The sequence below is a fragment of the Urocitellus parryii genome, chromosome 11, assembly GCF_045843805.1.
Source record: "Urocitellus parryii isolate mUroPar1 chromosome 11, mUroPar1.hap1, whole genome shotgun sequence".
Lineage (NCBI taxonomy): Eukaryota > Metazoa > Chordata > Mammalia > Rodentia > Sciuridae > Urocitellus > Urocitellus parryii.
In genome coordinates, this window is record NC_135541.1 from 31,242,343 (window position 1) to 31,314,431 (window position 72,089).

Genomic DNA, 72,089 nt, shown 5'->3' on the forward strand with positions numbered 1-72,089 from the left:
CTGAATATATACTATGATATTCTTTGGTCCTTGTTTGTACATATTTGTGCAGCATTTCAAGACATTGTGGAATTGCTGTGGAGAAGAGCTACCATTCCAAGTTCTTTATTTCATAGAAAACCTTTTTCAGTGGTTCACACTTTTTTAAAAAAGTACGTATTTGTATTTGTTGTACAATGTTACAAAAAGAAAAAAATGTAAAGGGAAGAATTCACCCACAATTCTACACCTCAACTGCTGTAGACTGAATGTCAGTGTCCCACCCAAAATTTGCATGTCAAGATCCTAACCTGCAATGTGATGGTAGGAAGCGAGGCCCTTGTCAGATAATTAGTTCATGAAGGTGGAGCCCTGATGTTGGGATTAGTGTCCTTATAAAAGAAATCCCCCAGCATGCTCCCTTGTCCTTCTCCCCATGTGAAGTCACAGGAACATGGCTTTTTATGAAATGGAAGGCAGGCCCTGACCAGATACAGTAATTCTATTACATTAATTAATGTAATTACTTATTATAATATTATAATACTTGTAATAATTACATTATAATTACAATACACTAATGCACTGTTTTTCCTTTCAATATCCGTGGTGACATGGTCTTTACAATTAGACTAGGTAAATGCTTAGTGTCATAAACCATGATTTGCTTGCTAACAAGCTGTTTGTGAGGATTAAAGACCTAGTCTTACCACCAAGAACAGGGAAGTTGGAATCAGTTCTCTTCTTCCCTTGTTTGATTACTTATTTACAGTATAATTTCTCCACATACTCAACTATCCGTTTCTCAATTTATACGTCTGAGATAAGTTGTATGGTTGCTTTCTAAAAACAAGTATAGCTTTGCTTTTTAAGGAATTAAATTTTAAGGGGATTGCCAATCTGTCAATTTATGTGAAATTCCTTTCATATTTATCAAATGCTGGTAACTTCTTTAAAAGTATTTGCTGCCAGGGACATGGTGTACACCTGTAATCCCAGTGGCTCAGAGAAGCTGAGGCAGGAGGATCATAAGTTCAAAGCCAGCCTCAGCAACTTAACAAGGCCCTGTCTCAAAATAAAAAATAAAAAGGCTGGGGATATGGCTTAGTGGTTAAGCATCCCTAGTTCAATCCATGGTATAAAACAAAACAAAACTGCTAAACTGAGTTAATGTACCATTATTCTTATTCTGCAAACAAGAAAACTGTAGGTATACCAATCTACCTAAACTTGCAAAGTTTAATGAGCAAAGATGCAAAGATGCTATAATATCAGTTTAAGACAATCTCCCTTCACTGGCCTACCTGCAGTTCTATAATATAGAACTAACTAAGCTCATCTGACAAAGTCATTCCCAAGAGTGTAAGCATATTGTTTGTTGCCAGACTTAGCACATCAGATTTTTAAAGATGATGTTTCTCTTAATTAATATTCTCAGAATCTTGACAAAGTCTTGCAGCAATGACCAGGCAGATGTAATAGGGGCCTTCATTAAAAGAAAGAAAGAAAGAAAGAAAGAAAGAAAGAAAGAAAGAAAGAAAGAAAGAAAGAAAGAAAGAAAGAAAGAAAGAAAACCAATAACAACAAACCAACAATTCCATTAAGCATCAGGTTATGCAAAGAGGTAAGCAACACAGTAGGAAATAGATGACAATACAACAGATGGTAATGAAAGCCTGAATACAAAGCATGCGACCAACATTTTTAAGAAAGTGAATCATGTTGTAATAATGACATCATCATTTACTTAGTTCAATACTGTACAAAGAGTAATCAGACACAATCCCTTCAAGGAACTCTAAAAGTAGAGCTAGATTGTTCAGCTGGGTGGGGAAGATACCCAGTACAACACAGTGTTCCAACAGAAGTAATCAGAGAGTTGATAGAAGCACAAAAGTATGCACCTAACCCAGTCTTGGCAATTCAGAGAAAACTTCCTAGAGCTCAATCCTGAAAAAATGCACAAAACATAACCAAAGGGAATGACAATATGGGACAGATAAGCTAACTCTAAAGGGCAATTTTTATAACTAGGACAGATGAGTGGCAACAAGGTCCTATTTCTTAAATCTCTAGAGACTGTACTAGGAACATAGCTATACCTTGGGAATACTACTCATGCACTGAATACATGTCAAAAGACCTAATGTGCTTAATAATAACTAAACAAATATGGGTAGGGGTGAGTTCTAAGGATAGCTTTTGCCATATATCCTTCTGCAATCACTTTTCTTGCCTGTAATGTAACACTTCGAGGAATTTTTTGAGTATACAACTTTTATGGAGTCAGCATTTGTATAGTAAAATGAAAATTTTGAATCCATAGACGCTGTGTGGTCCTGAACAGGGTAAGCAAAGAGAAAACAGATAGTGGAATAAAAATAATAAGAATAGTCTGAGAGAGAGCCAAACCACCATTTTCCTCTCCTGTTTGCTATCATTTACCAATCTCCTGATCACTCTGCCCTCAGCAACTTAGTTTCTTCCTCATAGTCTCTCTTCACTGGAATAATATTTGACTTTAGCTTCTACCTGGATGATAAATCTAATACCCTGGTCTCTCAGTTTTAACAACATGCATTCTTCTTTAGCTTTCCATTCTTGGAGTCTTGCCCCACATGAGTTCAACCTGGACCTAGGCATCATGAAAAACTCACAATCTCTAAAATTTCAATTTCAAACATCCCACATTGACCACCGCATCTGTACTGCCAGTTCACTTTCTTAAATTACCCACTGCAACCATTCTCCAGTCAGTGTTCTAATACCTTAGTCCCTTTTTCCCCACCACTCCTGAATATCAGCCCTCACATACCGTTATTTACTTTCCTGTACAGTTTTAAAACAATATTTTTAGTTGCAGGTGGATACACTATATATATTTTTTAATGTGGTGCTGAGAATTGAACCTAGTGCCTCACATGTGCTAGGCAAGAGCTCTACCACTGAGCCACAACCCTAGCCACTCCTGTATATATTTTTTTATTTGTTCTAATTAGTTATACATGACAGCAGAATGCATTTCAGTTCATTGCACACAAATGGAGCACAGCTTTTCATTTCTCTGGTAGTACCCTTCTGTATAGTTTTATCTCTATATCACCATAAATATTGTCATGCAAACATCCTCAGCTCTCTTGGCTTTAAGCTCTCTTGTACTTGCCAGGAAAACCCAGCCCTGAATGAATTCAACTATCTGTCTTTTCTGCCTTCACCTGAACAGCCAAACATCTTCAATTATTTTAAATTACCCAGAAGTCCTACCAATTAGCTTTCTTTAGAAAACCACTTATTTACTCTCAAAGGTATTTATTTCATTCTTTCTCTTTCCTCAATCATCCCACTCTTTCTCCTTACTCTAAGGTGATACTGCATTTTCTTTTCTGAGAAAACAAACATTAGATAGAACCCCTCTCATCATCTTCCTACTCTCATCAATCTTCAAACCTTGCCACAACTGTAATTTTCTTGCAACTATCAGAAGTGGACATTTTCCTCTTTAAGAATTTTATGTCATTTCAGATAGAGGATTAATATCCAGGATATAAAGAACTTAAAACCAAAAAACCAAATAATCAATAAACGGGCTAAGGAATTGAACAGACACTTCACAGAAGAAATACAATTGACCAACAAATATATGGAAAAAATGTTCAACATCTCTAGCAATTAGAGAAATGCAAATCAAAACTACTCTAGATTTCATCTCACTTCAGTCAGAATGAAAATTCTCAGGAGGCTGAGGCAGGAAGATCACAGGTTCAAAACCAGACTCAGCAACTTAGCCAGGCCCTAAGCAACTTCAGTGAGACCCTGTCTCTAAATAAAATACAAAAAAGAACCAGGGATGTGGCTCAGTGGCCCGGAGTTCAATCCCTAGTACCAAAACAACAACAACAAAAACAACAACAAAAACCCTCCAAAAAAAAAAAAAAAACCAAAACACATAAGCAATGATAAAAGTTGGCAAGGATGTGGGGAAAAAGGTACATTCATACATTGCTGGTGGGACTGCAGATTGTTGCAACCATTATGGAGAGCAGTATAGAGATTCTTCAGAAAACTTGGAATGGAACCACCATTTGACCCAGCTATCCCACTCCTCAGTTTATACCCAAAGGACTTAAAATCAGCATGCTACAGTGATGCAGCCACATCAATGTTTATAGCAGCTCAACTCATAATAGCTAAACTCCAGAATCAACCTAGGTGCCCTTCAACAGATCAATGGATAAAGAATCCCCAGTTCAAAAAAAAATGGTATATATACACAATGGAATATTACTGAGCCTCAAAGAAGTATGAAATTATGGCATTGGCAGGTAAATGGATGGAGCTGGAGAATATCATGCTAAGTGAAATAAGCCATCCCCCAAAACCAAAGGTTAAATGTTTCTCTGATATGCAGATGCTAATTCACAATAAGGGGAGCAGAAAAGAATAGAGTTACTTTGGATTAGGTAGAGGGGAGTGAAATGAAGGGAAGGGAGAGGGTTTGGGGGTAGGAAGAATAGTAGAATGAATCAGACATTATTATCCTATGTACATATATGATTACACCACCTGTGTGATTCTACATCATGCACAACCAGAAAAGTGAGAAATTATATTCCATTTATGTATGATGTGTCAAAGTGCATTCTACTGTCACCTCTTTGGGCAACATCATCAGTGTCTCCTTTTTGCCAAATCTAATTTATCTGTACATCTGCTTTTAATACATTGTTGGCCACAACACCACCACAATCCCATTCCAAATATTCTCCTGTCTTTGCGGATATATTCTCCAGGTTTCCATTCTACCTCTCTAGATCTTTTCAATGTCCTCCTCCTCTCTCCAACTTTTAAAGGTTTGTGTTCACCAACCTGTTTTGGGACTCTTAACTCTTCTCCGTTAAGATTTTCCACTACTAAACGATGCAGTGAAATGGAGTTATAGTTTAGGACTTCCCACTATAATCACACTATAATCCAAGTTCCTTTCCATAACTAAAAGATGACCTTACCTCTTCTTCCATTCTCCCTTCATTCCACGGAGACCTGGTCTCACGGATCTACGTGTTTTCCTCCCTTTGAGGGACATGCTATCACGGGAGTCGTCTGTTTTTGAGTTTACCTTACTTTTTGTCCTAGGTTAAACGTCACCTCTTCAGAAGCCTTCTCTACCCTAACCAAATCATATCTTTGCTTTTCCTTCCTTTATTTCATTCAAAACCATACAGTTGTTTGTACTTGGTTGTTCGGGCATTTATTCAGTTCGACTGCCCCCCTACTGTAAGCCGAGACAGCGGGTGTGCGCTACCGAGTACCACGCGCCAGCCCCGGAATAGATCTACACACTCCGAAGTCCAGGACGAAATAACCGCAACCCGAGGGCCCTAAGCGCCGGCTCCAGCCCGGGATGAGAAAGAAGGGGGTGCGGCCCCGCCGGATGCCACGCGGCGGTACCGCCCACGCACGGCGCAGGCTCCGCCCCTTCCGGCCGCGGTGGACGCCCGGGCAGCTACCGCGGCGGGGCCGCGGCGCCCACTCGGCCCGCCCCTTTCTCCACCGGCTCCCGCCCCGCCCCGTTCCGTCCTGCCCGCGCCGCGCCGGGCGCTGTCAGAGACTCGGTGTATGCTGAGGCGCTGCTGCGGTCGGTTGCTGCACGTCCTGGGCCCAAGCTCCCCGCTGCTGACCCGCCTGCCACTTCTCTGCCTTCACAGCCTCATGAAGCCGCTGGTCGTGTTCGTCCTCGGCGGTCCCGGCGCCGGCAAGGGGACCCAGTGCGCCCGCATCGTCGAGGTGAGGCCCGGGCAGCGGCAGGCTCCCGGGGATTGCGGCGACGCAGTCCGCGCCCCCCGGTCGCGTCCGCGGACTACGCGTCCCGGCGGCCACCGCGCCGCCTGCGTGGCAGCTGCGAGGGGCGCCGGCGCGTGGTGCGCGGTCCTGCCACGGGGGCCGTCGGGGGAGCTTATGCCTGCGCCCCCTCTTCCATGCGTTTGGGGGACCAGATGCGTCTCACAAGTGGGCGGGGAGAAGGCCCGGCGCGGAGGTCAGTGTGCCGCGGGTGTGTGTGGAGGGTGAGGATGGGGAGCGCGGCTCTCTAAAGAGGGAGATGGGGTTTTGCTGTCCTCGCTTTTCTGCAGGCCCTTCAAACTTCCAGCCCTTACCCTATAAAAAAGCCCTGCGTGGCAGCGCGCCCTGTGGACAGTTGAGTGCTCTTTGGGCCCAATCCACCGCTGACTTCGTGGCAGTGCCAAGCCGGAGGCTAGATCCTGCCCTGTGGTTGGGAAGGGTGACGGAGCGCTGTATCAAGCCTAAGCTTAGCCTCTGACCCTGTCGTCAGCTCACGCTTTGTCCTTGGGCAAGTCACTTCCTTTCCTGGAGCCTCACCTGTCCCACCTAATAAAGTAAGAGGCTCTGCACCCAGATTGACTGAAAGTGTCAAACACTTCGTAACGCAAAGTTTACGTTTCTGTTTTCTTTCTTTTGCTGTAAGGTGCAATAGCTTTACCAGTTAATATTGACAGAAGCGTGGTTATCTGCAGTGATACCATTAAGAAGGATTAATGGACAATTCGGGAAATTAAAAAAATAAAATATCTAGGCCTCGGGTTGTGACTCAGTGACTTAGCATGTGTGAGGCACTGGGTTCTCTCAGCACCACATATAAATAAATAAATAAAATAAAGGTCTGTCAACAACTAAAAATATATTTTAAAAAACAAACAAAAACCAAATATCTAGAAACAGAAGAGGTGATCTGTGGTGGTGTAAAACACTCAAAAAATCTCTGTGAAACTCAGTGACCAACAAAAGTTTTTGACTTAGAACTTGTAAAATGATTTCCTCCTTTTCCAGGATATGGCCTATATTTGCTTTGGGCTTTTACTTCTGTTTGTTCATAAATCAGCTCGTGTCCTATATTTTATTCTGTAGAGACCAGAAAAAGTAAGATGTGTTATGAAGTCATTGTTTTACCGTTGTATTTATAATTATCAGTCATTTTTAGGAACTAGTTAAGCCAAAAATAAATACTATTTTTCTCATTTTAATTTTGTTGGGTTTGCACTTTTTAAAAGATAAGTGAGAAGTGGATGATTTCATGTTTTTGTTTTATATATGAAATAATTCACATATAAATAGCATGGTAGGGGGAGGAGCAAAGATTTGAGTCAAACAAATATGTATTCAAACTGTGATTGCAGTTACTGTTTCCCTAACAGGAGAGAGGTTACTTTGAGCTTGAGTTTCCTTTGTAAAAAGGAAGAAAATAGAAATACCTATCCTTTATGGTATTGGTGAATATTAAATGAGGCAAGATATCTTGAACACAGATGCAAATGATTTTTTTCCCATACTTTAAACTTCGTGATGTTCTTATAGGTTTTTTTTTTTAATTTGAAGTAGTATTATCTTTTAAAAATTGGTTAATGACTATTTTATTTGAGTACATTTAAGTATTTTTTTTCTGAATGATTAGGTGTCATTAAATGTCCACACACAAGTTAATTCTACACATACTACTGGAATCCAATAATTGGTAATTAAGAGGTTTAAAATATTAGCAGCTATTACTAAACAAAGTAAAGAAGTTAACAGGCTTAAAAGTATAATCAGCTATTACTGAACAAAGAATATTCTTACCAATTATTGAATTCTATGTGAGATATACCTATAATGTATTATATTATTAAGACTTCTTGGGGCTGGGGATGTGGCTCAAGTGGTAGCGCGCTGGCCTGGCATTCGTGCGGCCCGGGTTCGATTCTCAGCACCACATACAAACAAAGATGTTGTGTCCGCCGAGAACTAAAAAATAAATATTAAAAATTCTCTCTCTCCTCTCTCACTCTCTCTTTAAAAAAAAAAAAAAGACTTCCTTTTGTGAGTCTATTGTATTTTGGTTCAGTATTTTGTTTGTTTGTTTGTTACTAAAGGAATTGAACCTAGGGGCGCTTTATCACTGGGCCACATCCCTAGGGCTTTTTCTTTTTGAGACAGAATCTTTCTGAGTTGTTTAGGGCCTTGCTAAGTTGCTGCTGGTCTCTACTTTGGATTCCTCCTACCTCAGCCTCCTGAGTTCACTGGATTATAGATGTACACCATTGTACCCAGCCTGGCTCAGTATTCTTTTTAAATAGGATTCATAAACTGAATTCCAAAAGATAATATTGTTTTGAACTAAATTATTATTATTTTTTTTTTTTTGGGTAGGGAAAAAGATATCTGCATCAGTGTTAAATTCTGCAGCTATCATGTTCAAGCTAATTTAGTTCATAGGGTACCTGAAATGTAGCTGAAATAGAATTTTCTTTGGGAAAATTATGTTGATTTCCAGCCCTAGCTACTCTAAGTACATCTGAGTCCTTTCCAAAGAACCTGAGGATGTCCTTCTAAGACCCTGGAACATTGCAGCTAAGGAAAAGGAGTGTGGTTGTAGGAAAGCTGGTACATATTTTTTCCTCTGGAGGCTGCATTCTATTCTGCTAATTGCTTCATAAGAAGGGAAAGGCAAATTTGATAGGATATCCTTCTGAAAATGTTCCCAACTGAGAAGAAAACATGTGAGGAAGTTTTGAGATTAACCTTGCCTGTTTATTCATACTGGTCTTTTTCCAGTTTTTTTTTTCCCCCTAACTAATTATTTCTAAATCTCTGACCTTTTGTACTAAGTTTATTTTTGAAAATTAGCATTTTAAAAATCAGTGCAATGGCACATGCCTGTAATCCAGCAATTTGGAAGCTAAGGCAGGAGGATCATAAGTTTCAGGCTAACCTCAGCAACTTAGTGAGACCCTGTCTCAAAATAAAATATAAAAAGGGCTGGGGATGTGGCTCAGTGGTAAAGCACCCCTAGGTTCAATTCCTGGTACCAGTAAATAATCAATCAATCAGTCAGTCAAGCAGTGAAATACTTTACCAATTAAGTGCCCAGAATGGAATTATTTTGTAATGACTTGTTTATTAGGGGGTTGCTGTGTTATTTTTGAATTTTTATAATTAAGCTTTATTTACATTTGTTTTTATGAACTAAAAGAAATTGTGGGACTATAATCTAAACTTAGTTTTTAAAATAGCAACCATAATTTCTTCCAACAAACACATATAAATTATTTATATGTGTTTGTTGGAAGAAATATTTAAACCTGCTGTCTTACACAGTGTGAACATTTTACTTTCATAAACAAATTATGACTAAGGTTTATATCCATGCCAAATCCCAAAAAGTATATTTGTCATCTGTGTCATAACTTCCTCATGACCTCTATGTATAACTCGTACTTTTGCATTGCCATCCTACATAATATACCTAGAAAAAGTTTGTGATGCTATTGATTTTAAGCATACAGAAAGCAGAAACTTGATTTTATTCATTTTTGTGTCTGTATTGTGGAAAATTTTGTCTACTATGTAGTATGTACTTAATAAGTAATTGTTGGATGGATATTAATAGAAGATGTGTGAATCCTCCCAAGATGTATGAATTTTTAAAAATTGGTCCCTAGGGGGCGCTCAAGTAGTAGTGCTTTCAATTTTTGGACCAGAAATGTGAATGAAACCAACCTTTGCCTTCCTTGGATTTCTCATGTGACAACTTGTGTTTATGCTCAGTGAATTAATGGTATGCTGAGCAGATTTTCAAGTTCCTAATTATAAATCCCCAAACAGATTAGCACTCAAAAGAAGGTAGTTAGAAAAAAAAAATCATTGGATGTTAATGTTCAGTATTTAAAAATGGGACTTTTTGCTCTTGGTGCAGTATTGGGTTTTGTTTTTGTGTTTTATGAAATTTTGAATTTTCAGAAAAAGAAATGGTCCACACAATCCTTGGCCCTTCTGAAGCAGTTTCTCATGTCTTGGAATCAAATTAGACATTTCCACCTTCTTTTCCTTTTTCACATTAATTTTCGTGTGGTATTTGTTTTTATTATAGCAACTTCCCACCAAAACAAACAAACAACAACAACAACAACAAAAAAACAATCACAAAAGATAGGATGTCATTGAAAGGAATGTACCATGATCTCATGTTGAAATTGAGCTACTTTGAACTGGTAGTTCACATGGTATCTAACTTATATCTAGGATTGCTTTGTTTCTTTTGAAAACTTAAACACAGGGCTGTTTTGCGAATTTGCTGTAGTGTTCCAGGGCTTACAGTTTGGGAACCATGGCTTAAGTGATATTTCCTTAGTGAAACTCATCCTGACATTTTTAGATTAGGTCAGGTTTCTCATATACCCTTAGGACATTTTATAACATTTATTAGTTTGTTATTTGTCTTCATCTTTTGATTATTTGACTCCTCCATTATAAGCTCTAAAAACCCTGGATTTTAAAACATACAATTGTATCTTTAATATCTAGCACAAAGTCTTGGCATAAATTTATGTTCCATGAATATGTGAGTAGGTTTGAAAGTCAATTCAGACCTGGACTCCTGTTCCTTTGTGAGTTTTTAAAATTTTTGGCTTTTTAGTTTCCAACACTGAAAACTAGGAATATTAATCTACTTAAATAGAGATCATGAGGATTACCAAGGGAACCATATAATAGAATGAATTCATATATGTCAACATACCTCTCTTTCTTTGCTTATCTATAAATAGTCAATGAAGGAAATGTTTTTAGCAGTGTACTTATTCTTTGTTAGGCATTTTTTCATTACATTGACAAAACATTGATTAAAGGGAGGCACATTTCACAAGTGCCATATCTACGTATTGTTTATTAAAGAGGCAATTTGTGGAGTTCTGATCAGATTGCCTGGGTTGAAGTTCACTCTACCATCTACTATGTGTATCACCTTAGTTTAACTTTTCTGCTTCAGTTTCCTTATCTGTAAAATGGTAACAATACACATAGCATCTATGTCATTGGGCATTAAATGAACTAATATGTAAAGGGCTTGGAGCAATGCCTGGTATATGCCAAGTCCTGTATAAATGTTAGCTATTACTGCTGTTATCAATTTGGCTGTTCTGTTTCTTTTACCTGTCATTATCCCTTCCGTGATTTTTGATTTGGCTCTCAGATTTATTCTTCCCTACTTTGGAAGTTGTAAAGCCTATTCCTTTTTTTTTGTTGTTTTAAGTGGTTACCCTAGAAATTTTAAGCACACATTTAAAATCTAATAATTATGGGGCTGGGGATGTGGCTCAAGCGGTGGCGCGCTCGCCTGGCATGTGTGTGGCCCGGGTTCGATCCTCAGCACCACGTACAAAACAAGGATGTTGTGTCCGCCCATGATTAAAAAATAAATATTAAAATTCTCTCTCTCTCTCCCCCCTCTCACTCTCTCTTTAAAAAAAATAAAATAAAATAAAATCTAATAATTAATATCTTTACTTTTCTTCAAACAACACAAATACCTTAGGACACTTAGCTCTATATTCTATTCTGTTCTGTTTTCCAGAATTTTAATTTTATGTTGACTATTCTACACAAAATATATGTTAATGTTTTATAGCAAAGATGTAATGTTTGTTTAGAATATCTCCCATGCGTTTGTACCATTTTTTTTTTAATTCACCATTTCTTTTTGTGCCTCACATCTCCTTTCTGAGGTTGTTTTTCTTTTTAAAGTATATCCTTTGGAGTTTCTTTAATCAGTATAAACTTGTGGCTGGGGATTTTTGCTATTTTCCCTGTGTGGTGAGTTCTTTCTTCCTAGTTCAACCACTGAAGGCATCCTTCTTCAGGGGTTCTGACTTTATGTGGAGCTCTGATCCTACCTCCAAGCCTCTACCTTATTTAGGCCTCAGATCTTTGTTGTGGTGGTGTATAGCCTCCATCCTCCATTAAATCTGAGACTCTAAGCCATCAGTGTTTTAGGGATGGGGAGTCCCCAGGGCAGATACAACGCTGGCACTCACTCCAGATTTGTGCTTTCTTATCTGATATCTGAGTTGTTTCTTTACTTTTCTGCTAACTCAATCATGCATTTAAAAAAAATTAATGATATGCATGTGTTGTGATGGGCTCAGGAGGGGTTTCTCTGGGGAAAAAATGTGTAATTTTTTAACCCCAATCATAATTAGATATCATCTCTTTGTGTTAAGGGAAACTCTACTTCAATATTACTTTTTTCCATTATCTTTATTATTTTTGAAATATCCTTGATTTACACCCTTTAGGTTAAAGTTTCATTGACAATAATTGGTTACCTAAATACCAAGTTCCAGTAAAGATGCTAATGAAAGAGATCTCTAGTCACTGAAAGATCTCTAGTCCAAAGTCACACGGGAGTACAGGCATTTAACAATCGGCCTTCTGAACTGAAACTCAAAGCACTTCAGGGAAGTTGCTCTATTAGGAGGACTTTTTGACCAGATTTGAGAATGAGGATGGGGAGAGAGAATAACTGTCTTATTCTTTGGTTCATGTTGTCCTGGTCATACTGACTCTGGTTACCTTAAAGCTACTTACAGTATAGCCCAATTGCCATTGTGTATTTGCTCTGGCATTTCAGTTGCTTTAACTTGTAAATCAAGAACATTTTTACAGACTAAACATGTGATAAGAACATTTTGAACTTAATAGAGAACAGGTGTCATTGACATAGTGCTTGCTGACAGTTTTATCCTGCCTGGTGAGTAAAGTTAACAAAACATCACTTTTTTTTTTTTTTTAACTTATTACTCAGAAATTTTTACTTTGAGGGGGCTGGGTCCATGAAATACATTTCATGCCTGGTTTTCATCAGTCTTTTCCAAAAGACTTGAAAGTTGGTTCCATTTACCACTAGCCATATAGCCCATACCAACAAGTAGTTAAATATGCCTAAATTTAGGACTATACAAAAGATTGCTTCCCTTTCCATTTTCTGTATAGAGCTTTCAGAATGTATTAGTCATTGATATTTGCTGTTGAAGAGTATTATGTGTTAATAATTTAAGCCATGGGATTTACCTTTTAATTATGTATTGTTTACATAGATAATAACATGAATTTTCATTTTCTTGGTGTCTATTGAGAATACAAAGAAAGCCTAGTAGATATTTTGATTATCTAATTGGAACTGACTTGATGCCTAATATAAGTTTTCAGATAGTGGGAAATTTTCTTTGCCTGTTAGGATGAAGCAAGGATAGTCAAAATCAGACTGAATCAAGGCGGGTCAAATATACCTGGATTTTTATTTGTGGATTCAGTAAGTTCCTGATCACTTCTGTATGCCAGGATTTATTAGAATCCAGCAACTTTGGGTCTCTCTCTCTCTCTTTCTCTTTCTCTTTTTTTTTTCCCCCCAGACATTCATCATTAGTCTCTGGTATTCAAAGACCATGGTAGCTTAGAGGTGAAAGTCTTTGCATCTCTACATGGGTCACTGAGGGGCTACCTTACAGGCCCAGTGAAGAATAATAGTCACTAAGAGTCAGGAGACCTGGGTTCAAGTGCCAGCTTTCCACTACTGACAAGCCAGCATATCTGTTTCCTCTTTTGTAAAATGGAGCCTTTTACAAAAGGGGATAGGTGGTGTTGCCAGTCTTAAAACAGATTTGTATCTCAAGACTTCAGTGTTAGCATATAACCCAGTCTAGCCAAAAGGCAAATTACCCAGTTACCCTGAGTGTATGTGCCTTTCCTGTTCTATACTGTATGAATGGGAGTACCATAAATTTAATAGATTCTCTTCTGTATTTTGTGTTTTCGTAGAACTTTAGAGTGGTACCAAGGATCCTGAAACTTTGAGAAAAGAAATAGTTTTTGAAATGTAACAGTTTTATGTGTGTGTTTATAAAATATATGTAGATATATATTAAATATTCATTTTTTAGTTGTAGTTGGACACAATACCTTTATTTTATTTATTTATTTTTATGTGGTGCTGAGGATTGAACCCAGGGCCTCACATGTGTTAGGCTAGTGCTCTACCGCTGAGCCATAACCCCAGCCCCTAAAATATTTTAAAAGGATGTTAGGGCTAACTTCTTATAGTATAACAAAGGTTTAGAAAGAATGTAGACTTTGAAGTCAGATATTGGTTTGGATCTCTGTCTAGCATCTGTGGCTATATTGATTTTTTTTTTTATTCTGAATCTTCATTTGAAAACAATATCATCTGGGTTGTTATAAAGGTTAAATGAAGTAATGCTTATACAGTACATGGCACTCAGTGTGCAAATGGTGACTGTTTATTATTTTAGAAAAGACCTATTGGAAAGAGATCAAAAAGTAATTTGTACAAAAGTAGTTATGTGGAGAATGATATCTCCATTGTTTACTAATGATACACTAATCAGTTAACAGATTTTTAAAAATCTGTATGGTATTTTAGGTCTATTGAATAAGAAAAAAATTTTTCTACTTAGTGTTTTGAATTAGATTTTTGCATTTTAGAAAAGATAAATGGATTTAAGGAAAAGTTTAAGGTGTAAATGCTATTTATATTCATAATAGTTAGTAAATGGGACTAATGACCTCATAGTCATATAAGTATCATAAGTTACTACTATATATCTTATCGTGTTAGTTTTTTTTTTTTTTTTTGTAATGGTGCTGGGGATTCGTGTTAGTTTTTTAAATTGTAAAGTATGACATGAAATTTTGCTATTTAAGTGTACAGTTCAGCATTAATTGCATCTGCAATGTGAATGTATAACTATTGCCACTATATATTTCTAAAAATTTTTTGTCACTCAAACAAAAGCTAACCATTAACAGAAACTTTGTTTTCCTTTTTCCCAGCCCCTATTAATTTCTAATCTATTTTTTGTCTCTCTGAACTTGCTTGTTCTAAGTACCTCATGTAAGTGGAATCATACTTGTCATTTTGTGTCTGCCTTATTTCACTTAATATTATAAAGTGTTCATCTGCGCTGGCATGCGTTAGAACTTCATTTCTTTTTTGTAACTGAATAATGATCCATTGTATGTATGTGCCATATTTTGCTTATACATTCATCTGTTGATGAAATGCTTGAGTCATTTCCTCCTTTCCCTATTATGAATAATGCTTCAGTCTACATTGTTGTACAAACATTTGTTTGAGTCCCTGTTTTCAGTTCTTTGGAATATATATATCTAGTAGTGGAACTTTTTTAGTTCATATGGTAATTTTGTGTTTAACTTGTTGAGGAACCACCAAACTGTTTTCTAAGGCAGCTACACTATTTTACATTCCTAGGAGCAATGTACAAGGATTCTCTTCTTCACCAGCACTTTCTGTTTTCTTGTTATTATTTTTAAAATTATGACCATCTAGTAGTTGTGAAGTAGTATTGTTTTCAGAATACTGTATCTTAAAAGTTATCTTTGCTCATTTTTTATTGTTATATATCTTCTTATTGAATTATGAAGCTTACGTATTTTAGATACAAGTCCTTTATCCAGATACATGATTTGCAGAAATTTTCTCCCATCCTGTGGATTTTTTAATTTTCTTGTAAGTGTCCATGAAATAAAAAAGTTAATATTGTTGAGGTCTTACATCTTGCACATTAGAATTTACAGTTCTCTCTTGTGGTACAGAGATGAAAAGACTGATAAGTTAGTCTGAAACTAAAAAGAGGTATAATTGATAAATGTGTATATTGTGCTTGGGACATGGGAGTGGAAAAGAGAGGGATAGTGATAGATGGAAAGTAAGAAGGTGGGACAGAAAGGGTCTCATTACTTTGATTTCAGGATATAGTGGGTTCTAGTTAATTAAGTCAGATTAGTAGTTTAGGAGAAGGTGTTCATTTACAAATGGTTTTCAGATCTCTTCCTATTGTGTTGTCATGGCAGGAAGGAAAATGTTATACAAAATTTTCCCATGAAGCTTAGCACTTCAGAGGGCATTTTACTTGATAAAATTAGGTTCTAATCAAGAATTAGTAGCAACCCCTTATATTCTACCCTATCATATAAAAATGGCATAACTATCAACATTAAATCCTAGGCTGGGTTAAGATTTGATTGCTATATCATCAAAATGTATATTCCTACATTGACTTTTAGATTGAACAAAATGTATTCATAAAGGTAAATTTTATACTAAAATTTTAAAAACATGTACTACTTTTCAAAGCCAAATAATGATTTTTTTCTCACACTTTCTTCAATTAACACAGGTTGTTAAACTAAAAGTGCAGGTGATTCTTTAATGTCTAAGCAGTGATACATATTCTTTAAAGTGAATGAGAAAATTGCTTGGCATAATAAACTTCTGAAAGTGCTCCAACAGCTTATTCTGGAGACCAATAGTGTGGGTATATTTTCTGTGCCATAGAAATGGCATTTCCAGAACATCCTGTTTGTAATTTTGAACTCCAGTGTCTAAAGTAGGGCTTCATTGAATACATTTTTTTTTCTTAACCTTTTCTGCTATGCCTTTTGGATTCTCTCAACTGAGTATGTCTCTAAATTGCCATCTGTTTCTAGTCTATGAAACTGGACTGTTTTCTGTCTCACTCTACAACTCCTGACTTCATGCCCATGCAGAGTGTTTCTGTGTTGCTATATTATACTTTTGTTTTTCCTTTGTTTAAGGGGTGGATCACTTTCCAGAGAAATTTTTGTCTAAACATTTGAATTGATTTTTGGTTTTAGAGCAATTCCCCGATATCTTATCATTAAAACTGCTATTTTCTTTATGTGTGAGGAGGTAGGTACTGGGAGTTGAACCAAGGGGCCTTCAACAACAAGATACATCCTTTGCTTTTTTTAATTTTTGAGACAGAACCTCACTAAATTGCCTCAGCTGGCTTTGAACTTGGAATCCTCCTGTCATGGCCTCTTAAGTAGCAGGGATTACAGGCATGTAGAAAGGCTATTTTCTACAATGATTTAGTTTTACAGTTTAAATAAATTTTTAATTGTGAAAGTTGTTTTCCTTTTTTTATTTCCTTGAGATTAGATGGTGTTTTTTTTTTTTTTTTAAAGAGAGAGTGAGAGAGGAGAGAGAGAGAGAGAGAATTTTTAATATTTATTTTTTAGTTCTCGGCAGACACAACATCTTTGTTGGTATGTGGTGCTGAGGATCGAACCCGGGCCGCACGCATGCCAGGCGAGCGCGCTACCGCTGAGCCACATCTCCAGCCCTAGATGGTGTTTTTTTATATTGAGATTCTTTGGAGCAGGGCTGGGGATCAGACCCAGGGCTTTGGTTTTATTTATGTCCTAAAGTAAGGTGTTTTTAGTTTCTTAATATAATTCTTACACATTTAATTTTAGGTTTATTCCTAAATTTAAGTTTTTATTGACATTTTTAATAGAGTCTTTTAAATGTGTTTTCTTTAATTAGTCACTGCTAGTTGGTTGAAAAGCTGTTGATGTATTTGCTTATAAAAAGAGCCAGATGTGGTGGCTCACACCTGTAATTCCAGCAACTAAGGAGGCTAAGGCAGGAGAATAGCAAGTTTGAGGCTAGCCTCAACAACTTAGCAAGACCTGTCTCAAAATTAAAAAATTAAAAGGACAGGGAGTATAGTTCAATGGTAGAGCACCCCTAGGTTCAATCCCCAGTACTGAGGGCTTGGGGAGGGATGAAAACAGAAAATAAAAACAAAAAAGAAGTAAGCAAGATAATCTTTTGCTGGTTCTCATAAGCTTTTTAATATCCTCCAGTATATCCCTCATGCTGATTTTTAGAACCTCTGTTTAAGGCTATTTACATAATGAGCTGGATTTTCATATTCTACAATATTTATTGTATTGTTGTACTTCTAAGTTTGCTCCTTTTTTGAATACATTTTATTTGATGTTGAGCTGGTTTGATAGTTCTGTTCCTTTATTGGTGTGTAATTTGTAATTTATCCATTTGTTATTTTGGACTTTGCTCCAAAATAAACTGATTATGAGTAAAAGGTATGTTTGTCTAACTCTTTTCTGATTGGAGTGTTATCATAGTGGGTCTTGAATCTAATAGTGTATAGTCCATGATTTTAGGAGTATGTGTTTCAGAAGATTCTTCTGGTTGTTAGAACTAGGAATGATATTTTGTTGTGGCTGGTAGTATAGTGTTCATGTTATTTCTGATAGTATAGATAGTATTTCTGTTTTTAAAAAAAAAAGACTTGAGAAACTGGGCATGATGATACATCCCTATAATCCCAGCTACTTGGGGAGGCTTAAGTGGGAGGATCACAATCTAGAGACCAGCCTGAGCAAGGTAGTAACATGTTGCCTGTCCCCACCAGCCCCCCAAAACAAAAGACCAAAAAAGGTTAAATTTCCCAGTGTCACACTGGGCTGTGGTGGAGTTTAGTTATAAAGCTTTTAGTTTTAGTTATAAAATCATGAACACGCTTGTTCAGCATACTAAGTATTTTTACTTTATTCACCCTTTTCATGTTCTTAGATGAATTCTGTGTTTCTTTAATTGTATTTCCCCATTTGTTTGGTCATTTTGCCAGTGCTCAGATATTTTGTTTGAATATTATTGTCATGCAGAGTTTTATCTTTGTATATTTTTGTCAAGTGTTGATTCTTAAATCTAAATTTTTTTCTTAAAGAGTATTTGAGCTATTAAAATGCTATAATTTCTCCTTCCTCTTTTCTCCTTTATAGGATTGTGATGAGTCTCTTTATAAGCAGCATTCTCAAGGAGTTGCATCTCTTAGGCTGACTTTTTTGTTTTTGATTTTTCCCAGGGTGAATTCCATTCTCATTTTAATTTTATTAGTCCCTTTAAAATAAGAAACAAGTACAATTTGGCCAGCTTAGTGGTTGTTGAGAAACCTCTGTTTTATTAGGGCTTCATCAGTCAGATGTATATAAAGACCAGTGTTACCATTGCCTGTAGACCTTCTTGAAGTGCTTTCATAGGAATGGAATTAACTGAATTCTAGTCTTAGGTCACCTGCCAGTTTGGGTTGTAGTGATATGGGAGGGACTTCTTAAGATACTACTTTTGCCCAGAAATAAGATGAGTATGTAGATTGTAGGCTTTTTAGTGATAATAAAAATTGATTATTTAATTAACAAAACTGTGGGTGTTTTCTAAGAGTAATAAAACCTGTCTGCCTATTCATTAATGCTGGAAGTTTTCACATGATCATCTATGAACTCCTGATTTCTTTGTGGGTTTCTGGCCCTGGTGGTCTTTTTTTTTTTTTTTCTTTTTTTGCGCTGGGGATTGAACCCCAGGGGTCTTTACTCCTGAGCTATATCCCTAGTCCTCTTGATTTTTTAATTTTGAGACAAAGTCTTGCTAAGTTGCTGAGACTGGCCTTGAATTTGGTCTTCTCCTTCAGCATCCTTACTCCCTGGGATTCCAAGCTTGTCCCACCACTTCCTGCTTGGTCTTCCTCTTTGATCCATTTTCCATTTGTTTCCAATGTAGGAAATGCAAATTCATTCAGAATGATGGAGATGAGTTAAGAAATACAAGTACTGGAATTGACCAATATGAATGAAAAGGAGTGTGAAAATTTCAATTCACATTTGCTATAAGGACCATTTGGTATGTAAGTAAAATACCATAATCCTCAATTATGTGAGAAGCTTTCTGCAAAATGTTGGAGGGATATCCAGGTCTTAAAAACCTGGTGACTCCTAACTCACTTTTTCTTCAAGTCTATTCTTCGGCTTTCTTGCTATTGCTTCTGAACAATCTACTTTTTCCCAAGCAGACACAGTTGATATAGACTAGTAAAGTTGTGGAAATATGAAGAATTTCCTTTATTTTTAGTAGTAGAATTCAAGTCATTTTAGAAATGCAAGTCACTATTATGTCTTTTTTAAAAATATTTTTTAAAGGGGCTCGGAGTGTGGCTCAAGTGGTAGCGCGCTCGCCTGGCATGCGTGTGGCACTGGGTTCGATCCTCAGCACCACATAAAAATAAAATAAAGATATTGTGTCCACCTAAAACTAAAAAATAAACATAAAAATATTTTTTAAGTTGTACATGGACATAATATCTTTATTTTTTTATTTTTTATGTGCTGAGGATCAAACCCAGTGCCTCACACAGTGAGGGACCCCTCTGCTACTGAGCTACAATCCCAGCCCTCACTATTACATCTTTTGTAAATACAAACTGTTTATCTCCTCTGAATCAGCTTACTGCCCAGCACTTTGTAAACGTTTAATAAATATTTGTAGATTTAAAATAAGTTCAAAATGTTGCTTGAATTAAGATTTTTTTACATGAAGATCAAAACATTTAGAAAAAAGAAATGGGGCTGTAATTGTCTGCATTTGAATAGATTATCTCCTTCCACTTTTCTCCTTTACAGGATTGTAAGCTTTAAATATCATTCTCTAATCATAGGAAAATATGCTACATGTTAATTTGAAGTATATCTGCTAATGCTTCTTGCTTAAAAGTTTTAATTTATAAATTCTATACTTTATAGTTAATGTGGATTCATAATTAAATAGGTATCATTAAATGCAATGCACATATTTAAAAATTCAGTGAGCGCCAACTGAAAATGAGATTGGAAATCAACTAGCAATTTAAGTCAGATATTACATTCAGCTTTTCTCCCACTGGATCCAGACTTTTTCTTGCTATTTTTTTAAAAATTATTTTTAGTTGAGGATGGACACAATGTCTTTATTTTATTTTTATGTGGTGCTGAGGATCCAACCCAGTGCCTCACACATGCAAGGCAAGTGCTCTACCACCGAACTATGACTCCAACTCCTTTCTTTGTTTTTTATGTTTTCCCCATAGTGCTGAGGCTTGCAAAATGTTGGAGGGATATCCAGGTCTTGCACATGCTAAGCAAGCACTATGTCACTGAGCTACAGCCCCAAGCCCTAGGATTTTTCTTCTTCTTTTTCTTGTTTTTTTTAATATATATTTTTTAGTTGTTGATGGACCTTTTTTTAATTCACCTATTTATATGAAACTGGAAGCCAGTGCCCCACACATGCCAGGCACTGAGCCACAACCCCAGGCCCATAGTTCTTTATCTATCTATCTATCTATCTATCTATCTATGAATGACAGTGGAATGCATTACAATTCTTATTACACATATACAACACGATTTTTCATATCTCTGGTATATACAAAGTATATACACACCAATTTGTGTCTTCATACATGTACTTTGGATAATAATGATCATCACATTCCACCATCATTAATAACTCCATGCCCCCTTCCTTCCCCTCCAACCCCTTTGCCTTATCTAGAGTTCATTTATTCCGTCCAGAGGCTTTTTCTTAATGGTAATTATAGTAGGAAAAACTGTTTTTAATCCTCTGTGGATGGACTGGAAGGAACCCTAGAAAGTTGGCAAATAAGTACCTGGGCACTGTTATAGTTATTATTAATATTTTCAACACTATCAACCACATTTATTTTCTTGACATTTACAGACTGCTACAGGCCATAACATAAGAATATACATTCCTTTTTTAAATTGGTGCAATATAATTGTATATAATAGAGGGATTCGTTTTGCTATATTTGTACATGTACATAATGAAATTTGATCAATCTTATTCTCCAGTTTTTCCTTCCCCTTCACGCTCCTTCAATCCCCTTGCTCTACTCTACTGATCTCCTCCTCCTCCTCCTCCTCCTCCTCCTCCTCCTCCTCCTCCTCCTCCTTCTTCTTATTATTATTAATGTGTTACAACTAATAAAAGCAGGATTCATTGTGTATATTTTTTCATACATGGACATAGCATAATTTGGTAGATTTAATTCCCCAATATTTCTCCAGGCACTGTGATCTTATAGTCAAAGAAAAGTAAATTTTCCAGGACTGGCAGTTGTATTCATGGAATATCTTTATATGACATTGTTTAGATTAATTGGGGAAATTCTATTAGCTTTGCCTTTGAAACAAATGATACCCTCACAAAAGTGTCCTGGCATGTTGTAGGCTGTAAAACAATTGTTTGCAACAGGTACCAGACTGGTGAGTATAGATGACTCTTCATAGCACCCATAGCATTTCTTGAATGTTCTATGGAAGGTGAATTGTCAACAGCCATCATGTAGATTTTTTTTTTTAAATGCTGATATTTTATTTTGGAGGTACAAACCCAGAACATTAGTGGTGAGAAGATGGAAGCAAGGCAGGGGTGAACGGTAGGTAATGCAGTGATTGTTTCCAAGCTGGACACTGCTTCATGACAAGCCTTGAAGAGGCCCAGCATGCATATGCCCTGCTTACTTGGGAATCTCCCCAGAGGCTTGGCTGTATGGGAGATATAAAGCCTTATAGCAATTCATGGAAGGGAGAGAAGGCAGAATTCATCCACATGGCTTTCTCCTATCTCCCATTTCCCATTAGTCAAAATTTTCCTCTGTGAGTACTAATTGCCCTACACTTCAAGGTTGCTGTGGCTACATGGGATGCCAAACTCCATGCCCTATGATGGAACATTCTATGAGTCTGGAAGAGATAAACTCTGAGCATGTGGATCATGAGTGACAAAGATAATCTTATATAGCTGGGTGTGGTGGCACATGCCTGTAATCCCATCGGCTTGGGAGGCTGAAACAGGAGGATTGCAAGTTCAAAGCTAGCCTCAGCAATTTAGCAAGACCCTAAGTAACTTAGTGAGAACGTGTCTCAAAAGTAAAAAAAATAAAAATAAAAATAAAAAGGGCTGGGGATGTGGCTCAGTGGTTAAGCACCTAGGGGTTCAGTCCCTGGTAGCAAAAAAAAACGAAACAAGACCCAAAACCCCGAACCTCCAAAAAACAAAAGCCAAAAAAACTGGTGCCCTACATATAACATGTCCAGTATAGGCCAGTACTATTTTTTCCATTTTCCAGAAGGGGAAATAAGGATAGTGATCACAGATCCTTTCTAAGATCACATGGCTAATGAGTGGAAAGTTCAAGATTTGAACATAGTCTGGCTCTGGAAAGACCAGACTTTGGATTTTATGTAGTAGCAAAGGAGAGTCACTAAAAGGTTTCAGGTCAGGGAGTGACTTGATAAAAGAGCTTTTCAGACAAACTCTCAATCTCCATTGTGGGGGCTGGGTTTGTGGTTGAGTGCTCCATTGAGTGCTTGCTTAGCACGTTCGAGGCCCTGTGTTCAGTCCTCAGCACCACATAAAAATAAATAAACAAAACAAAGGTATTGTGTCCAATTACAGCTAAGAAAAATAAATATTAAAAAAAAATCTCCATTGTGCTCATCTTCCTGTCTGACAACACTTATAATAATAGGTATCCCCATCGAGGTAAGGCCATTCAAGATAGGCTTTGAGGGGTTTGAGGAACTCTGATGGAGTTCAGAGCTTCATCTGGGCTTTGACATTGCCTCTTTTTTTTTTAATTATTTTTTTAGTTGTTGATGGACCTTTATTATATTTCTTTATGTGCAGTTCTGAGACTTGAACCCAGTGCCTCACACCTGCTAGGCAAGTGCTATACCACTGAGCTACAACACCAGCCCTTGATGTTGCCTCTTAACCTTTGTCTTCACCTAAGCCTGCTCCTACCAAGAGATGAGGCAGGCAGAACCTGAGTAGAAAAGCAAAAATGAGAGGAAGAGATGGACCTTAAGATCGGGAGCAATAGGACCATCTGTCTGTCCACTGCTGGCTTGCGGGTGTCTAGGGATCCTGGCAGCCCCAACATATGGATTTTAAGGTTCACTAATCTTAAAGAGAATACAAAGTAAACTTGGTCTTAAATACTTCATAGATGTTCATTTAAAAGACACATAGTAGTTTTGATTTGCTATGTCCACAATGTCTCCTATGCATGGAGCTCCACAGAGTGCATCCAAAGCAAGGTTATGCTCGCTCAGTAGGGGTTTAACCTTGCTTTGGATGACTTGATACTGGACTACATGAACCTGTTAGTATGATCTCCAGTATGTGAGGCCTCTTGCTTAAGCTAAAGTGATACACTTGGGTCACTGTTTGCTGTTCCTTCATTCAGCTTTTCCAGTTCCCTAAGGGAATACCCTGAGCCTAACTATCCCACCTGCTGTTGGGGGAATGCAGTTCATGTTTGTAGATATATTCACTTGTTTTCTTGTTGAAACTAGTTAATAAAGTTTTTAAATGTGGTTGTAAAACATTTTACTCTGTTGCTTTAAGAATATATTTGTATCTAGTATTTCTGCTTCCTTCCTTCTGTGTAATGTAGAAGGTTCAGTAGCACTATCCGTGGTCCTTTCTAATTGCCACATTAATAAGAGGTGCCTGGTATCTGGATCTCTTTCTACATTTAGGAACTTTCTATTTATGCATCATTTGTGTGTTGAACATTTTTGTTTTTATTGTTCACATAGAACTACATAATCTGATTTTTTAAAAAAATATTTGTTTTTTAGTTGTAGTTGGTGACAATACCTTTATTTTATTTATTTATTTATTTATTTTTATGTGGTGCTAAGGGTTGAACCCAGGGCCTCACAGGTTCTAGGTGGGATCTCTACCACTGAACCACAACCCCAGCCCATAATAATTTTTGTATGTGGTGTTGGGGATCAAACCCAGGACCCTGTGCATGCTTGGGAAATGCTCTACTACTGAGCTTTATTGGTCTCCAGATTAATCAAGTCGTTTGAGCCAGGCACGGTGTGCATGCCTGTAATCCCAGTGGCTCAGTAGGCTGAAGCAGGAGGATTGCAAGTTCAAAGCTAGCTTCAGCAGCTTAGGGAGGGCCTAAGCAACTTAGTGAGACTCTGTCTCAAAATTAAAACATATAAAAGGGACTGTGAATGTGACTTAGTGGTTAAGTGCCCCTGGGTTCATTCCTCAGTACCAAAAACAAAAAACAAAAAAACACAAAAGATGGTTTGATGTTTGATGCTATAAGATTGGCAGCATTTGCATAGTTGCTATAAAATAGAATGTTTTTGTACTTGTTGAACATGGTTCCTTTTGCTCCCTCCAGATCTTAGTGTGAGATTCATGAAAGTGGTTGAGTTTTTCAGCTTCTTCATTAGTTGCTTTTGTTTTGTTTTGTTTTTGTGATGCTGAGGGTCAAACCCAGGGCCTTGTGCATTCGAGGAAAGCACTCTACCAACTGAGCTATATCCCGAGCCCTGAGTTTTTCAACTTCTTTAAGGAAAAAATGAAAATAAAAAATATAGACAGTTACACTAAATAAATTATTTATTACACTGTATTGTTTTCACATTTTACCCAAGGGGAAATGGCAATATAATATAGCATCTTAAGGGACTTAGCTTAACTGTCATCCTATTCCCTGACCTAATATATGATTTCTAAGTTTATGTATTTGTCACTAGAAAACTACTACTTTTCAATTGACTAGTAGCTGGTAATTGTAATTATTGTCTGTTATAGTATTTATAAGGTGCTGTGGCTGTGAATGTAACCCTTAAGACTGTAGTTAGTGACCCACTAGGTTTTAATTGCTAGAAAGTCTCAGGATGTAAAAAAGTTTTGGTAAAGGTTGGAAAATGTCCATTCTTGCTTTCCTCAAAATTGGCATCAGTGATTACTTAATAACAACAGAATGTTTTGAAAATATACCTGCAAGAGTCTAGCTGTTATTAAAATGCCATAATAACTAGTATGTAAGTGATCATTCCTTTTTTGTTGCTGTTGCAACTCTGTGGTAAGAGGATAACTTCAACAAAATCCTTAAGAAGAATATAATATGAAAAGGTATCTGGTAAGAGAATTTTAAAAAATGGAATGTGGATGAGAAGTTGAAAGACACATGTATAGGTTTAACATAGTTGTGTTTGTTTAAATTACCTTGCAGGTCAGGTTATTTTCTCTTTGATAAACCATAAAATTCTCTTTTATAATATCATTTATATATATCTATAGTTTACTGGTTTCTGTTTTTTTAAAAATAGTAAAACATTTTAATGCAATATAAAGCTTGCAAATTTGGGCTCTCCTGTGTCAGGAAACAAACAGTATACTAATTTCTAAATTACTAGCTAGGCTTCTAAATATACATGTTTTTCATACAGCAGAGATTGTAAAGCAATCTGTATCATTGATGTTTTCACTGAGTGTTTGCCATTGTTTGGTACTGTTTGTCTCTGCATTTATTCAATATTACCATATGCTGCAATCACTAGATCAGAGTGAGTATCCAGCAAGAGGAGACTGCCAAGTAGTAGCCAAAATAAACAGTGGGAAATGAAGCTGCTATAAAATTTTGTGGACAGCAGTTACACAGTGCTCTTTGAAAATTGTACATAGTAGGGCTGGGGATGTGGCTCAAGCGGTAGCGCGCTCGCCTGGCATGCGTGCGGCCCGGGTTCGATCCTCAGCACCACATACCAACAAAGATGTTGTGTCTGCCGAGAACTAAAAAATAAATATTAAAAATTCTCTCTCTCTCTCTCTCTCTCTCTCTCTCTCTCTCTCTCTCACTCTCTCTTTAAAAAAAAAAAATTGTACATAGTAGGTGGGAAAGTAGGTCATGCCTCATTTTTTAAATAAAGTCCTTTTCTTTAAACAGCTTTCAGAAGTTTGCCTATACTCAGTGATCCAAATAGGCATTTATAAATGATGTGAAATAATTTAAAAATAAGTTTAAATAATTAAACAACTTTGTATTTCTATTTCATGTAAATGTGGTTTTTCAATAAAAATACTAATTGTAGTAATTAGATATCTCTTTTTGGTCATTTCTTCTAGTGGAAGGACCTTTATGACTAAGAGACAGGGATGGTATTAAGGTTTTTGTTTGTTCTCATTTAGCTTTATACCCAAGTTAAGTCAGCAAACAATCTGTTCAGAGTTTGTTTTCCTTTATTGACCACCATACTGCTAGCTTACTATTTAGTAAGCAAGAGCAAGCTTAACCAAGAATTTTGGAAAGTGGGAAAAAGGTAAACAATTTGGCTTCTGCCGTCCAAAAAATAAATAAATAAAATGACCCTTGGGCTGGCGATATAGCTCCATGGTAAAGCACCTGCCTGGTGTTCATGAGTCCTTGTGTTTGATTTCCAGAACTGTTAAAACAAACAAACAAACAAACAACAAAAAAAAAAACTTTAAAAATATCTTAAACAAAACAAAGCTCACCATATCCTGGATAATTGAAAGAGCTGTTTTTTATAAAATGAGAAATCAAACAGTTTAAAAGTATGGGCTATCTCAAATCTTCACATGGAAATTTAATATAACATTTAAATTATCCAAGTATTTATCATAGATAAGATAAAAATCTATAGAGGAAATCTTAAAGAATTTGGGATGTTGGTTGGTGCAACTGAGCATCGAATGTCTTCTAATATTTGAGAGAAAAAAACATTTTTAAAGTGGCTTGTATAGTTCTTTTTTTAAAATTTCTTAGTTATAGGTGGACACAACATCTTTATTTTTCATTACTCAGAATTATTTCTTACACTGTATTGTTTTCTCATTTAACCCAAGGGGAAATGGCAATATAATATAGCATCTTAAGGGACTTAGCTTAACTGACATCCTATACCCTGACCTAATATATGATTTCCAAGTCCTGAATAATAAATATCTATGCCATAATAATAATACTGCCACTGTTGACCTTTTATAAGATATTCATATCTGTTGTCTCACTTAAGCTCCTTTAGTTGTTTTGTCAAAACCCATTAAAGTAAGTGTCTGTCTGTCTGTCTGTCTCTTTCTCTATATATAAAACATATGTGCATTGTATAAAAACACTTCAGTCAACCACCGGCTACATGTATGATTTGGTGCCATAAGATATATCACTAAAGTAAGGCTTTGTAGCTCTCTTAGTTTGTGTAAGTATACACTGATGTTCACACAACAACAAAATCATCTGATGACACATTTCTCAGAAGTATCTTTGTCATTAAGTCATATATTCCTTAGTGATAGGAATAAGGTCTGAGAAATGTGCCATTAGGCATTTTGTTGTTTGAGCACCACTAAGTGCACTTTCACCTACCTACATGATTTAGGGTAGTTACTCAGTATGGCCTCTTGATGCAGTCAGTAGACACAGTAAGCCTGAGATGTTTGAGGCTGATGCTGGGAACATGTCATAAACAGGTTTTTTTTGGGGGGGAGGGTGGATACTGGGATTAAACTCAGGGTGCTCAAACACTGAGCTACATTCCCAGCCCTATTTTGTATTTTATTTGGAGACCAGGTCTCACTGAGTTGCTTAGCGCCTTGCTTTTGTGAGGCCGGCTTTGAATTCATGATCCTCTTGCCTTAGCTTCCCATGCCACTGGGATTATGGGTGTGCACCAATTTTTCGATAAATAGAAGGAATGCACTCTAATTATAAAAAGTATAGTAAATACATAAACCAGTAATATTGTTTATTATTATCAAGAAGTATGTACTCTACATAATTGCATGTACTATACTTTTATATGAGTGGCAACACTTTCGGGTTTTTTTACGCCAGCATTGCCAATGTTATGTGAGTAATACATTGTGCTACAACTTGTCAGCTACGGTGTCACTAAGCAATAAAAATTTTTGACTCCATTATAATCCTATGTACCATTATATATAGTGATTCATCATTGACAGAAACATTGTTATGCAGTGCATGACTGTGTATTATATGAAAAGATAAGGTAAGTATCTTCATGATAACAAGAATGTAATTGAATGGCTTTTATGCCCAAATAGTAGTAGGCAATTTATGTGCATTATGGCATTTAATTATACCTACAAACTTGAAAAGTAGGTTTCTGTTTTTCCACTTTACAAATGAGACTTCTTATCACAAGTAGAAAGCTACAAAATGGACTTTGGGGCATGATAGGAATGGTCTAGGTAGAGAGAGATTGATACTTTCAGGCACATTTGATTATGTGAGCACTCTCCAGAGTAGTCAGGAAAGGTGATTTTGTGGGGAAGGTAGATCTTATGCTATTTACTATTAAAGGAAAAACAAATGGAATGAGGTTTATAAATGGTGATGTTTAATTTAGGCTTTGGGTGGGGGTGTATACTAGGGATGGAACCCAAGGGCTTTATATGTGCTATGGTCTTGACCCCTGGCTAGGTCAAGACCATAGCACACTCCCCGCCCCCAATTTAGACATTTCAAGTTTAAGAAAGCAAAAATTTTTATAGAAGGTAGGTGTAGCCAAGTCGTAAGATTTTTGATGTTTTGTCTTGATTCATATAAAATTTTGTTAGACTTTTCTTTGAACAGTATTTATAGTACTTAAGCTTGGGTTGTGTATGTGCAGGAGTATAATGAGGTACTAATGCCTTGAACATTTAAGATAAATTTGGGAATGATTTCATGTTTACACACATGTTTATGAAGGGTAAGGATACTTATTAGTAATCCCACTGGAGTATATGAAATCTCAAAATTTTTTTATTAATATTCAAGCAAAACTTGTTTATTGTTGAAAGTTAGAATAAAAAATGTATAGTCCTACTACTGGGTTTGAATGAATTTTGAGTTTTTTCCTTTGTGTTCTTTCTTTAGAAATATGGCTACACCCACCTCTCTGCAGGAGAACTTCTTCGTGATGAAAGGAAGAACCCAGATTCACAGTATGGTGAACTCATTGAAAAGTACATTAAAGATGGAAAGATTGTGCCAGTTGAGATAACCATCAGTTTATTAAAGAGGGTAAGGAGCACAAATGCCAACCAGTTCAGAGCAGCAAGGAAGCAAATTAAATCCACCCTTTTTGGAGTAGTGGAACAATAGGAGTGTTGAATTCCTTGCATGTAGAAGGTAGTCATGATGTTTGAGAATGGCAGAACTGGAAACTCTGCTTTCCCTTGGGAAGAAATTGAACAGCTGTATACCTCAACTGAACAATCTGTGTGTACATACTTGAGCCTTTCCTTTGTAATATACAAACATTTGTTCTGTTTTCTATTTCTCTTTCTTCTTTTCCCTCTTCTCTTTTCTTACCCCTTGACCCAAGTCCTTTGGGTATAAATTGAGGAGAGGGAAAATGGGGTCAAATGGTGGTTCCATTCCAAGTTTTCTGAGGAATCTCCATACTGCTTTTCATAGTGGTTGCCACAGTTTGCAGTCCCACCAGCAATGTATGAGTGTACCTTTTCCCCCACATGCTCGCCAACATTTATTGTTACTTATATTCTTGATAATTGCCATTCTGAATGGAATTAGATGGAATCTCAGTATAGTTTTAATTCGCATTTCTCTAATTGCTATATTTGTTGACCATTCATATTTCTTCTTCTGTGAAGTGCCTGTTTAGTTCCTTTACTTAATTATTTTTTTGGGGGGGGGTAAGTTTTTTGAGTTCTTTATTTATCCTGAAGATTAATGCTCTGAGGTTCAGGTGGTAAAGATTTTCTCTCCACTCTGTAGACTCTCTGTTCACATTCTTGATTGTTTCCTTTGCTGTGAAGCTTTTTAGTTTGATACCATCTATTTACTGATTCTCTATTTTATTTCTTATGATTTGGGAGTCTTGAGAAAGTCAGTTCCTAAGAAGACATGATGGAGAGTTGAGCCTAGTTTTTCTTTTAGTGGGCTCACGGTGTCTGATCTAATGCTTAGGTCCTTGATCAACTTAGAGTTGAGTTTTGTGCAAGGTGAGAGATAGGGTTTAATCATTCTACTACATATGTATTTCCAGTTTTCCTAGCACCATTTGTTGAAGAAGCTATCTTTTCTCCAATGTATGTTTATGGCGTCTTTGTCTAATATGAGATAACTGTATTTATGTGGGTTTGTCTCTGTGTCTTCTATTATCTTCCATTGGTAGTCAGTCTGTTTTTGTGCCAATAGCTCTGTAGTATAATTTAAGGTCTGGTATTGTGATGCTTCCTGCATCACTTCTCTTTTTTTTAATATTTATTTTTTAGTTGTAGTTGGACACAATACTTTCATTTTATTTATTTATTTTTATATGGTGCTGATGATTGAAACCAGGGCCTTGCAGGTGCTTGGTGAGTGCTCTACCACTGAGCCACAACCCCAGCCCCTGCATCACTTTTCTTACAAGAATTGCTTTGGCTATTCTGGGCCTCGTATTTTTCTGATTGATTTTCATGACTGCTTTTTCTATTTCTATGAAGAATGTCAATGGAATTTTAATAGGAATTGCATTAAATTTGCATAGCACTTTTGGTAGTATGGCTATTTTGACAATATTAATTCTGCCTATCCATAAACATGGGAGATCTTTCCATCTTCTCACGTCGTCCTCAGTTTCTTTCTTTAGTTTTCTGTAGTTGTCATTGTAGAGGTCTTTCACCTTTTTGTTAGATTGATTCTCAAATATTTTATTTATTCATTTATTTATTTATTTTGAGGCTATTGTGAATGGAATGGTTTTCCTAATTTCTCTTTCAGCTGATCATCATTGGTGTATAGGAACACAATTGACTTATGGGTCTTAATTTTATATCCTACTACTTTGCTGAATTTGTTTATGAGTTCTAGAAGTTTTCTGGAGGTTTTGGGGTCTTCTAAATATGGAACCATGTTGTCGGCAAATAGGGATAGTTGGAGCTCTTCTTTTCCTATTTGTATCCTTTTAATTTCTCTGTTGAACAGGAATGGTGAAAGAGGGCGTTCCTGTCTTGTTCCAGTTTTTAGAGGAAATGTTTTCAATTTTTCTCCATTTAGAATGTTGGCCTTGGGTTTAACATATATAGCTTTTACAATTGTAATGTATGTTCCCTAGTTTTCCTAGTGTTTTGAACATGAATGGATGCTGTATTTTGTCAAGTGCTTTTTCAGCACCTATTGAGATGATTATATGATTATTGTCTTTAAGTCTACTGATGTGTTGAATTGTTTATTGATTTCTGTATGTTGAGCCAACCTTGCACCCCTTAATGAACCTCATTTGATCAGGTGCACTATATTTTTAACATGTTTTTGTATGCAATTTGTAGTATTTTATTAAGAATTTTTTCCTCTTTGTTTACCAGGGATATGGGTTTAAAGTTTTCTTTCCTTGATGTCTTTGTCTTGTTTTGGCATCAGAGTGATGCTAGCTTCATAGAATGAGTTTGGAAAGGTTCCCTCCTTTTTCATGGAATAATTTGAGGAAGATTGGTGTTAGTTCTTCTTTGAAGGTTTGGTAGAACTCGGCTGAGAATCTGTCTGGTCCTGGAGTTTTCTTTGTTGGTAGGCTTTTGATGGCATCTTCAGTGTCATTGCTTGAAATTGATCTGTTTAAATTTACTGTGTCCTCCTGATTCAATTTGGATAGGTTTTTTATATATATCTCCAGAAATTTGTTGATGTCTTCAAGATTTTCTATTTTACTGGAGTATAAATTTTCAAAATAGTTTCTGATTATCATTTTTTTTTTAAAGAGAGAGTGAGAGAGGAGAGAGAGAGAGAGAGAGAGAGAGAGAGAGAGAGAGAGAGAAATTTTAATATTTATTTTTTAGTTCTCGGCGGACACAACATCTTTGTTGGTATGTGGTGCTGAGGATCGAACCCGGGCCGCACGCATGCCAGGCGAGCGCGCTACCGCTTGAGCCACATCCCCAGCCCCTCTGATTATCATTTATATTTCTGATTATCATTTATATTTCAGTGTCCATAGTGATATTTCCTTTTTCATCATGAAGTTTAGTAATTTGAGTTTTTCCTTTTTTCTCTTAGTTAGCTTTTATTTTGTTGATTTTTTGAATTTTTTGATTGTTTCATTGATATTGGCTCTGATTTTAATTATTTCCTCACTTCTGCTTTTAGATTTGTTCTTTTTCTAGGGCTTTGAGATGTAATGTTAAATTAGTTATTTGGTGACTTTCTAATTTTTAAATTTCATTGCTGGTTTCTTCTGCTATCCATTGGTCATTAAATAATGTATTATTTAGAGTCCAGGTGTTAGTGTATTTCATTTTTTATTTTATCGTTGATTACTAATTTCATTCCATTATGATCTGATAGAATGCAAGGTATGATATTTCTCTCTCTCTTTTTGTATTTGCCAAAAGTTGCTTTGTGGCTTAAGATATGGTCTGTTTTAAAGAAGGATTTGTGTGCTGTTGCAAAGAAAGTATATTCAGTCATTGATGAATGAAATATTCTATACATGTCTATTAAGTCTAAATTATTTGTATTTTTTAGTTGTATATCTTCTTCATTTAATTTTTGTTTAGAGACTCTAGTGGTGAGAGGTGCATTAAAGTCACTCAGTATTATTGTGTTGTGATCTATTTGCTTCTTGAAATTGAAAATGATTTGTTTGATGTATGTAAGATGCTCCATTGTTTGTGGCATAAATATTTACAATTGTTATGTCTTATTGATGTATATTTTCCTTAAACAGCTTGAAATGACCTTCTTTGTTCCTTCTAATTAGCTTTGGCTTGAAGTCCACTTTATCTGATAAAAGGCTAGAAACCCCTGCTTGTTTAGGAGATACATGAGAATGATGTTTTTTCCCATCCTTTTACCTTCAGTGTGTGGATGACTTTGCCTATGAGATGAGCTTTCTGGAGGAGACAGCATATTGTTGAGTCTTGTTTTTTAATCCAGTCTGCCAGTCGATGTCCTTTGATTAATGATTAATTAATTAATTTGATTAATAATAACATTCAATGTTATTATTGAGAAATGATTTTTATTCCCTGTCATTTTTATTGATTTGTGGATTTTAATTTGTATTAGTTTCTCTTTTGATTGATTTTCTTCTAGTATAGTTCCTCCTTTTGCTTGTTTTCACTTTTATTTTTCATTTCTTCTTCATGAAAAATTTTATTGAGTATGTTTTGTACTGTGGGCTTTCTAGTTGTGAATTCTTTTAACTTTTGTTTGTCATGGAAGTTTTTATTTAATCATCAAATCTGAAGTTAATTTTGCTGGGTATAGTATTCTTGGCTGGCATTCATTTTCTTTCAGAGCTTGGTATGCATTATCTCAATACCTCCTAGCTTTGAGGGTCTGAGTTGAGAAATCAGCTGAGATCTGAATTGGTTTCCCACTAAATGTGACCTGTTGTTTTTTTCTCTGGCAGCTTTAAAATTCTATCATTACTCTGTATGTTAGGCATTTTCATAGTAATGTGCCTTGGTGTGGGTCTGTTGTAATCCTCCTCTATTTGATTTTCCATTTCATTCTTATGATTTGTGAAATTTTCAGATATTATGTATTAGAAAAGATTGTGTATTCCTTTGGTTTATATTTCTGAGCCTTCATCTATCCTAATAAATCTTATATTTGGTCTTTTCATGTTATCCCATATTTCTTGCAAGTTCTATTCATGTTCTTTTAACATCTTTTTTATATGGTCAACTTTATTTTCAAGATTATATATTTTGTCCTCATTGCCTGAAACTCTGTTTTTCAAGTGGTCTAGTTTGCTGGTGATACTCTCCATTTAATTTTTAATTTTGTTTATTGAGTCTCTCATTTTGAGAATTTCTTCTTGATTTAACTTTTTTTAAAAATTTCTCTTTATTGAAATGATCTTTCACTTCCTGTACTTTCTCTGATTTCACTCCTTATATTACCTTTTCCCTTGCAGATCAGTTTAACTATGAACATTCTGAACTCCTTCTCTGACATTTCAATGGATTCTGTTATGCAAGTATTTTGTTTTGTTTTGGGGTGATTTGTTCCCTTGTTTTTTCATGTTGTTCATGTGTTTACCCATCTAATTGTATGGATCTGAAGTAGTAGAGTTTCTACCTTGTAGACTTAACAGTGTCCCTGAGTGTTTAGGGGGAGATAAATAATAATGATAACTAATGCAAACCATATACAGCATTAAGCAAATAGTTCCTGCTATGACATCTACAGTTGCAAGAATGACAAAACATCTACCCTGAGGTGAGAAACTTTCCTTCATCCTGGTCTTCTGTCATGATTCTCTGCCTCCCCTCAGTACCAGAGAGATGAAGTCAATTGACCATGGACTGAGACCCCTGAAACCATGAACCAAAATAAACTTGAGATCTGGAGAAGTTTGAGTCTTTAGTCCCTGATACATCCTTGTTTCCTGGTATATATTCTTTCTTCCTTAGAAGTCTGTCAATTCCTTTGATGTGTCCATTTCTGATTCATTTCACCTCACTCTTAATTTTCTGGTAGAGGCTGAAAGCAGGATTCTTTTTTCCTCATTATGCTTGCTTCACTTGAACCAAATATTTAAGCTGATGTCTGCATCAGTGCACAGAAAAATAATTAAATAGAGAAGAGGAGAGTAGAGAAACAAGAAGAAATGAAAATATAATATTGAGGATAAAGATTTAGCTGCCACTCTCTTGCTCAGCTCTGATGAAAGAGCAGGGCTTTCTGGCACTCACAGAGCTGCTGCTAAAGGAAGGCAGGATAGCCTTTACTAACCCATTTTGTCCCATTGTCCCAGATGTGGAACCCCTATAAAAACTTAAATATAGTATATAATATGTAATACAATTTTATAGCACATAATATATAATTATATAATAGAAGACAGTTATAATATAGTGATTATAATATTAATAAACATAATAATATATAAGCTCTAGATGATTATTTCCAGTCTATTTTAATGCACCCATGTCAGTTTCATTGGGATATCTGCAAAACTGAAAACTTGAGACTTGAACAGCAACAGCTACTGAATAAAAGTTTTTTGTTTTTTTTTTTTTTTTTAGAGAGAGAATTTTTTTTTTTAATATTTATTTTTTAGTTATCGGCAGACACAACATCTTTGTATGTGGTGCTGAGGATTGAACCCGGGCCGCACTCATGCCAGATGAGCGCACTACCACTTGAGCCACATCCCCAGCCCCTGAATAAAAGTTTTGAGGATATAAAACTGGAAATGAAAAGAAAAAAATAACAAAACACCCACAGATCCACTATTCTGCTTAAGAAATTTGTTAATGTAGTACTAAAACCTAAATCTTTTTTCTTTAGGAAATGGATCAAACAATGGCTGCCAATGCCGAGAAGAATAAGTTCTTGATTGATGGATTTCCAAGAAATCAAGACAATCTTCAAGGTTGGAACAAGACCATGGATGGGAAGGCAGATGTATCTTTTGTTCTGTTTTTTGACTGTGATAATGAGGTAAGAGGAAAATCTTTATCTGCCCACATCAGCTTTAAGCAACTGATTGTCATCTATTAAGAGAAAGACTAAGTGATTTTATTTCTATTTGCGTTTTTGTTTTGTTTTGTTTTTTATCAGTATTTTTCCAGTTGGTAGACTGGGTGGACAGAACAGGACTATCTTGCTGTTGGAGTACTAATAGCTGCTTGACATCAGCAGTTTGGTGAACCTAAAATTTGATTTAATTTCACAGTAACAAGAATCAGTTCTTTTAAATTTAAGAATCGCCATGCATGGCTGGGTACAGTGGCACACACTTGTAATTTCTGCTATGGAGGCATCAGTTCAAGGCCAGCCTGAGCAACTGAGGCCTTGTCTCAAAATAAAACTTAAACAAAAACAAAAAAGGTAGAGTATCCCTATGTTCAATCCTAGTACTGCAAAAGAAAGGGTGGGGGGAGAATTGATATGCACCATGATGTTATGTAATGAAACTGAACTACTACTTTTTAAAATATTCAGTGTTCTCAGAGAGTGTATTGTTTACTAGGGTGGAAAAAAACTTTTCTGGAAAGTTAGGGAGGCTTTCTTTTTAAAAGAAACCTGCAGTATAGCCCAGTTCACTTCTAAGAATGAAATGGTCTTGAAAAAAGCAGGAAAGAGTTCTTTTTTTTCCTCCCCCACCTCTTCTAATAACATGCCCAGACATACCTTTAAATAACTGAATGAATTTCTTATTTAATTAAAAGGCCTGACTGTCTGACAACTGCTGTGATATAAATTTCATTAAATTAATGCCAACAGCCTGAAAGAATAAGAATCTAAAGTACTGCCTTAAAGGAAGTTGGCTATTCTTAGGTTGAGTTACAGATGTGCCTTTGGTAGAGTCTTGCTGCAGCCTTTGAGTTGTTTTAAATGTAACTCTTCTTCTAACCCCCAAAAATATGTTTTCACTTATCCTTCAAAGTTAACTTTAGAATGTTACCACAGCTTTATAACTAAAAAATGTTTATTCACAATTAACAAGAAATGCTTTATTCAAATATGTTGACTCTTAAATATTTGGATATTTATGGAATTATTGTAAAGTAAGCAAAAATGAAACAAAGTTTGAGGCATGTAATTCATACCTAATAAGTTAATAATATATCCGAGATGGAACCATACACATACAGATCTTCTTTTTATTGCGGTTTGAAAAAAATATACACAGGAAAAACTGAGTCATGAATGAATTCTTATTATGTTCTGTACTTATTTAACCTAGTTTATATAAATTGAACCACATGTTTAATTTTAAAAAGAGTTGCATGTTGATTAATGAATTAGACACATTGGGTTTAATGCAGGATATTTTTGGTAGTTTTTTCAAACTTTTCAGGCTAAAAGAATGGCAGGCTCATATCTTTCTGTTTTTTAAATAACATTTTTACTTAAATATCTCTTTTTAGATCTGTATCGAACGATGTCTTGAGAGGGGAAAGAGTAGTGGTAGGAGTGATGACAACAGAGAGAGCTTGGAAAAGAGGTACTTTTCAGTTTTTACATTTAACCATCTCAATCCCAATGTGGAGCTTGAGTGACAAATTAAATTCCTGTCCTGTTTTAGTGTAGAAAACTAAATTAAAAGATTCTGCTGATACAGGTGCAGTGGCTTGTGTAAGGAGAGGATGCTGAGGCATTTGGGTTGGGCCTAATGTCCTCTGAGCCATTCTGTAACATGGAAGAAGATACCTAGAATCTTATGATATTTGCTTCTTTTACAGAATTCAGACTTACCTTCAGTCAACAAAGCCAATTATTGACTTATATGAAGAAATGGGGAAAGTCAAGAAAATAGACGCTTCTAAGTCTGTTGATGAAGTGAGTGTCCCTGGCCTGTTTTTGAGAAAGAGTCAAGTGAAAATGTGATTATTTCTTCAGAAGTAGGCAGGAGTAAAATAAAAACTAATGACAGATTAGTTTATTTGCTTTTCAAGACACTTGAGAATCAATGAGAAAATAGGTTTTTCTCTCTTTTGAATATCAGGTCTAAAATAGGTTTTACAACTTCAGATTTGTTCTTCATGAGAAGTGGATGGTTTATTCATTCTAAATCTCTTTTCCTAAACACTGGAACATTGGTATTTTGATCGCTGTGATTTGGATCATTTAATTTTTTAAAAAAATCTATAGTGTGACTGGCAAGTCATCTAGCACAAGAGCTCCACAGTGCCTTCTCCTTTTTCATCACAGAACACAAAGCTCCAAAGGTGCAGGGTTTCCACAACTCATCCCTGCCTTCATAAATCAGTGATCTCTAAATTGTGATTTGAGCCTGCACATTTTCTAGTGTTTCTTAGTTCACTAATTGTTCTTTCCCTTATTCTTTGACTCACCTTTCTTTTATATTCATAAGATAGAAAGGTCCAGAAGAAGAATATTCAGTGAATCTTTTTTAAAATCTGTTACCACTTTCTGTAGAGGTAATACATAAGAAAACTTCATTTTTTAGAATTAGAACTAAAGGAAATAAGCCACTTCAGTTTACATTTTACTAAAGTATTGATAGCCTGTCAAGAACTATGTTTTGAGTTGGTTGAAGTGATACATACCTGTAATCTTATGACTTTGGAGACTGAGGCAGGAGGATTACAAATTTGAGGCTAGCCTGGGCAGCTTAGTGAGACCTATCTCAAAAAAAAAAAACCCATCTGGGGATGTGGCTTATTCATGGAGTGCCCTCGGCTCTATACCCAGTATGGCAAAAACAAACAAAAAATTATGTTTTATCCTAAAAGCATCAATAAAATTGAATGCACATGTTCATAATTTTATGTTTATGATGTTTAACATGAAATAGATGAACCTAAGAAATTATGTGATTTAAAAAATAGATCCATTTTAAAAATTAATATAACATTGGTTTTAATAATAATTTATCTATATGGTAGGGTTTTTTTTTTTTTGTCCCCCCTGTTTTGCCCACTCTTCATCCCATGCCATCTCCATGCTATGAACTGAATCCATGGCCTTGCACATGTTGTATGGTGTTTCACTGTCTGGTTTTAAAATTATTCTTTTTTCTTCACAGGTTTTTGATGAAGTTGTGAAGATTTTTGACAAAGAAGGCTAACTCTAAACCTGAAAGCATCCTTGAAATCATGCTTGAATATTGCTTTGATAGCTGCTATTACAACCCCTTTTAAAGGCAATTTTAATCTTCAAAATTACATCTCAATTAATGACTAGAAAATACATAGTAAGACAAGACAAAGTAAATTTTTATGGTGTTTTTGATTTGTTTTTGGTCACAGGAGTAGACAGTGAATTCAGGTTTAATTACTTAGTTATTATGGTGCTCACAAAACAAAGAAGGGTATCAGCTAGTTCTTTGTTTTTATTAATGACTGTCCTTTTTATAGTTTGTGCCTTCTGTGAGCAAAATTTTTTAGTATGCATGTACATCCCTTTAGAAATTACAACATTTTAGAATTAAGGATTCCCACTTCTTTTCTTGCAGGTTTTAAATTTCTAACCTCTTAATTGAATTTGTGGACCAAATTTCAAAGGAATTATTTTGTGTAGTCAGTTCTTGTGCAAGGTGTTTGGTATAAACAAACTCATAAAATGGATTCAAACAGCGTTTTAGTATTTATGAAATAACTGACCATTTCCTACAGTGAGATGGGAAAACTTAGGCTTTGATTTACTTCAACTTGCACAAAGTTGTATGTCAGGGCTTCCAGGGTTTGGGTTGGGGGCAGGAGGGGTTCAGAGCCTGGAGGAATTGTCAGTTTTATTCTGACATAATCTGAGGATATGGAGCAAGGATCACATCTAATGGCTTGTGTTCCTTATGCTCAATTGTACAGTGCTATTCATTTAGTAAACTGATCTTAACACAATTCCTAGCAGTGGAACCTTGAAATGCATGTGCTAGATTTATACTAAAATGATTCAGTTCTCATTTTAGCAACGCTTCCAAGTCTTTGTTTTTTTTTTTTTTTGAGACTAAATATAGGGATAAGATAAATTGTAAAACAACCTAATGATTAAAGTTCCCATTTGCATTTTATTTTCTGAAATACTTTTTCATAGTTACTTGTTTTAAAAGATTTTAAAAATCATTGCACTTTGGTCAGAAGAATAATAAATTTATCTTACAAATGTTTGATTCCCTTCCTGGCTAATTTTGATTAGTAAATTTTGGGGTGGGGAAGGGACATCACATTGAAGCATTGAAAGGCACAAAATTTTAAAAAGGCTCGAGTCCATTCTTCCTTTAAAATCTCTGAGAAATTTTTTTTTCCTTCTCTCTCTAATGCTAAGTAGTAACCATGGTGTCTGTCTCTCTCTGTCTCTCTCTCTCTCTTTCTCTCTTTTTTTTTTTTTTTTTTTTTTGGTGGTGGTACAACTTGGGATTAAACCCAGGAGTACTCTACCACTGAGCTACATCCCAGCCCTTTGTATTTTTTATTTTGAGACACAATTGGTGCCCTGGCTGGCCTTGAATTTGTAGTCCTCCTGCGGCAGCCTCCTTAGTAGCTGGGATTACAGGTGTGTGGCACCATGCCTGGCTCCTTAGTTCTTAATAGAGAGTTCTTAAATGTTTTTCATTTTCAAGACTTAAATTACTTGGTATCCAGGGTTAAATAAGGCATGGAATTTTTTAATAATTAAATTTTATATTTAAAGTTATTGGGAATAGTGAGAACGAGTTAATGGCTATTCTTATAATAGAATCATTTATTTCTATGCACATTATGAAACTGACTTACTGATGAGAAATTTTTCAATATACTTGCCATTAGAAAACAAAGTATCCCTTAATATAATATAATATATTGGCCACCAAAATTTATGTTGATATTAATCTTGGTTTCTTGGAAGAGATTGTAGTTTTTTCTAACACTTTAATCCATCCAATACAGAGGGCCTTTATTAATGGTTTCATCATACCACTGTATTGTGAAGCAAAGGTAAAGACTAAGGTTTTGAGAGCATTCCTAGTCACACAAGTAAATAAATCTGTCAGGTGGGAATCTAAATATTTATACCAACAATTGTGAGAGCATCCATACAGTTTTGAAGACTGCTGAGACTAGGTGTTTTGCCTCCTTTCATCAGGTATCTTTCTTTGGCATTTGAGAATAGAAACCAAGAAATACGGTAATTACTAAATTATGAAGCTTTGTTTTTTGTTTGCTTTTAAGTAGAAAAATATGTTGGCAAGATTGAATTTTGTAGTTGATTGAGATACATCTGATTTCACTAGTTTGGTCATTCCATTTGTTAAAGATATAGTCACTAAGACATTCTTTAGTTTCTGGAAAGTCCCTAATTTGAGCCTTACTGTGTTGCTGTGTTTCTTTAAATTATTTCCATTCTGTGATGTTGAATGTATATAAGTTATTTAGTAAAATAATCCCAATAAATTTTGTGCTAAGGCCTTTGCTATTTGCTGGCTCAGATTTCTGTTCTCTTAAGATATTAAAGATAAAGAAGTATCATATTTAACATGTGGGTTCTCAAAAGGCAAAAGCAGAATTCAGGTCTGGGAGAATTTTCTGCCCTGTGTATTATGTTTGGGCATCTTGACTTAGGTGGGAAGCATGACTTTATCCCATTTCTTCAAGAAGTAATCTGGGCCAGGCACAGTGGTTCGTCCCTATAATCCCAGCAATTTGGAAACTAAGGCAGGGGGATTGAATATTTAAGGTCAACCTCAGCAACTTAGTGAGACCCAGTCTCAAAATAAAAAACGACTGAGAATATAGCTCAGTGGTAATGTACCCTTGGGTTCAATTTGTAGTATGTTAAAAAAAAAAAAAAAGTAGTGGTTGTATTAATCTGGATTCAGTCACATGCAGCCTGTTTCATTACTGTGGGAAGCATCATTTGTTTGCCTATGAGAGGGAAATTGACAGCAGGCAATGGGTCTCAGAAGGGCTTTTGTGGATTTATGGCTTTGTCCTTGTGATTGTAGTGGTTGCCAAATATTCCAGTGGTTCTTGAAGATAATAGCAATTGATGAAATAGGCCAAACTAGGTTAGCATCTCTTCCCTGGAGTTTTGTGTCTTCATCTTCAAACGGGTACTAATCGCACAAACCAGTGCTCAAATATTCCAGGAGTTTTCTGTCTAAAAAACTCTGATATGCATAGATTTTCAGATGTCTCATGTTGATTAACCTAAGTCATACTTACATTTTTTTTTTTAAGAGAGAGAGAGAGAGAGAGAGAATTTTAATATTTATTTTTTAGTTTTCGGCGGACACAACATTTGTTTGTATGTGGTGCTGAGGATCGAACCCAGGTCGCACGCATGCCAGGCGCTACCACTTGAGCCACATCCCCAGCCCCATACTTACATATTCTTATTTCAGTTCTCCCCAATCTACCTGCATCTTCACCTAAATTAAGTACTCCTTAATTCTAACCATCTTTTTTTTTTCCTTTCACTGAAGAAAGGCAAACAATGATCCTAATGACCTATTCCTTTATTTCCTCTTCCCTGAGGCCAGTATAAGTATTTGCTTGGATCCAGGTGTGCTTGGGATGGGTGATATTCATATGGGAATTCATTAAGCCCTGAAGGCCACCATCTTTCTGTTGGGAGAGCTGAAGGAAGAAATTGAATTTAAGGTCATGGCTAACCATACTAGCTCCAGCATCCCTTAGGCTCAGACCTTTATGGAGTCCTGCTGTGTCTGCTCTTCAGAGCAGAACCTGCTTCTCTCAGGTCCATCTTCAAGGAGGTTTTTCTTTTGTGGGCTTGCCTTCCTAAATCCCAATTCTAAGAAGAAAGTTTACTTATTTATTTAGAGGAGACAGAGAGGTAATAAGTCAGAAAATTTCTGTTTGTATGAAGTTGTTTCAGACAGAGAATTATTATTTTACTTATGATATATTTTGAAGTAACCATACATTCTAAACACTGGCCTTGACAGCCTAACCAATTAGAGCAAACCATCTTCAGAGGCAAGTTACCAGGTACATTACCACTTCATACCCACCTGTAACAAGGACTTTGGCTCCTCACTTCGGCCTGTAAGTGCCCAGTGGTTAGCCCAAAGCAGAATAAAAAACTTGGTATCTCCGCCTCTGTTTTGCATCTGTCCCTTTGTTCTGAGTCAGTCACCTTGGATTCCAGGAACAATAGGTCTCATCAATAAATGGAAACTACCTCCAAAGCAACAACCACTTTCTTACTGCAGCCTACAAGGCTGCCTGACCAATCCTGAGATAATCATCAGCCAAACCACCCTATGACCAAGATTGCTTGACTGCACACTTTGGTCCTATTATCTATATAATGTGGGAGTTCATGTCAGTTCTCCCAAAGACAGGGCTGAGACACTGATCACCTATTCCCTGTAGGGCCATATTGATTAAAATTCCTTTTTGCTTTTCACTGTTCCTTTTTCCATTTGGTTTTTGGGGCAAATGGCTAGACCTAATTTGGGGGGCCTTTCCCATCAGGCCTCTGGCCTGGAATCTAGTAACACACCACACTTAGTGTGGTTACAGATACTCTACAGGTTGTCTTCTACACAGTAGAATCAAAAGCCATTAAGCAATATACATGTAATTAGCTTATGTATCCTCATTTGGGTGAATAACCACATTTAGGAAGAAAGTTAAAAAAAAAAAGAATTTAAAGCTACAATGTAAACTTTGGAAATGTTCCTGTACTAATTTCTTGAAATCTTCCTGAAAAGAGTATGATACTGAGTGTATGTATATATATATATATATATATATATATATATATATATATATATATATATATATATATATATATCTTTTCACTAGCAAACCAGTTTTCAGAGATGCTGACCCCTGTGATGGTATCAGAGTTGGTTACAGGTAGGTTACATCTTTGGGCATTGTGTTTGTCAGCAAACCAAAGAATGACAATAGCAAAATAATAATTATTATAACAAAATAGTTTTAAAATTGTCTGTCTGTTGATACAAAATATGTTTGAGATATTAAGTTTTTCATTGCAAATTTCTAAGCTCTTCAACTTTTCTGAGGATTCTGGGTTGAACTTTCTCATGCCCTGGTCCCAAAAGCTTCCAAGTGCTGGGAGAAAGACACTGAGTAAGTTCAGCAATTAGTACTTACACAAAATTGTGTGTTTGGCTCACTCTGACTTGTTTATTGGTTTTATAAAGAAGCATTTTTACATGGCTCCAAAGCAGCTGCCCAAAATTGGCCAGCTGAGTATCTGATCATGATGAGACTGTATCAAAATGACCTCATGATGTCAAGCTTTTTTTCCTCTTATTACTTGGTGCTCAGTAGGCACTTTGTCCTGTCCTCATCTGGGAAAATGGTCAAGATGGAAAATTATTTGAAAGGGGGAGATGCTAACGTTTAATTGGCTTTTAGATTGGATGAAATTATTCCCACATTGAAACAGTCAAGTTAAAACACCTGTGTCAGCTGGGTATGGTGTCACGTGGCTTAGTTAGCTTCTTGGGAGTGTAAGTCGGAAGTATTGCTTGAGCCTGAGTTCAAAGGCAGCCTGGGCAACATAGTGAGACCTCCTTCTCAAAACAAAAGAAAAAACCCAGCTACATCAGAATTCCTCTGGTCTCAAAACATCTGTGACAGATGTTCATGTCATATAGTATCAAACATGATTGGGCAGAGTCTGTAATTTATATCCCTTCCTCTATTTAGGGCCTTTTTTAGGTATAAGAGCTACTTGGGGAAAGAAGGTAACAATTGGATTTGAGGCTGCTACTGCTACTGTGTATACTAATTTAAAGTTCCAAAATTCAGGTGATGGGCTGAGGCAGGGAGAGTAACACCCTTTATTTAGAGAATTAGGATTTTGCAGGTTCTATACCATACATGATGGCTCTTGTGGAGGCTGACTTATTCTACAGATTGTCACTCCCAACAGTATCATTTTCTTTCTTTTTTAAAATTTGAGTTAGGCAGGTACTCAGTTTCTGAGCTACATCTCCAGTCCTGTAAGTTTTTTCTAAGTTGCTAAGGCTAGCTGTGAATTTATGGTCATCCTGCCTTAGCCTCCCAAGTAGCTGGGATTGGACATATACCACCATGCCAAATCAAAACTGTTTCGTTCATTCATTCATTCATTTATTTATTTTTGTGGTGCTAAGGATCGAACCCAGAGCCTCACCCATACCACTGAGCCACAACCCCAAACACATTACTTAATCTAAGTAATCAGAAGTTTTCATAATCCCATTTTCTTCCTCTTAACGAGTGTTTTGTTGAAGAAAATGTGTTTTAGGAATGTGACTCCCCTTAATACCATCTATCTTCATTTATCTTTAGTTTGTGTTTTGAGGAATTTTTATGGATATTTCTGAGTTTAGTTTGCATATTTGATTTAAGAAAGTATTTATTACCATCAGCAAATTCATTTTATGGACCATACAGTTTATGGCTAATTGGTGAAATAATGGCAAGATACATACAGTAGACACTCAATTAGTATTTGTTGAAAAAATAAACTGAAAAAAGTATTTTGGACAGCAGCCATCACTGAACTTTGGGTCTCAGTAGGGTCTGTTTGTGATACCCTTGGGATTCTATTTTCATTCCTCTTGAAGATTGGGAGCTGATAGTTATAAAGTACTAGGGGTAGAAAGGGAGTTGGATTTTGGACACCATCAGCTTCCCTCTCTTTTCAGTACAAAACTGAGAATGACTTAAAATGTAAATATCTTGGAAAAAAAGGAGGGCCATGACCAGAAAACAAAGATTTGGTAAAAACCTTCCCCTCCCACCAATCTATATTCAGTCTGTGTTGGTAGATTTTTTTCCCCACATACACAATACTAGGGATTGAATCCAGGGCTGTTTTACCACTGAACTACATCCCTAGCCCTGTTTTTGTATTTTATTTTGATACAGGGTCTTGCTGAGTTGTGGAGGCTGACTTCAAACTTGTGATCCTCCTGCCTCAGCTTCCTGATTAGCTAATAAATTCCAGGTGTGCACCACCATGCCTGGCTCTAACTCTTAATGACCCAGCACAGGGTAGATTCTTAGTAAACTTTTGTATAGTGGAAGAAGGAAAGTGACCTCCTTAGTGCCCTCCAGACAGACTGGAGCAGAAGCTGGCCTAGAACCTGTGGTCCTTTCTCCCTGCTCCGGCTCCAGCATCAGCATGGTTTCACTACTGTCATTCCCATCAAGGACTTGGACAGCAAAATAGTATCTTGTGATGCTCTAGAGCCAGTTACTGTGTGACAGGACTTCATTTAGTAGCCAAGCATTTATTGAATTTTTGTATTTTAAACCATATTTAAGACAAAAACCAATGCCTCAGGCCTCACCTCCAGGAATTAAAGTTAAGTTTAAATCTCCTGGGAGAAGGTGATATAAACTAAACCAGTGGCTCTCAGATGTTGGAGTGTATCAAAATCATTTAGAGGGCTTGTTAAACCCACACTGTTGGCCCCCTGCCCAGTAAATCTACAGTGTGGTCAAGAATTTTGCATTTCTTATAGAGTTTCAGGTGACACTGATATTGATACTTTGAGAACAGATAATGGAAACAGCCTTGGGCAAGGGACCACATCTTTTTGGTCTTTGTATCCATAGTGCCTAGCACAGAGTAGGTACTTAGTGTTTGGTGAATTGACAACTGGTGATAACCTTAATGAAAGCTTACATATTAAATAGTTGCCTCATCTTGCCATCCCTGAAATTCATGGATTGAGGGGGGTGAATACTGTAAGAGGGTCCCAAATGTTCTCTCATAGGGAGTTGTCAAATGGATATTGACGTGTGAGCTGCCACTCTCTGAAAAGGTGCAAAGAGCTCAAGGGACCACCGACTGTCTCCAACCTCCGAAAGGGATGGAGTCCATGTGTTCAGTGTGGCTTGAGGGCAGAGCTAAGGCTGAGGAGGCAAGGCCTTCTGTTAAAACTGCCCAGGAGTAAATTGGGCTCCTGAGGACAGGATGAATTTCCCATAACTGGAAATGTGCAAGCAGATCCTGGGCACTGCAGCTTTCTAGCCCTGATTTTCAGGGACAGTCCTATTCAAATCATAGCTATCTACGTCCCCCTGGAACTTGAGGCACATTCTGTAGGCCCTTTTGAAACCCAGGACACAGAGGAAGGAGTTCCCCCTTGTTTTAGTCAGCGTTTTTGCTGCTGTGACTAAAAGACCCAACTAGAACAATTGTAAAGGAGGAAAATTTTATTTGAGGGCTCACAGTTTCAGAGGTCTCAGTCTGTGGTGAGCTGGCTCCATTCCTTGGGGCTCCAGGTGAGGCTGAATATCATGGCAGAGGGAAGCCGCTCATGTGATGATCAGGAAGCAGAGACTAAGCTCAGCTCACCAAATATATGCCCCAAAGGTATGCCTCCAATGACCCATCTCTTCCAGCCACACCCTACCCACCTTCAATTACCATTCAGGTAATCTCTATCAGGGGATTAATTCACTGATTGGGTTAAGGTTCTCAGAATCCAATCATTCTCCTCTAAACCTCCTTGCATTGTTTCACACATGAGCACTTGTGGGACACATCACATCCAAACCATAACACCCTCCATAGAAGAGGGGAGGGAAGGAGGAAGGGCATCATGAGGATCTGTGTCTTCTCAGAACCCAAATTCTGAGAAATTCTCTTAAGCCTCTGTTCCTGCTTCCCAGGTGCCTTTCTCAGTGCTTGGAGCAACCGCCCAACCAAGTTTGCTGGTGGAAGTATTGCTGATGGCCAGGAGGTGACTGGATTGTAGTGGAGGAGAGAAGCAGCACTAGCAAGGAGATAGCAGTGAGGGATGCGGGAGACTCACCTAGGTGGAGGTGGTGAGGGTCCCTGTACCAACTAATGGGCAATAGGAGTGTGCAAAGATGAGATGGGGATGTACAAAGGAAAGACTTAGTAGCAGGTGAAGGAATGTGGGTTCTGTTTTGTGGTTGAAGGCTGGGTAACTTAAGCTGGATGAGTCAGTTCCACAAAGGCATTTAGATTGTGGAGGCAACTCTTGCTTTTCTCCTCTTCCTCCTCACTATAAGCTCCCTTGAGTTCTATTCTGAAACCCTTAATGGTTTTTCCATCTCACTAGGGATCTCTCTGGGTTGGGGCTGGGCCCAGGGCAAACTGGGGAGAGGAGGTGGGTCTCAGCAATAAGTAACCCACAGAATTGTGTCTGTTATTTAAGAAAAGTTTCTGGGTTTTTGGCTAATTGCAAAAATACATAATGGATACTTTTTGCATCTGCTAGTTATTCTGGAACAGGCCTGCATCCAAGAGCAAACTTTAAACAAACAATAAGATTATGAAGCTTAACTATTTCAATGTGTAACAGAAAAGAAAGCCAAGCTCCAAGAAGTTGTATTAACACATGCACTCACAAGCACACAATGATCATACCAACAGATACAAGTATGTACAAACATATAGTCCCATGTTTTGGCAAAGGTGCACAAAAGGCATGCTTGCACACTAGCACACAACTCACACATGAGCCCGATTACCAGCACAAATGCAGACACTCCCAAGGCACTTACAAAATGGCACGCTCATACACACAAACACATGTATACACCTACACATTTGGGCAACAGGAGAACACAACCCCAGATGCAGATGCATTCACACAACTCATTTTTACTACAATGAGAGATTCTCCTGGGTTAGTGAGTGGGTCCTCCTCTCAACAAATAAGCACTCAATCTGTGGGGTGCTGGCTGAGTCTGGGTGGTATTAGTGTAATTTTCAGTGTGGCCACTAGGGGGCGCCCAGTATCCATCTTGCCTTCACCTTTTCACTGGTCCTGTCAGCTGGTCAATTGTTCTGCACACAGAAGCCTGCGCTTCCATGTTCAGGTTCCCTGCACAAAGTTCCGAGCTTCCAGCCCCAACCCTTTAGGATACACTGTACTTATTCTCATTTTCTTCTGCCTCACACTACTGAAAAAGATCCTTGCCATTCTAGCAGACTGCCTGCTTTGGAGCTCCAGGCTGCTCCTGTAATGGGCTCCTTGGATAACTGGATCTGTCAGGCTTTGATCATCCATCACATGATTCCTACCTAGAGCTTCCTTATCAGGAGCATCTGTCAAAATCCTACCTGTTTTCAGTTCATTTCAGCATCTTCCAGCAGAGGACTCCAGCTTCAACATCTTAAAAGTAAAATTGAGTGAATGAGTTAACACCCAGCCCAAATACTGACTTTGCCTTCCCTATTCACCACTGCTGGGGTGATCTCTCACCCTTCAACACTTACCTCCTGGCTCTTTGTGCTTCAATGATAAAAATGCCAGCTTTGAAACACAAGGTAGCAGCAGAAAGACCCAAAATGTCATGAAGTCCATTCCTTTCTTCATCCCTGACAGGTAGCTACCTAGTATGAAAAAAAATTCCCCTCCCTGAGCAACCCTCCTCACTGGGTAGCTCAGAATTCTTCAAGGCTCCTCCTCCATGGATATCCTCAGAGTCCTTCATGACAGAGTCTGGGGCAAGCTCTGAAAAGACAAGGTTTCTGCCTTCCAAGAGTTAATGCTCTGCTGAGGGAATTAGCCAGCAGAGTGAAGCGTGCACTAGTAGAGTAAGTGCAAAGTACAGAGGAGGCTGTGATGAACTTTCCAGAGGAGTGGGAAAGCTCACAGAGCGCTGATCAGAGACTCACAGAATGAGTACAGACAGGCATCACTGTTGCTGTCTAGTGAATGTCTACTGCGCTCACAACTGCTAATCCTCACAGAAAAAATTCCAACAAGGTCTGCCTGTCTGCAGTTTGAGAGCATAACTACTGGTCCAGAATGTCTCCCATAACACAAACAAGAGTTTGGGACAGACAGGTAAAGGGCATGCTAGTGTGTGTTTTCTATCATTGCATTAAAAAATTCACACACTTGGTGCCTTAAAACAACACTGCTTATAACTTTGTGATTCTGAAGGTTAGAAGTCTGAGCAAAGTTGACTAAATTCACAGCCCATACCTCAAGCCTGAAATCAAGATGTTAGCTGGACCAGGCTTTTACCTGAAGACTCTCAAGAAACAGTCCATCTCCAGCCTCATTCATGTGGTTGGCATTCATGTAGTTCTTTGTGATTGTAGGGCTGAGGTTCCCATTTCCTCGCTGACTGGTAGCCATGGGGTACTCTTGGTTCCTGCTCTCAGATCCTTTGCATGTGCGCCTGACACTTTCAAGAGAATAAAGGCAGACAGAATTTCCTTATTCTTTGAATCTCTGACTTCTGTCACCAACTGAACAAGGCTCTGCCTTAATATCAAGGGCTTGTGTAATAATATTAGGCCCACTTGGGCAATCTCCCAATTTTAAGTCAACTGGTTAGTACCTTAATTGCATCTGCAAAATCCCTTTTGCATGTAATGTAACGTATTCATAGAGGAGGGAGTTATCCAAAGGTGAGGATCTTTGGGGGCCATGATAGAATTCTGGCTGCCCAGTGACCTTCACCATTGCATAGTTCCTTTCCTTTTATGAACTGAACATGTGATTAGGTTATATGGCAAAAGGTGGATTATCTGGGTAGAGTCAAGTCACATGAGCCCATAAAAAGTGAGTTTTCTCCGGCTGGTAGGAGAGAAGAAATCAGAGATTTGAGACACATGAAATAATTGCTTTGTGATTGTTTGCTTTGAAAATAGAGGGGGACAGGTGCCAGGAAAGGAAAAAGGCTTGTAGGAGCTGGGAGCGACACTCAGATGGCAGTCGGCAAGGAAATAGGGACCTCAGTTCTATAAGTAACTGAATTCTGCCCGCAATTGAATGAACTTGGAGGTGGACTCTTACCTGAGCCTCCAGATAAAAGCTGTGCCCAGCCTGCATATGGATTCTAGCCTTGTGATACCAGGAGCAGAGGACCTAGTTAAGCCCATAGAACTTTTGGCCTGCAGAAGTAAGATAATAAAGAGGCTCTGTTTTAAGCTGCCAAGTTTGTGGTAATTTTTTATAAAGCAACAAAAAGCTAATATGCCAGTCAAATAGCACCGAATTCACCAGACCACAGTGAGCTCTGATCATCTACCTACATCTTTTTCCTTTATTCCTCCTCCTCCTCCTCCTCTGTTTAAAACATAGTTTTGCTGGGTGCAGTGGCGCACACCTGTAATCTCAGTGACTTGGGGGTTGAGGCAGGCAGATTGCTAGTTCAAGACCAGCCTGGGAAAGTTAGCAAGACCCTGTCTCAAAATAAAATTTTAGAAAGGGGCTGCGAATGTAGCTCAGTGGTAGAGTGCATGCTTAGCACTGGATTCAATCCTCAGTACTGCAAACAAAGCAAACAACAATAACAGCAAAAGGCTGATTCTGACACATACTACAACATAGATAAACCTGGAAGAAATTATGTTAAGTAAAATAAGCCAGTTACAAAAAGACAAGTACAGAATGACTCCACTTATAGGAGTAATTAAATTCACAGAGGCAGAAAGTAGATGGTGCTTGCTGGGAAGCAGGAAGTTGCTGTTTAATGGGTGCTGAGTTTCAGCTGATGAAGATGTGGCCATTCTGGAGACGAAAGATGGTGGTGGTTACACGGAAAGTGAATGTACATACTGCCACTGAACTGCATAATTAAAAATGGTTAAAATGCTGAATTTTGGTTTATATATATTACCTCAATAAAACAATTGCAAAGTTCATCAAAGTGATGCATAATGTGGTTAAAAGCAGCAGCTGCCACCCCCTGCCCCACCTTCTGTGAGGTGAAAGATTTGATACTCTGAGTTGTTTCTTCTAGACTTGCCTCCATATATTAAAATAATAGTCTTTGCTCTTTTTTCTTTTCTTGTCTTTCAATTTTATTTTATTTTGTGGTACTGGGAGTTTAAACCCAGAGGCTCTTCTACCATTGAGCTACATCTCCAGCCCTTTTTATCTTGAGACAAGGTCTTGCTAAGTTGCCCAGGGTGGCTTTAAACTTACAAACCTTCTTTCTCAGTCTCCCAAGCCATTGGGGTCACAGGTATGTGTCACTATGCCTGGTATTTTTTTCTTTTTAATTTAGGCAAAATAACATGGTAAAGATTTCAACTAGTGAAAATTATGTCTCTGTCTGATCCTAGACTCTATTTCTACAGGCCCCCACCAAAGTAATACCAGGTACTGGTTTTCAGTCTGTTTTCTCCAAAATATTCAATGAATAAATAAGAATAAGCATATTGCATATATATGTATTTATTTGCACATATATCTCTATCATTACACTGAGAAACATAATGCATTGTTTTGGTTTTTCTTATTTTGCATTACTGGGGATCAATCCCAGTAACCCAAGACATTGCAAGGCAAATGCTCTACTCCTGAGCTACATCCCCAGACCTTTGTTTTTCATTTTGAGACAGGGTCTTTCTTGTTAAGTTGCTGAACTTGTGATCCTCCTGCCTCACTCTCCTTACTGGCTATACTGTATCCCCTATTATTTAATCAATCCCCTCCTGATAAACATGTGGCTTGTTTTCAGCCTCTTGTTGCTGTACACGATGCTGCAAGGAATCACCTAGAATGAACAATACAGGAACTTTGCCTCTCCTCTTCCATCTTTTGTCATGGGTAGCTTTTACTTTTACATTGTTAAGGTTAAGGATGTTTAAATTCTCTTCTTCAACCACAACTAAGTCTTCTTCACTTTGATCATAGACGCATCCTGGAGCTTAGACAAATAAACTGTGATTTTTGTGTAATTGTGTTAGTGCCATTTACTGCAGGGCTGACGTTACTAGACTGCGTTTCATTGCTTAACACCATTTCTCCTCTTTCTAATGGCCTTACCTTTCCCTCCTGTAGTCTCTCTTTCCCCCCTTCTGCTCCTTCCTGCAGTCTCTTTTCAAGACCCTCTGTTCTTCTACTCCAGGTTGGTCTGCTAGTTCCCAAGACTGCTGGTTATGTGTCCTTCCAACTCTGACTTCCTTTTATAGTTTTCTGCACAAGGCTTACTCTTTTATGAAATTCCTGTTTCTCTTTTTCCTGGTTTATTCCCTTCTTTTTCTAGAGCACAACTTCCAAGGACTTACTAGGGAAGAGTGCATAGGATATAAATATTCAGACTTCTTATGTCTCTATAGGCCTTTATTATCTCTCTTTTTTTTTGGTTTATTATCTCTTATAATTTATTGTTTGGCCTGCATAGATTTCTAGCTAAGTTTGCTCACCATTTTGGAACATTTTTTGAAGCATTTCTCCACTGTCTTCTAGCATCCATGGTTGCTGCTAAGAATTCTAAAATCAGGCTGGGGATGTGGCTCAAGCAATAGCTCACTCGCCTAGCATGCGCGGGGCGCTGGGTTCGATCCTCAGCACCACATAAAAAATAAAATAAAGATGTTGTGTCCACCAAAAACACTAAAACACTAAATCTCTCTCTCTCTCTCTCTCTCTCTCTCTCTCTCTCTCTCTCTCTCTCTCTTTTTAAAAAAAAAAAAAGGAATTCTGAAGTCATTCTGATTCTTATCTTTTGTTACCTTTTCTCTTTATTTTCTTATTTCTTCCCAGGGAAAGCTTTTATAAATTTCATTGTCTGTTCAAAAATGTCAGAATGTTATACCTGAGTGCAGATCACTTTTTTCATTCATTTTTAGGAACATCATTCTTTTAAAATGAAACTTTGTGAACTTCATAGGATTTTTTTTTTTTTTGCAGGGTGGGGGGGAGGCAGTGCTGGAACCCAGGGCCTCTCACATGCTAGGCAAGCACTCTACCACTGAGCTATGCCCCAAGGCCCTGAACTGATTTTTTTAAATATATTTTTTTTACCTGTAGATGGACACAATATCTTTATTTATTTTTATGTGGTGCTGAGGATCGAACCCAGTGCCTCACACATGAGAGGCAGGTACTACAGAACTATAGCCCCAGCCCTGAACTGATTCTTAATGTCTCATATTTCTCTCATATTTCCTCCCTTCTTATCTTTTTATTTCACTATCTGAGAAATTTTCTTTTTTTTTTTTTTTTTTTTAATATTTATTTATTTTTTAGTTATTGGCGGACACAACATCTTTGTTTGTATGTGGTGCTGGAGGATCGAACCCGGGCCGCACGCATGCCAGGCGAGCGCGCTACCGCTTGAGCCACATCCCCAGCCCTGAGAAATTTTCTTAACTTTAAAACATTCTGTTACATTTACAATTCTCAAAAGCTTTCTCCTATCCTGTTTCTTTTTTCTTCACCTACCACCCAGTTTTTATTTGATGAACAGGGTACCTTGTGGAATCTCTGTCAGGATATTAAAAGAGTCTACATTTTTTTAAGTTCTTTTCTGTTCCTTGCCTTATTTCTGCTTCCTGATGTCATTTTATGTGTTTGTCTTACTCTAGGTGTTGAGGCTTTCCACAAATGTGCAGTAATTTTGTTCATTCATTTGAGAATGAAATGTTAAAGCTCGCTGCTGGCTGGCATGCCCTGGGTTGACTGGCAGTCAGTCACTATAGACTTCCTCCCTCTAATCCCACCCCACAGGCAGAACATGGAAGGTCTTCTGAGGATGTTAAGTTTCTCCAGAAGCCCCCTGATCTTCTATTTGCAGAGCAGACACCAGATCTCTTGGTGCTCTGCTCCAGGGGAAGAGAGAGGCTGTCCAGTGTAGCTGGACAATCCATGTGAAGCTCTGAGACTTGCTGGTTCTCTCAGGGCTGCTGGCCTCCTTTCTGGGCTGTGTCTTTCACTCTATGCTCTCCAGACGAAGGCTGGGTCTGCCCTTCTGCCTTAGTCATGCTTCTCTTGGCTGACTACTGTTGTAATATCTTATGGGGCTACTTAATCCAAATCTTTATTGTTGTGAGTTTACATCCTCCTTATTCCTTTATAGTCATTTTAGAAAGCTGTCAAGAGAAAGGGGGATAAACCCAGCAATTTGTCATCCCCAGTAACACATCAGCCCAAGCTCGCTCTTCTGTCCTTCTTATTACCACACTGGACCAATGGGAGCTCCTCAAAGTGTGGCTCAGGGCTCCCACACCTGCCCCCTCTCTGCTAACCCCAGGTCCTCTCCTTCACCTTTCCAGGTTCTCTCCTCTTCAGGAAAGGACTGTACCCCGAGGCTGGCCATCAGCTGAAAGTTGCTAGGAACACAGACCCCATACGTTCCAACCTAACAAATGAATGGTAGCATTTCTGTTCTAGGGCTTGGTTTGGGGTACTTTGTCAGGCTTGGGGGTACTTTTATGTCTTAAACCCTTTGAATGATCCCACATTACTCATCAGTGATAATAACACAAGGCTAACTGCCAAAGAACTGAGAAAGACTGGCTGAGGCTGAAGAGAGGGTGCTGCTTCTTGGCACTGCCTTCTGTCTCCCCAGGTCTGGATGTGAAGCCTGTGATTGCCCAGGAGTTACTGCTTTCCCTGACCTGTGACACTGCAAAGTTTGGCCACACTGGAGGTAGTTTTGCATCCCGGGCCTTCTTGTGATGGACACTGGGCCTGGGTGACATCCCCAAGACTGGGATACCAGGCCTCCTTGAGTCCTGAAGGGCTCCACCTGGCGGATCCTTTGTAGGTAGGATCTGACCAACCAATCTGGCTGGCCCAGGATGGAGGGAGTCCCCAGATATGAGTTTTTTAGTGGCAAAACTGGAAAGTCCTCGGAACACAAAACGAGTTGGTCACCCTACTGCAGAAGACACCTCTTCTACTTACTCCCCTCCAGCGCCATGTACTTTCCATAGAGGAAGGTTTTGGTACATAGGAATTTTGGCACTTACTACTCTAAGCTAAATTCCCAGGGTTCCAATTAGACCCCTCTCATCAGCCTCGCTCCCACCTCTTCCCTATCACTGCATTAACCCTTGTCTCTGATTACCAGAACTGGTTCATATAACCTCTCCTAACCATGAGGGAGGCTGAGTACAGCCTCTGTAGTAGGAGACAGGCAACGGTGAAGGAATAACAGCTGTGTGGGCAGCCAATGGTATCTGCTCTAATTGATGTGAGTCTAGGAGAAAGAAGAGTCCAGTGGAAAAATGACCCAAGGCTAAGGAAGGGGACTTCACTGCTCATCCCAGAAGTAAAAGTGTCTTTGTGGTAGCAAATGTGTTGAGAGCTGCCTATTTAGATAGCAGCCACTGTATGATGATCAGAATCCTGTCCTGGGAGGTTGGCTTCACTGCAGTGTAAGACTGAAAATTCAGTTTCCATTCTGTTTGTTTCCTCATCTATACAATGAAAGGGTTCCTTCCAATTCTTTCAGGCCATGAAGCCAGGGCCAAAGAGAAGAACTGGTGCTTAACTGTGCAGAGGCTGTGAATTGCCCAAGTCCAGCTCAGTAAAACCTGCCTCTAGCCACGGGTGTCAGGATTTGCCAAACAAACCCTAATCACTTAATGGGAAATTAAAATTGTGAGTGGTTCCTCTCCTTAATTGCCCCTTTGAAAACAACACATGGGAGATTTATAGAAGTCACCATAATTACCTCATAAAAACCCTGGAGTTTGAAGATGAACACGCCTGGTTTCTGGGAAGAATTTAGAGGCAAAAAATGAGGGCAAGGAATTCCTGGCCTGTCTTGGCCTCTGTTCCCTGGAATCCAGGGCTCTGCCCACAAAGTGCCTGCTGCCACCCTGGTCCCAGCCAAACATTACTCCAAACGCTCTGCAGTCAATGTTAGCTTGGAAATCTGTTCCTGGGCCCCAGTCTGTCATTCATATTGCCTAAGAAAGACTAAATACACCAAGAAGTCCCAACATCCCTGAAGGCCAGAAGGCCAGAAGACCTCTGGGACTGCTTGCAACATCTGAGATACAGGACAGGAGGAGAGGTTAGGGGACACAGGCTGAGGCCTGACATGGAAAGACAAAACTCATAGGTTTTCCTGAGGCCATCCAGTCCTGGCTTGCACATCTCCCATGACAAGGAGTTTCAACCACTAAGTCACAATGACAGCACGAAGGTTCACACTCTGCTCAGCAGAAATTGGCTCCTTTTCACTGCCTCATAATTGAATTCAGAACCACTGGCATCCAAGTTAGAACTGTCCTCTGGGTTTGCCTCTCCAGCTCCTCCCCTCCATAGTGATTCTTTTCATTCTTTCCTCTTATACTTCATTCATTCAAAACTATTAAATCCCTAATGTTCATTAGACCATAATCTATTCTTTGTGTGTGTGTGTCTGTGTGTGTGTGTGTGAGAAAGAGAGGGGCGGGGAGAGGGAGAGGCATTGGGTCAGTATGAACCCAGCAAAGGGCCAGGGTCAGAACAATGAGTATGAACCCAGGGCTTGCATGTACTAGGTAAGTGTTCTATCTGAGGTCCATCTCCAGCCCTTTTTATTTATATTTTATTTTGGGACAAGGTCTTGCTAATTTGCCCAGGCTGGCCTTGAACTTGTGATTCTCCTTGTATGGAATTGCTCAAGAAATGCTAGGGACTCCAGTAGATGTAAATCAGGGTGGCTTCCCCAAGGGCTGTGGCTGCAATGTCCCCCTTGTGTTTCGGCAAATTGTTCCTCCTCTGGCTGAGAGCTGCCATCCTCTTCAATACTCTATCAGAGGGCATGGGCCTCAAACTGGACCACTCAGACTTCTCAGGAGCTTTTCCCAACCACAGCTTTTTTACTTTTATCTCTATTTGCAGAACTGTAATGATGGGCATACAGGGTAACCAACAACCAGGGCCCCACTGTGGAGAAAGTGGTCTGTGAGAGTGAAGTGAACATAAAAGGACTCATGAGTGTTTGGTTCCAGAGAGGCCTAAGTCCAAGTTCATCTTTACAATGGTTTCTGCCCAATACACCCTCCTACCTTATTTTTCTTAAGTAGTCTGATTTGGTGTCAGTCACTTGCAACCAGTGACTGCTGATAATACCTTCTGCTTTCCCTCCCTGAGCCTCGGTTTCCTTACCTATGAAATGATGAGACCATATCCCATCCATTTTCATCTCCAGTGCTCTATTACTATATTCATCCATTTGTTCACTGGACGAATCAGTCTGTTGGCATTCACTGCTCATCTGTTCTGTCCCTGGCCCTTTGCTGGATACCGGGAATCTTGCTTGAGGAATAATTCACAAAACACACACAGGTGGCAGAAGGAGTGAAACGAGCATTCAATACCTCCTCTGACTGGCTATGATAAACAGAGGTGCAGGTGCTGTGGGGAAGTCAGAGAAGGAGACTTACCCCTGTCTGGCAGACTCCCAGGAGGTATGAGCTGAGCTTTTCAGATGGGGGCAGAAAGAAGAGGAAATGTAGAATATCTGACTTAAAAAAAAAATGTTTTTTAAATTGACAATGGACCTTTATTTTGTTTATTAATTTATTTATATGTGGTGCTAAGAATCGAACCCAATGCCTCACACATGCTAGGCAAGCTCACACACACTGAGCCACAAGCCCAGTCCAAGAACTGACTTTTGTAAAAGGCCAAAGGAGATGAGAGAAGACTGAAGCCTGGAGCAGGAGCAGAAGGGACACAAGAGATACGATCACAAATTCTCTACTCTTCCCGAATTTATGTGTATTCTTCATCTATGAAGCTTCTGAAAATCCCTGGGTGGAATCTTCAAGTGTAGATGAAAGAAGTGAGTCTTGTCCACAGTGAATCCCTGGAGTAATCGATTCTTTCCCAATCAGGCTGCTCTGTTGGTCCTCGGCCCCATCAGGGAAGCCATGTTCACAGTCGTACCCAGTGTCTCATCCTAGGGCCGTGGGACACGTCTAAAAATAGGAAGGCATGTGAGCCTAATGCCAACCAGACGAAGAGCAGCCCAGGAAGGCAGGCCCGGGAGGAGCGTGAACATACCCCTCCCTTGTAAGAAACATACTCATTACATTCTGAGCAAAGGCAACTCACAATGCACCCTGGAGACAACATGCAGTTATTGCCTCCAAACGTGCCAAAGCCCTGTTAATGACTGCACGCCTGCTCTTAGGGCACAACTGTTCCAGATGCTGCTTCCTGCCTCCGCAGAGCCCTCCCTCCTGCCACCCAAGCTTCTGCACCATTTCTGGGGTTCTAGTCTTAGGAGATGCATGCTCTGCTGGGGGTCTTGGGGTGAGTGACTGGTCTCTCTGGGCTTCTTGGGGGGGGGGCAGCTTAGGGGATCTTTGCCTTAAGGGATTATTGTAGGGACCTATGGTAGGGATGATGTCTATTGGCCTGGTTATTGGCCTGGCAGTGTGGTGAAAGAAGAGAGAGGTTCAAGGGCAGGGAGGCCTGGAGTCAGGGCTATGAGTTGGGGCAGAGGAAACTGGGCTCTAAACTTGGGTATTTTCAGTTTCTGAATCTATCAAATGGTGAGTCTGTGGAGAAACAGTGTTTTCTTTTTTTTTTTTCTTTTTCTTTTTTTTTTTTTTAGTTTTAGGTGGACACAACATCTTTATTTTATTTTTATGTGGTGCTGAGAATCGAACCCAGTGCTTCACGCATACTAGGTGAGTGCGCTACCACTTGAGCCACATCCCCAGCCCGAGAAGCAGTGATTTCAAACTCAAAGTCCCAAACAGGGATTGCTACCCCTGGATGTGCTCTGGAATTTGAACCAGTTTCTAGCTGGATAACTGGGCAGTTCTAACTCTGAGAAACTCCATTCTCTCATTTGCAAATTCAGGATAGTTTTTGAAATCAACATTTTTTTTCTAGTTGATGAATTCATGCATGCTTTTTGAAAATTCAATCAAGTTATTTTTGAATAGGTTATACACTCAACATGATTCCAAATTCAGAATATGCAAATACTGTAGCACAAGAAACTCCTGTTTCTTGTTGTTCGTGGCTTTTTTTGTTTGTTTTTGAGATAGGGTCTTTCTATGTTGCTCAGGATGGTCTCAAACTCATGGTCTGAAGTGATCCTCCTATCTCAGCCTCCCAAGTAGCTGGGATGACTGGATTGTACCATTGTGGCCAGGACATATAACTTACATAACTATAGATCTCTCTCCCAGAGGTAGCAATTATTATTGGTATCTGGCATATTAAATATCTATAATTTTTAAAAACTTTTTGTTGAGTATTAACACATATACAATGAAATGCATATATCAAAAGGACACAACTGGGTGAATAGTGTTCATGATTTTAATTTCTTTAAAAGAAATAAAAAGTGGAGTCACCTAAAGATAAAACTGTTGATATTTTGGCACATTTTCTTCCTGTTCTTTTTCAAACATTGAAACCATGCTGTATAACTTTTATAGCCTGCTTTTTATATTTGCCATCTTAACTTGAGCATTTCCTCATGTCATTAAAAATTTTTCAAAAATAGTTCTTTTGATGTTTGCCTAATGTTCCAAAGAACAGATCCAACCTGATTGCATGATATTAGGTTCAATTTTTCCTCTACAATAAATAATAGTGATGACCATCCTTGAACATGCACCATTAAGCATATGCCCCGGGATGAATTCTCAGAAGGGGTAATTATGGAATCAAGTCACAGATAAAACAGAGGGTCAGGCTTGCCTCAAAGAGCCACTGAAAGGATTTGAAATATTATGTAAGGCTTTAGCCTAGTGCTGGGCACAGAACTGGAGCTCCATGAGTATGAGCCTAAGGGTTCCAGAGAGAAGACAAGTAAGGCAAGGAAGTGTCTACTCTCCTTCTCCCCACCGACCCTCCCACCCCCACCCACAGGCTGCCCTTCCCTTCCTAGAGCCTCCTACTGAACCGGATGGGAAAGCCTCAGTCTCATCTGATCTTGATTATTCTAACTGTTGGAGTCTTGCCAACTGATAGGCTGGTGAATGTTAAACAGCTGGATATTAGCTGGTGGGGGGCACCCAGATTTGTAGGGTTTGCCAATTTCTGTGGTGTAAATGCTCCCATGTGGCTTATTTAAAAATGCTAACATGAGGTCACCAAGAGCAGAGCTGGGATGGGATATACACTCTGACCAGCTAGTTAGAGCTGGCTGGAGCATACTAGTTCTCATCTTTTTCTTTTTGGTATGGAGTATTGAACCAAGGGTCACTGAGTTACATCCCCATTGAGTTATATCCCCAGCCCTATTTTTATTTTGAGACAGGGTCTTCTTAAGTTACCCAGGCTGGCCTTAAACCTGTGCTCTTTCTGCCTCAGCCTCTGGAGTTGCTGGGATTACAGGTGTGCACCATTGTGCTTGACTCATTTCTTGACTGTCTACGGACCCAAGTCTCTCTCTTCTTATTCCCTCCTTGTTCATATTCCACCCTGAAGCCCTTCAAAGAGGATAGAGACTTAATATTTTGTGAGAGATAAACCTTATGGAAGAATTAGTAAATGACCTCTATCATTTCTCTAAAGGAGAAACTGAGGTTCATGATAGTCAAGCTGACTGCTCCAGATTGCTCAGACAGATGGTCTTTCACAGTGTTATTACCTGGTTCCTGTGTGGATGTGTCTCAGATGTGAAAACGTATCATCTTTTCTATCCACTTTTTTTCCTCTTTAGGGATCTGTCCTAGATCTATAAGGGGGGGTGTCCCAGGCCCTCCCCTCAAGTGGGGGAGCAGGATATGTGAGCAGCTCATGCAAGGTGGAAAGGCAGAGTTGGCCATAGAGGTTGCCCTGTTGGGGTGACTCCAGTGTAGCTTTCCAGCCTCCTCTCTTCTCCCTTGGCAGCAGACAAATGTGGAGGGCTCCTCTTTCTCCTTCGTAATGGTACCTTCCCACCCCGTCCCCATTGTCTATCCTTTTCCACATAGCAACCTGCTTCATGGGCATGTGACCCATCCCCAGTTACAGGAGTAGGTAGGTCCTGGGAAAACCAGTCATTCCTGCTTGTCAGTGATTGGTCTAGGAGTAGGGAAGTTATCCATTTCTGACCAATGAGAGTTAAGTAGAAATCTGGAGATGGGGGTTGGGAGTTTTCCTCTCCTAAGGGATACGCACAGAAAGAGACACCCTTCCTTCTACTGGACAATTGGAATCATGTGCCGTAGATCTGGTTGTTGGCATTACCTTGCAGCAGCCTGAAGATGAAGCCAACTTAAGAGGGCTAGTCAAGCCCAGGGCATCCAGGAAAAGTGAAACCAGAGCCCTGCCTCTGACCTTCTTGTCAGGGAGAATACATATTTCCCTACCATTGGAACTGGTTTGAGTTTTCTATTACTTGACATTAAAAACATCCAAAGTGATAAACACTTCCTGTGCATCTTCCACACCACAAATGCAGGGGTTATTGTATACAGCACTTTCCTATTCAAGTCCTTCAATGACTTCTTTTAGCATTTAGAACAAAGTCTTTGTTTAAAGTCTCTCTCCCTTCATAATCATCTACCCTCCCCCAAATGTCAGCTCCTAAGCATAAGGTAGGAAGGACCGTTGGGGTCCTGCATAGTCTGCCACCAATGCAGGGCTGCATGAAGACTGTTGAATATATGCAGAGAAGAAGGAGCCAGGGGTCAGAAGCCGAGGCTCAATTTTGGGCTTTGCACTGACTTGCTCTGGGACTTCAGGCAAGCCTCTCCCTTTTCTGGACCTCAATAATTAAAACTATAAAAGAGACACATTGCACTCTAGCAGTAGATTAAGAATGGGGATTTAAAAAAAACACCTCCTGGCTACCCATATGATAGTAGTTGTGCTTTTAATATCCATGGATGGATTAAAAATCATGACGAAAATCAAAACAACTGCAAATCTTTTAAATGTGGTTGTATTTATCCATCACAACAGCATCTATATCCATTTGAGGAGCATTTGTGCTTGTGTATGTGAGACACACTATGCATTCAGTTTGCAGACAGCACTGGGTGCCACGTGGCTTCCAGATGCCTTTAGTGAGGGGCCCAGTGGTTGGAAATCACTGGCCTAGATCATTGCGGAGTCCTCAGGCTCTAGGAGCTTTTGTGTCTAACGTAGGGTGGGACGTGGGGGTGTGCAACTTGCACAGGGCCTACAGCAAAGAAGTGGGGGAGGAGGTTAAAGTCACTCCTGCAGCTGGGGCTCCTGGGGCTCAACCAGGAAGCACCACTCCCCTTCAGCTTCCCCAGAAAGGAGAACCAGGGAGGCCTGAGGCCCAGAGCCATCCCAGAGTGCCCAGTCGAGGCAGATGTCAGAACGCTGAAGACCTCAAACCCAAAATGTTATGGAGCATACATACTTCAGATGTCTCGTGTGTGGTTTAGGAGTGGCTGGAATTACACCCCTGGGGCTGAGCCAACATTGTCTGAGCCTGAGCTGAGCCTGAACCCTGCTAAGGCAAGAACCACATGGGGGGTCTCAGCCCTGAGCCATGGTGCAGAGAGGTGAGGGCAGGAGGCTGATTCCTAACTGGAAATCAGGCTCAGGGACTTTTTGCTCTTTTGGAGATGTGTGTTCACTTGTTCATTCATTCATTCATTCAGTGAGGTGGTCATTCAGTGACGTGGTCAGTTGGGCGCACACACACAAAATGCTCACAGCCTGTCACAGGGTTCCAGGATGACTAGGCTCACAACTGACCCCATAGCTGCCCCCTCTTCTTCTTGGGGAAGGCAGGCATGAGTGTGTGCTGAATCCCTCCCTCTGGGTACAGTCAGGAGAGAGGTGTTACAGGCCTTTTGTCTGAGGAAGAAGAAAGAAAGGATAAATTGGGAAATGTTGCCTAGGAGAAAAAATGGTTATCTTCTGAGAGCAGCTTGCAGGGGACAAGTTAGAATGTACCAAGCAGGTCAGGGAGGAAAGACTCCAGTCAGGGGAGCAGTGGAAGAGACAATTTGTTCCTCTCTGCCTTTGGATGGGAAAGCCCTCAGGGTTTTGTGTGCTTATTTGTCTGTTTTTTGTTTGACAACTTGGAGGTGGAGTTTTTCAGAGGGAAACATGAAACTTGTTGCAATAAAGGTCTTAGGAGGGCTGGGGATGTGGCTCAAGCGGTAGCGCGCTCGCCTGGCATGCGTGCGGCCCGGGTTCGATCCTCAGCACCACATACCAACAAAGATGTTGTGTCCGCAGAGAACTAAAAAATAAATATTAAAAATTCTCTCTCTCTCTAAAAAAAAAAAAAGGTCTTAGGAGATGAGGGGATGCTTTGGGGGGAAATAGATGAGTGAATTTGTATCTAAGCTGGCAAATTGCATTGTCCTGATTTTGATTAGCAAAGGCTTAGAGTGGGAGGAACCTGGCACTTGGGCTGAAAGTAGGTCCTTTTAGCTCTGTGTAGAATGTGTGTCACAGAGATGGGGGTGGGAGGGAATGTGGCAGGCAGCTGGGGAGCAAGGGAAGTCCTGCAGCATAAGTCATCCAGCTACGGAGTTGGTATGACTCCTGAGAGAGGTGAGGAGCCCCTGCAGGTGTTTAAGCAACAGTCATAGATGAGATCTGGCTCTAGAAAGAGAAGGAATTTGATGAGGAGGCAGGGAGAGCAGCCAGAGGTCACTGTCACCAGCAGGGGAAGAACAGGTACTAGGCGGAACAAGGACTGAGAGCAAAGGACAAGAGAATGAATTTGAGAGAAATTCCTGAGAAGTGACAGGTCTCAGTGACTAGAGGTGAATGGACAGGGAGAGAAAGGGGAGAGGATTATTACTGGTTTCTGGACTGTGTGACCACATTTAGGCCACCATGAGAGATGGACACCTGTAGGTTCTCTATTCTGTCTGGAGTGACTGGGATGGTGTGTCTACTGCTTCCTGAGAGCCATAGCCTTAGTGGGCACCTATCTGGCCTCTTAGCCCCTTGCCTCTTCCCTCTCTATCCCATCCTCTGGGGGGCTGGGGAATCTGAATGGTTGATCTATTCGGGTCTCTCCCCAGCCGGAAACTTTTGAAGGTCCCTATTGCTAGTCCCTTCGCTTGGCAAATTAAGTCAGCTACAGTCTAACACCATTTGCCTCCCTTCTCAGTCCTGTGACCCTCTATAGGACTGAGAACATGGAAGAGGGACCTCACCAGTCTGGCCAAATAACAGTAACAATGACAACCAGTGGTTACCCAGCACCGGAATGTGCATGCAGTACTCTAAGCACTTTATACATATTTATTAGCTCAGGTAACTCACACTGAGGTCTTGCATTTCTCACTCGTTCTTGCTTTCAGAACTTTGCACCCAGTTTTCTCAAGCTGGTATCCAGCCATCCTTCCAACTATTCAATATATCTACTGTCATTAACTTTATTTTGGTACTGGGTATTGTACCCAGGGGCACTTAACCACTGAGCCACATCCCCAGCTCTTTTTCATATTTTATTTAGAGACAGGGTCTCACTGAATTACTTAGGGCCTCACCAAGTTGCTAAGGCTGGCTTTGAACTCACCATTCTCCTGCTGAGGCCCATAATGTAATCCCAGAGCTGCTGGGATTACAGGTGTGTGTCACTGCGCCCAGCTATTCTCATCAACTTTTGCCAGACATTTCACTAAGTGCCAGGGATCCAAAGATGTATGAGATGTGTGCCCTCAGTGCCTGCAGTGTCTAGTTAGGGAGACAGACACATGAAAGGATGATGATGATACAAGATAAGTACAGTGACAGAGAATGAGACCCAAATCTAGCCTGGGCCCGTCCCCTCCTGGTCCTCTGGAGCTTTACATCTTCCTCCTGATTTGGCCAGGCTCTTTCATGTCCCTGCATCCTGCACTGACCACTGGAGGGGGAGAGTCTGCTTGTCTGCCTCCTCTTGAACACATAAAGGCAGAGAACAGTTTGATTCTTGCTTAGGATCCAGTGCTCGGACAGCACCCCCCCCCCCCACACACACACACCCTCAGGACTGGGGGAATGAAAGAGCTTGAGGAGTGAAGAAGTCAAAGTACCCTCTTCCTGGATTACTTCCTGATGCTCCCCCAGATTCTGCCCTGCACATGCTTTCTTTCTGAGATTGGCTCAGGCCCCGTTGGAGCCGGGCCCTGTGGGCAAGGCTGGGCTGCTCCTTTCATCCTTATTTCAGGAGCAGAAGGGGCCTTGCCACAGTAGGTTCCCAGATGCCCCAGTCAGCTTAGAACTGCCTGCCTTGGGATCCTGAGGAATGAGCAGTAACCTGGGCAGCTCTAGTTTAGGGAGGCAGAGGGAGGAAGCCCTGCAGGAGCCCTCAGGGCTTTTGTGTGGCTAAAGGCCTTATTGGGGGTGGTCTAAGAATTCCTGCAATTCCAAGCCCCTTTTCTCACCTCTGGACTTCTGGATCCCTAGACACCATGATGGAGGGTTTTAGAAATAAGTAACTCTGGGATGGTCTCAGACTAGTAACTCTGGGATGGGAATATTCCAGAAAGCCTTAAAGGTTCTGGTAATAGCTCAGGCCAGCCCCTTGGACTCTCACTGGTTTAACACATTCCTTCTCTCCGTAGGCAGAGCACCTTTCTCCTAGGCAGACTACTTGGAAGCTCTGGCCCCACCCTCTCTGCTCCTTGCCTCAAAGTCTGGGCTAGTGGTGACTCTGCAGAGCTGGGGCTGGGGATGGAGGGTCTTGGGGGATAGTGCAAACAGCTTTGGACAAGGGTGGGAATTTCCACTCCTATCTAGAGAGCCATCAACACTATGTGCCCTGACCTGGGCCTTTGGCCTCCAAAGGGCAGTGGGAAGGCCGGCCCCAGGGCCAATCCCTGGCCATTAATCCCTCCTGCCAGCCCGAATATCCACCCAGTGTGGTCAGACAAAGGACGGCCCAGCCCAGCCACTGTGTTCCTCCCGCCCCAGGGGCTCCACTCAGACGTTGGGCCGCCTGGAATCCAGGCCCATGAGAAAGGGGCCGCCTTCACTGGCCATCTTATGCCCGGATGCTCAGCCGCATCACGTCCGGCCCAGGGCCTGTGAAAAGAGGGCCCAGCCACGCTGAAAACGCGGATTAGCCCTTGGGCCGCCCCCTGACACTGGACTGCTTGGCTCTGGGAAGCAGGCCCAATGGAGGGGGCCAGACAGTCACAAAGAACTGGAAGAGTCTGGGTTCTCATCCCTTTGGCCCTGCTCCCTGCCCCCACCCTCCTCAGGATTAGTTTAGTCAACGGCACATTCAATATCATTTATTGAACATATACTATGTCTCAGGCTGTCATGGATGGAAAATTGAAAGTATAAGAAAATTACAGTTGGCTATGGGAGGTAATAAAATTCAATTTCCCCCATGACCCTTCACTTTCTGAAGGTATGAGTTAGGGGCTTCATCCTTAGGGAGAGTAGGAAAAGAAGCACCGGCCCTGGCTCTCTTCACCGAGAGTCTAGCTGCAGGGATATGCTGCACCTGACTGAAAAGATGCCCTGCTTTTCTTCCTGTGCTCCTGCTTACTGGAAATGCCAGTTGTGTAGTAGAATAAGAACTTCTTTCCATATGGGTCAGGCATTTTTTAACACAATCTCATAACAACACTGAGAAGAGATATTATCACTTTTATTTGGCAAGTAAGGAAACTGAGGCGCAAATGAAAACTGGCTCTAGGTCACTCTGCCCTTAGAGCTAGACTCCCTGTTGCTGCAGTTGCTTGTTCTGCCTCTTCTCTGGGGATCTGTTTGGCGTGACTGCGTTTTCCTGAGTTTGATAAGGCCTGTGCTCAGGCAGCAGAATGCAGTGTAGGGAGGGTACTGGAGAAGGACCTGTTGGAGCACCATTGTGGTGAGTGGAGCAAATGTCATCTCCTTCCTCTCTGCTTCTCCAGTTCCCAGCCCACCCCTCTCCCAGCTGGTAATTGTCCATGTCTCCACCAGGTTATAAGTCACATCATCTCTGTCTTGCCCTGAGCATTCCCAAATAGCCTGGCCCAGAATGTAAAGGCGATCTATCTGTGATCTCTAGCACCCCAGTTGATCACTAGGGTTGATTCAGTTGATCTGGCTGGCTAGGTGGGTGTCTCCTTCCTCCCTCTTCACTCCACATGCATCCCTCCCAAAGCTGCATGATTGGTCAGAGGATGACCTTCTGATAAGGGAAGACCACTGATTGAGGACAGGTCTTCCATCAAGGGTGTAGGAATAGCTATTTCCCTGCTAGAACCTCCAAACAACCTCTCAAGGTCTAAAGGACCTGGCTCAGAAGTACTCAGTGAATGATGCAGGCTGGCCTGAGCCTATGAGAACTGAAGGAGGGATGGACTTGGGATCCATGTGGCACAGATAGGACTTGTCAGTGGCCTGGATATAGAGACTGAGGCAGGAGGAAAAGGAGGTGTCCATGTGCTGAGATCTGGAATGATGCTGGCAGAAGAGTGGGCTGGGATTGGAGGGTGTACTAATTTACTGAGAGAAGCATTTCACTTAGGAAACCGGGTTTCAAATGTCTTGAGACATCTGTGTAGTGATGTCTAATGGGCACCTAGATATGCTGACCAGGTCAGTGAACCAACTTGCAGCTGCAATTGGAGTGGGGAGCTGGAGGAATTACTAAATAAATTACTAAATTTATTTCTAAATTTTCTGCTTTAAAGGATGGTGCTAGGAAAGTGGTGGCACCAGTGCTCTGACTTCTGCCATTTCTAGGTATTATGTGAGGTTAACCTCTCAGTTTTCTTATTCACATAATAATAACAAAATAATAACACCTCATAGGAATGCTCAAATTAAATGATGTAATGTATTTAAAGTGTTTACTAAATACAAAATGCTCAGTAATGGTACCTGGGTTTTTACTACTACTGGAAATAAGAGAGGGGCCCTTTGAGCTCCAGGCTTGTTTGGATTTTGACACTTTGAGCCTCAGGCAACCTGAAGCTAGCTATGGTCATCTGTAGAAAGGTAAGGCACACTACATGGGAACTGGATTAGGGTGGGGCAAATGAGTCCCCAGATGGCAGTAGGTCCTGGCTTTCAAGGGCTGATCCTGCATTTGCAAGACCTTGAGAGTGAGTGCCCCTTAAACTTAGCACCATAGGGGCCTCACTGGACACCCAGCCCTCCAAGTCCCTTGATCTTGTCTTTCCAGAAAGTGATTTAGGACAGGGCTCCTTCACTCTTTGGTTCCCTCTAAATGATAGTGGTGGGTGGTATTGCCCAGACTGAATTTTTAACAAAACTGCCTAAACTCCCTATCCCCCTATGATGTCTCTGATCCAAAAGCCTCTCAGATCTTCAGTCTAATAGAAGCTCTTGGTGGGGGTCTGTCTCCCAACTGCTAACTGTTTCTTGGAGCTCTGGAAGCTGTGCAGAGCTGTTTGTGGCTTTCTGTGTAGGTGCTGGGGGTGGGGTGGGGTGGGGAAGAGAAGGGGAACAGTTTCCTTGAACAGGAGAGGTGTGGAGATCTATAGTCCAAAGGGCATCTCCAACTGTGTGGTTTTTTTTTTTTTAATTAGTTATAGGTGGACACAATGTCTTTATTTTACTTTATGTGGTGCTGAGGATTGAACCCAATGCCTCACGCATGCTAGGTGAGCATTCTACCTTTGAGCCACAACCCCAGCCCCACCAACTGTGGGTTTTGAGGAGCTCTTGATTTAAAACAATTGGATCATTTTTTTTTTTTCAAAGAAGGCTCACAAGGACAGAATAGGGAGTATGTGGGGGAGGGAGCAGAGAGAGGACCCTGATCTGGGGTCTTCAGATATTCTTCCCAGAGCCTGTCTCTGCCCCTGCCCTTCTGTGTGACCTCTGCCCTGGTTCTCTACTGTCCAACCATGGCCTGAGGCCTCTCTGAGCAGCCACACAGGGCACTGTGGGCTGGCAAGACTTCTTTTATCCCAGATCCAGCTGGGGATGGAAGGACCTGAGCATGGAGGGGATCTGACTGTGGGGAGGGAGGAGCAAAATGGGGAGAGGGCCAGGAGAGTGCGCTGAATGGGTGGATTTGTGATTGGGATTGACCCAAAGGGGAGGGGGTAGAGGGAGGGGTGGAAAGGGAAGGGGCTGATCAAATACCATGGGTTGGGGCTAGGGCCTCGAGGCTGACCCAATGGAGACAGGGAAGGGGTGAGGCAGGGTCTGGGAAAAACTGACCCCAAGGGATGAGACTGAAGGAGGGGCGAAATTGAGGGGGCTGTGAGCACAGTAAGGGGGCTGGGAAAGCAAATTAGAGGGGAGGCTCAGGCCAACAGGGAAGGTCCGAGCCCTCTCCCCTGGTGGGGAGGGGGCTCTGTCCATATAAGGCAGTTCTGCGGCCCCCGCTCTCCCCAACGCGGGCAGGTCTGCCACATCCTGATGACCGGGCGCAGCGACATGGATTCGCCCGCCGCTTTTTCGGGCTTCCCGGCCCTACCCTCCGTCGCGCCGTCGGGGCCGCCGCCGTCGCCGCTGGCCGGAGCCGAGCCCGGGCGGGAGCCCGAGGAGGCGGCGGCGGGCGGCGGGGAGGCGGATCCCACGCCCGCGCCGGGCCCGGGGCGGCGGCGGCGGCGGCCCCTGCAGCGCGGGAAGCCGCCCTACTCGTACATCGCGCTCATCGCTATGGCGCTGGCGCACGCCCCGGGCCGCCGCCTCACGCTGGCCGCCATCTACCGTTTCATCACCGAGCGCTTCGCCTTCTACCGCGACAGTCCGCGCAAGTGGCAGAACAGCATCCGCCACAACCTCACGCTCAACGACTGCTTCGTCAAGGTGCCCCGAGAGCCGGGCAACCCGGGCAAAGGCAACTACTGGACGCTCGATCCTGCGGCCGCCGACATGTTCGACAACGGCAGCTTCCTGCGGCGCCGCAAGCGCTTCAAGCGCGCCGAGCTGCCCGCGCATGCGGCCGCGCCGCCGGGGCCCCCGCTGCCCTTCCCCTACGCGCCCTACGCGCCCGCGGGCCCCGGGCTGCTCGCCCCGCCACCCGCCGCGCCCGGGCCCGCACCGCCCGCGCGCCTCTTCAGCGTCGACAGCCTGGTGAGCCTGCAGCCTGAGCTGGCGGGGCTGGGCGCCCCCGAGCCGCCCTGCTGCGCCGCGCCCGACGCCGCCGCCTTCGCACCCTGCGCGGCCGCCGCCTCGCCGCCGCTCTACTCGCAAGCTCCCGACCGCCTGGGGCTGCCCGCGACGCGCCCCGGTCCTGGCCCGCTGCCCGCTGAGCCCCTTCTGGCCTTGGCCGGACCAGCCGGTGCCCTCGGCCCGCTGAGCCCCGGGGAGGCCTACCTGAGGCAGCCGGGCTTCCCGCCGCCGGGGCTGGAGCGCTACCTGTGAGCCTCTCCCAGGGCAAGAGCTCCCGTAGTCACTCTCCCTCCGGACTAGAGCGTGCCTTGTGGGCGGCCGCGTCGCGGTCCCCACCACCCTCCCGCTTGGGGCGCACCTCTGAGGCCCCATCTTTGCCTTCTGAATTGAACACATCTGCAGAATCCTTCGCTGTCCTCCACCCCTGGGGAGACTCCCTCCATCTCAGACACTGGACTGTATGTCCCCTCCAATTTGTGAGCCCTTCATATCTTTTCCCTCCACTTATGAACTCCCATCTTTGCATCCCCACAGCGCTGTGGGTCCCAGGGAGCTGGACTCCCACCAGCGAGGTGCCCCCAGGTGTCCTGGTGAGTTCCAAGCCACAGGACCCTTTGGTCTCAAGCTGCCTCCTCAACTGATTCTACCTGGTCATCCTCCTCTCATGTTTTGTCAATACATTAGAGGTCAGACTGCTGGGTTCGTTACTTCTCTCTTACTCACCATCAATTACCTATTTGTCCTCTATTTCTCAACTCCCCTTTCCAGACAGACATACCTGACTGCCTGTTCCAGACCCCGAGGACAGTTCTTGGAAATTTCTGAGACAAGCAGCACCAGGGGCTCCTGCCTGAAAGGGGAATTAGTGGGCCTTTATGTCTGCCCTACCCACTGGAAAGCATAGGATTTATCAGGTTATTATTTTTTAATTAAAGCTGATTTAATTAAAAAGTAAGAAGAACCCTTTCACTGGGCTTGGTGTGTTGGTGGTGACTTGGTGTGCTGGCTGGAATGTTTGGGGAGGACAGTGGGTGAGTTTCACACCTTGGGATGCCACAGGGGATGAACCCTCTTGCGAATCATCAGAGGTTCATGAAGTGCAGTAAGGAGGTGATTCAGCCATAGCTGTGCACATTTGCCTAGTCTTCATCATCTACATCTCAGCCTAGTAGAGGTGAGATGGGGTTGCATGGGTGTTTGCATGCTTATATGAGTGCATTTGGGCAACAGGGTGGCCTGCTATTTGGCATCCGCCCATAGATAAGGGAGCATTGACCTTCATTCACTCCTCCAAGTGAATCTTTAATAATGTGTTAAGCACTGTGCTAGGCACTGTGGATACATCACTGAACGAATGGGCAAAAACTGCCTCATATGGAGTGTGTAGATTAATGGGGGAAAAGACATTAATTATCACTGCTCTGAGAAATGAGATAAGTGCTCTAGAGCCTTGTGTTTAAAGTGTGTCTATGGACCAACAACATCACCTGGAAGCTTCTTAGAAAATCAGGATTTCAGGCACCACCTCAGACCAACCCATGGAATCATCAGATGTTGCATTTTAACAAAATTCCCAGATGATTAGTATGGGCACTAAGCTAGAGGAAAGGCACCAGTCTCAGGCTGAATGCTCAGTCTAAAAGATTAAGAAGAGTGAGACTTCACAGACCACACCACCCTTCTGGAGCAGGGCATGCATTGTAGGCTGTGCCTACTATTTTACCTCTTCTGCTGGATTGAGATGCAGCACC

At 40.2% G+C, this 72,089-nt stretch overlaps 2 protein-coding genes across 3 annotated transcripts; both read left to right on the forward strand.

Moving 5' to 3' along the window:
- The first annotated feature begins 5,467 nt into the window (after positions 1-5,467).
- Cmpk1 (cytidine/uridine monophosphate kinase 1) lies at positions 5,468-39,113 on the forward strand. Of its 2 annotated transcripts, XM_077790960.1 has the most exons (7): positions 5,468-5,763; positions 29,235-29,381; positions 34,225-34,287; positions 35,604-35,756; positions 37,190-37,266; positions 37,505-37,601; positions 38,812-39,113. In XM_077790960.1, exons 1-7 carry the CDS (start codon positions 5,596-5,598, stop codon positions 38,851-38,853), a joined length of 747 nt encoding a protein of 248 aa, XP_077647086.1. In that variant the 5' UTR covers positions 5,468-5,595; the 3' UTR covers positions 38,854-39,113. The 2 variants fall into 2 exon arrangements, with proteins under 2 accessions (XP_077647086.1, XP_026266453.1); XM_026410668.2 differs by lacking the exon at positions 34,225-34,287.
- Positions 39,114-69,639: 30,526 nt separating this feature from the next.
- Positions 69,640-70,590, forward strand: Foxe3 (forkhead box E3). Its single transcript, XM_026410662.1, has one exon. The coding sequence runs from the start codon at positions 69,640-69,642 to the stop codon at positions 70,588-70,590; it is 951 nt and encodes a 316-aa protein (XP_026266447.1).
- The last annotated feature ends 1,499 nt before the right edge of the window (positions 70,591-72,089 follow it).

Coding starts and splice junctions, on each gene's coding strand:
- Cmpk1 (XM_077790960.1), top strand. CDS start 5,596: ATGCTGAGGCGCTGCTGCGGTCGGTTGCTGCACGTCCTGGGCCCAAGC. Junction 35,757..37,189: donor TTTTTGACTGTGATAATGAG/GTAAGAGGAAAA, acceptor ATCTCTTTTTAG/ATCTGTATCGAACGATGTCT. Junction 37,267..37,504: donor AGAGAGAGCTTGGAAAAGAG/GTACTTTTCAGT, acceptor CTTCTTTTACAG/AATTCAGACTTACCTTCAGT.
- Foxe3 (XM_026410662.1), top strand. CDS start 69,640: ATGACCGGGCGCAGCGACATGGATTCGCCCGCCGCTTTTTCGGGCTTC.